The sequence below is a fragment of the Lactuca saligna genome, chromosome 5 (genome assembly GCF_052625555.1).
Source record: "Lactuca saligna cultivar CGN05327 chromosome 5, ASM5262555v1, whole genome shotgun sequence".
Lineage (NCBI taxonomy): Eukaryota > Viridiplantae > Streptophyta > Magnoliopsida > Asterales > Asteraceae > Lactuca > Lactuca saligna.
Window position 1 is genome coordinate 298,735,293 of NC_136421.1, and position 71,937 is coordinate 298,807,229.

The window sequence follows — 71,937 nt, forward strand, 5'->3', positions numbered from 1 at the left end:
TTATTGAGTTTCAATGACATATTTCAAAGGATATGACACTCAAACGGTGCCCATTGGAAATAAAAAATATATGCATATTATAGATAATATCCATGTGATAGAGAAACTACCAACACTTGATTTTTGCCTACATTACACATATATACATATGATTGAATCAAATATGGTATTCAAAGAAAACATTGTGATCCTGGGACAGTTAGTTTGTGGCATGACAGATTGGGCCACCCACGATTATCAATGATGCAAAGGATAATTGAGAATACACATGGGCATTCACTGAAGGACCATAAACTCCCTTAATCAGATAACACAAGACCATATACATCTTGTTCCCTTGAAAAAATAATTATAAAATTCTCACCAATGAAAGTTGAAAAGGAATCACCTAGATTTCTTGAAAAAATTCAAGGTGATATATATGGGCCGATTCATCCACCATCTGTACCATTTGGATTCTTTATGGTCTTGAATAATGCATCAAGAAAACGGTATCATGTTTGCCTTTTATCAACTCGTAATATAGAATTTGCAAAATTTCTTGCTCAAATTATTAAACTAAGAGCACATTTCCCCGAGTATACTATCAAAAGAGTGAGACTTGACAATGTTGGTGAATTTACTTCCCAAGCATTTAATGAATATTGTATGTCTGTAGGAATTGTAGCACCTAGTTGCTCATGTACATACATAAATGGTTTGGTTGAATCATTGATTAAACATCTACAACTAATAGCTAGACCATTGATAATGAGAACCAAAATTCCTATTTCTGTATGGGGTCATGCAATATTACATGATGCATCATTAATACGCATGAGGCCTAGTCCATATCATACATATTCTCCCCTACAACTTGCTTTTGGTTGAGAACCATATATTTCCAACCTTAGATTTTTTGGATGTGTAGTATATGTTCCTATTGCACCACCACAAAGCACAAAAATAGGTCCTTAAAGAAGGTTGGGAACATATGTTGAATATGAGTCAGTCTCTATTATAAGATATCTTGAACCTCTAACATGTGATGTTTTTACAGCACGACTAGCTGATTAGCAATTTGGCGAGACAGATTTCCCACCATTAGGAGGAGAAAAGAAAAACCAATAAAATGATGTTTCATGGCATGAACCATCCTTATCATATCTTGACCCTCACATAAAGCAATGTTAATTAGAAGTTCAAAAGATAATCCATTTCCAAGAAATGGAAAATTAATTGCCTGGTGCATTTACAGACATGAAAATGGTGACTAAATCATATATATTAGTTGTCACTGCCCTGAATCGAATTGAAATTCCAGATAAGCAACCTGATGATAAAATCACTCAAGAGTCTATAACACGCCTGAAGCATGGAAAACCGTTTGGTTCTAAGGATAAAAATCTTGAAAAAGAAGAGGAGTAGAAAGTACACTTGATCATGATGAAAGTGTTCATAGAAAAAAATATCATAACTTCCCCAAGAGAGGAAATTAATGATAAAGAGATTGCAAAAAATATCTACTTATGGGGGTGACTTCTAGGCTAGATATAGTAAGGTGTTTAAAGTGAGATTTCCAAACAGTATACTATGTATACCAAACGAACCCTACCTCTGATATGATTATACCTAGTTATTCCTTACTTGGTAGATCTTGATGTAGACATTGATATTATTAATAGATTTAGACTATTACAATCACCAAGAATTATGAAACTAGACTAAGGCTTACTGATTTATACATCTAGGTCTCAATGGAAGAGCGAAGCGAAGAGTTGCCAAAATTGTTAGTCACTCATTTCATCAAGTGAGTGCATACTTTTTTTCATGAACATGATTCTAATACAAGTACTAAATATATGTTAATAAGTTTCAATACAGTGAACCACCTCCTTGTGTGATTTAATAGTATTTCTAAAAAGTCTAGAATTTCTCTCCTTCCAAACATGGGCAACACAAATGGCTAACGTAATTTTCTTGACCACAGATTCAACAACCTTCCCTTTAATGTATCCACAAAACTTCAAAATAAGATCATTCCAATCATCATAACTGAAATAAAGCCCCATCTTATTACAGAAATGACTCCAAATATGATGAGAATACTCACATTTGAAAAAAGATGGTCATGGGAATCATTTGTAACTAAACAGAGAGGACATCAAATTACCCTTGGCTTCCCAGCTTTTAACCTGATCCTGAGTTTTCAGTTTATTCAAGATAGCCATCCATAAAATAAAAGAATTTCTAGGGATGCTATTACCAAACCACATAATATCATACCAAGGCACTTTAACACCAAAGCTGTTAATATCAATCCATACCTGTTTACTTGAAAATTGTTTACTTATCCCAATCTTATCTCTCCAAACAGTTATATCCATCCGATTAGCATCATTACAAAACATAGGACCATCCATCAATCTTGGACATTCATTCACCCATTCAATATGCCACAAGTAGTGATCATTAACCATAACATCACTGACCATAGACATGTCATTGAACCCTTTACTAACCCATTCCCTTCTAGATATAATAGCACTTAGGATTCCAATTGGATGCCACTAGTCATGCCAAAGTGACGTATTCATCCTATTCCCAACGCATGACTAGGGTTGTTCACTATTTGGATAAAACCGAATTGTCCAATTGGACAATTTGGATTGGACTATTTGGTTCGGATATTCGGATTTTTGGATTGGTTTTCAACAAAACCAAATTATTATTTTGGATTTCGAATTGGTTTTGGTTTATAAAATAAGAACCAAATAGTCCAAAAAAACCAAATAAACATTTATTATTTATTTATTTATAATATATATATCTATAGTTATCTAGTCATTTTGTAATTTATTTTTTCATATAGGTTCAAAATATTTCACCCGATAAAAAAACATCAATATGTATTATCTCTTAAAAGTTTTCTATCTATAAAATATTTAACTATAATTAATCTGCTTAGTAGTTGTTTGTACGTAAATTTCAAATCACAACTAAATAAATTTTTTCATATCTTGTGTAAAATTGGGTAATATTATAATTATATGTCGTTTTAAAATGTTTCGGTTTTTGAAAACCGAATTATAAAAACTGATCCAACCGAATTGTAATTGGATCGGATCGGATTGGATTTGAATTTAGTTTGGACTATTCGGATCCATGTTTTGAAAACCGAAATCAATTTGGATTCACTTGATTGGATCGGATCAAACCGATCCATCCAAACGAACACCCATACGCATGACACAACATGTGCCCTAATAACTTTCCTAACTTCAAGGAACCTTTTCCATGTCCAATTCATATTTTTTTTTCTGCATAATATCCTAAAACTTATGTCCCTGATATAGTTATTTCTCACCCATTGAACCCAAAGAGAATTTTTATTTTTAATAACATTCCAAACATGTTTAGCTAAAAGGGCATCATTCCATTTCCTCAAATCCTTAACTCCAAGACCACCAAATTCTTTAGGCCTACAAATATTATTCCAACTGACTTTAGCTTTCCCTTTAACCACTTCGCCATTAGCCCATAAATAGCTTCTACATAGCTTCTCAATCTCCTTAATGATGGTTACATAAATTTTAAAAATTGAAGCCCAATACACATGGATAGATATCAGAACAACATTAATAAGTTGCAACCTAGCATTCAGACCCGAAATGTTTATTTTTTCAACAAATTGTTTACAATCTCTACAAAAACATCTTTGTGATACACATAGGAACTCCAAGATACTTAAATGGGAATTTACCAACATCAAACGGAGGGATACCCAAGATAATTCTTCGCATATTTGGCTTCACACAGCTAAAGAAAATCTGGCTTTTGGCCAAACTAGCATTCAGACCCGAAATGTTTTTAAAGACATCAAGAGACTCCTTTATAACTCTAGACGAGATACTATTCCCATAACCAAAAACCAACAAATCATTAGTAAAACATAAATAGGTAATTCTTTGGGATCTACACTTGCTGTGAAATTTAAAGTTATGACAACTTTCACTTCTTCTTAAGAATGAGGTTAAAAACCTCCATAACAATAGTAAAAAGGTAAGGAGATAGAGGATTTTCCTGCCTTAGGCCCCCTTTACCTTCAAAAAAATCCATGATCATCACCATTAAAATTCAACCTGAACCACGGAGATGACACACAAGCCATAATCCATTGAATCATTATCAGATGAAACCCAAACCCAATGAGAGACCTTTTAAGAAACTTCCAATCCACCATATTGTAAGCCTTCTGTATGTCAATTTTTAAGGCACATTTAGGAGCTCCCATCTTTTTTTATACCCCACCATTAAATCCAGGGCAAGAAGAATATTCTCTAAGATGGATCTCCCAGGAATAAAAGCAGATTTATTCAAATCAACAATATCTCCCAAATAATTTCTTATTCCGTTCACTATAAGCTTGCTAATACACTTGTAAATAGTACCACAACAAGTTATAGGTCTGAAATTCGTAACTTTCCTAGGAACATCCACCTTAGGAACCAACACAATTCTCGTAACATTAAGTCTCTTCAATAGTTTTCCTTTCCAAAAAAATTCCCTCACAGCCTTACAAACCTCCGGACCAACAATGCTCCAAACACTCTTAAAAAATTTAGACTATAAGCCATCTAGACCAGGAGCATGATTGCCATCAATATCAAACATCGCAAATTTAATCTCATCATCTATCACCACCCTGATCATGTCCATAGCCACTCTATTATCCAGCTTATTACAAAAAAAACCATCATCAAAAATAGTAGGATCAGTCACATCTTCAAATCCCAAAAATTTCCTGAAATGATCAACGAATTTATCCTTCATAGCTTTCCCACTTATCCATCTTCCCTCTTCATCAAGCACCATAGAGATACGACTTTTATTAATCCTACTATTGACAAATTTATGGAAAAATTGGTATTTTTATCTCCTTCCATTAACCAATTTATTTTCGATCTTTGAATGAGGAGTTTCTCTTCATCTTCACAAGCAACATTATATTCAAAAAGAATATTGGAATGCTCCTCCCTAAGCTTGACATTAAACGGATCCAAATCAATTTCTCCTTGTTTAATGTCCAGATCCCTCCTCAACTCTTGAATTATTTTCCCAGAACCCCTATATTGGATGCATAACTCACGATATGGCTTTTTTAGGAGTTTCATCTTTTGAAAAACCTTAAACATAAAGTACCCCTCAATATTAGAGTCCCAAATCTCTATAACCATAGGCAAGAACTCTTCCTTATCCGTAATAAAATTATAAAACCTAAAGGAAGGTTTCCATCTAGGCTTGCACATAGGAATATTTAAAATAGCAGGACAATGATCCGAAATCCGATAAGGCTTGAACACAGCTTGAGCCAAAGGATAATTTTTAATAAATTTCAAGTTAGCCATCACCCTATCTAACTTCTTCAAAATTCCCTTATTACCAACTGGAGATTTAGTCTAAGTGAACTGAAATCCAATACAATTGATGTCCTCGACTTAAATTTTATTTATACATTCAAAAAAATCAAAAACACCTTCCGGAATTCTAAAGGAGCATTTAGAATATCCTGAAGGTTTCAAAGCTACATTAAAGTTACCTAAAATTACCCATGCATCCTTTCTAACAACCAAACTATGTTGCACCAAATTATCCCACAACAACCTTCTCTCTATATAGCTCGAAGCAGCAAAAACAAAGGCCAAGTACATGCTATAATTAGAATCACAGAATCTAACATAACAATGAATAACTTGTTTGGTTTGAGATATCACCATCACATCAAATAATCTAGGATTCCAACCAACAATTATTCTAGTGCCAGACACACCTTCTCAAGGTTTAAGACCCACTCCTACTGTCCAAAAGTCTTAAGACACACCTTCTTAAGGTTTAAGACCTTAACATGAGACACCACAACAGCACAAATCCCAAGATTATTGCTTCTAATAACTTCAATAACCTCCATTTTCTTAACAGTTTTATTCATCCCCCTAATATTCCAAACACCAATAGACATCATTGGATAAGACTAGAGTTTTTGGCATTTACCTCCTCAAATGCCTAGGATTTCATTCTTTCCGTCCTACTATCCCCCTCAATACTATTATTACTCATCATTCTACTAGAATTAGTAATAATACCACAATTTTTTTCACTACTTCACCAGTCCCATTATTATTAAGAGTCCCTTAAACCTTCTTGGTCTCTTCTAAAGCAAGCCTGGATATATCATTATTTTCAGCAATATTATGATCATCAACCTTATTCCCCTTGGCATCTTCCTCCATACAATCAACAACTTCATTAATAATCATAGTTAGAATTTCAAATATGTTTTTATTACTGCTCTCATCAACAACATCAACATTCTTACTTAAAACCTTCTTAACACCTTCCATATTTTTTGAGATCTGTTTAATTTTCCCCCTGATTATTACTCTCCTTATTCCCTTGGTTATTAGCCATAACAGGTAAAGCATTATACTTCTCAAAATTTTGATTTTTTTTAAAATTCCAATGACTCATCCCTCTCTTATTCCAATTTCCATTTTGACCCCTTCAATTTCCTCCTTTGTTCCCACCATTACCCTTAAAGTTGTTTCCCTTATTAAAATACCCATATTTCCTATTATTCCTTTGCTTATACATGTTTCCAGAAGCTTCCATTGATCTACTAGTTCCTACTCCATCAACACCCCCTTTTACCTTTTTATTAACAACCTTAGTAAAACCTTCATCATCCACCACACCCTTGCCCTTATTCTCCTTGTTTATCCCTTTATCCAATTCCTCCGATATTTTTTCTTCATTCAAAACAGCCATACACACCGAAAGGTAGCATAATATTGCTCAACCACCCCAGGCAGAACAACCTAACTCAAATCAACTTCCGTCCTAACATATCAAACAACAACACTCCTATCAGGAGGCTTTACTTTTACATCCTTCAACCGATTCTTCTTGGAAGAAGCACCCATCAGCACACCAGAAAAGGGAAGAGAAAATGCTTCTACGATGAACGAATGAACATCGGAGAAGCAGCGTCAGCGAAACACAAACTAGATCGCAATACCGTCAGAGAGAATCACGGGAAGAGAGAGAAAGTAGAGAGAAAGCGAAAAAGTAATCATGGCGGTTGAGTTGTTGATGCTGGAGACGATGATGGTTGGTGTTACAGGTAGGTTCAATAAAATAAGTAAGGTTGAATTTGAATTAAAGGTGGTGTTTTATTTTGTACATACACATGTTCTTTGATTTTTATATATAGTTATTTCAAATTAGTTTTCACTTTCCCTGAAGAGTTGTTGTTTGGGTTTGGATGTTAAATATGAGTTTGATTTTGTTTATTATTTATATCGGGTGATGGCTTTCTTCTAATTTTTTTTCCTATTGAGAGAACTAAGAGTATGAAATATATGGGTGGAAGTACGATCTATAACCTAAAAAGAGAAATGAAGGGTGGGGGTAACGTTGAGGGGGTTGTAGGTTATTTATTTTCGTTTTTTAAAAAGTAAAATTACATTTAGAAAATGAAAATAAAATTAGAAAAGAATATAATGGTAAATTCATATCAAATTTGTAATCAAATAAAACTACATTTTTTTTAATGGCAAATACAAATATATACTAAACAGCTACTAAATTATTCCACATATGTCCACAGTGTGACTCGAACCCTCGACCTCAAAGACGGAGGGCAACACCGAATACCGTTGGGCTAAAAGCCCTTTGGTATTATATCTTAGCAGTATCCGGTATTGCCCACTTTCCTTAAGGTTGAGGGTTTAAGTCTCATCGTAGACATAGATAGATTTAAGGTGTAGTTAGGATTATGTTAAATTTATCGTTTAAAAAAAAACCCTTTAGTAAATAAAACTACATGGATCAACCATGTAAGTTTTAAAAATCATAAAGATTATGTTTGTCAGTATAAATTTAAAAGAACTGAAATTGTGAATTTAGTAAATCATAAGACCATTTATATAAATTTGTCTAAAATTATTAAATTAATAAAGGCAAATCCAATTTAGATATTATATATAAGTATCTTATTAACTAATTTTATCCCTCCTAACATCAATCTAATTAACCTTTTAGATTTGATTTGATATCATTGTTTTTTTTCTTTTTTCCCTTTTTGTTTTTTTTTTTTGTTGTTTTTTCTTTTATTTTTTCTTTTATTATTATTATTATTATTATTATTATTATTATTATTATTATTATTATTTTCGATAACCATATAAAATTCGGACAACATATTAAAATTCGGACAACATTATAAAATTTGAACAACATTATAAAATTTGAACGGCTATATAAAATGGAACAAAAGTAAATTTTATTTTCAATCCGCATAACGCACCACAAAATGTAATAACGAACCAATTAATATATTCGTGATAAATAAAGACAAATTTTGCTTTTATTTCGTTTTATATAGTCGTTCGAATTTTATTATGTCGTCCAAATTTATAATATCGTATGAATTTAAAATTTCATCTGAATTTTAAAATGTTATCCGAATTTTATAAAATTGTTGAAATTTATAATAATAATTACAATAATAGTAATAATAGCTAATAAATAAATAAATAAATAAAAAAGTCGCATGATGGTGGAATTGGAAAAACTCAAAAAAGGAAAAGTATTTATAGCATTTGTCACACACCAATCTATTTCTTTTAAACAAATTAAATCTAGGAAATTGTATTCATCATAATTACTTTCTAGTACTTTACAAATAAACACTACTTTTTTTTTCTTTGCCAAACCACATTCATCTTTTTTTTTTTTTCTTTATATATATATATATATATATATATATATATATATATATATATATATATATATATATATATATATATATATATATATTAATATATGTCTTATTTTTATTTGTTTGTTACATATCTCTTTATATTTTGAGATTTTAATTAGCAAAACACAAAGAATCAACTTATTTAATAATATTAAATTTTAATTTGCAAAAAATAAAAGATCAACTTATTTAGTAATATTAAATTAATTATCTAAATTATTAAAAATCATTATTTATTAATAATTTAATATTATGATTTATTATTTTATTTATATTTAATCATTTTTATTTAATTTTCTTGCCGTTTTATTCGAATATGTAGATTTAATGTTTATTTATTTATTTATTGATGTTTTGTTTGTCTTTTTTTTTTGAACTTTTTGATGATATTATTTAGTTTTAACTTTTTGACATTTTTTTCCGTTTATTCGAAACTCGCTCTTAACAAAATCAAATCATCTGAATTTGAAACTTTTTTCTACAGCTCATGATTTTTTTTTGAAAAAAACGTTAAAAATATATGTTCAAACGTTGTAAAAAGTTTAAAGAAGAGTTGAAAAAGTAAGAAAAAATTATAAACAATATGACGGTGGTATCAGCGTAACGCCTGATGGTCCGAGGATTCGGTGGTCCAACGGCGGCAACGTGGTGGTTCGGTGGTCCGATGAAACAACGATGAAATATAACTTCTAATATATATTTTTATATGTATAATTATTTGATGTACCGAATGACTCCTATTTTAACGTTATCGCTGGCGAAATATTTAATCAACTTTTAATAATTTTATTTTTTATTATTTTTTTTCATCGGTTTTTAATTATATATAAATTACAAAATCATAAATTAAATCCATAATTTTTTTTGAGTATTTTTCAGTAGATATAAATTATTATTAGAGAAATATATATTATTATGTGACAAATAACTATTTTAAATATTACATAACGTGAACCACTATATTATTACTCGTGCAACGTCAAATTTATATACATATCTATTACTACTAGTAAACGTTTATTTTTAAATAGTAAAAAAAAGTTAAATACTAAAAGAAATATATAAAAAATATATAAATTGACATATCTTAAATAATTATATATAAAAAAAAAAATTAAAGCAAGGTTGATAAGCAGGCAAAAACAAAAGTCGTGGCATTCTTTGAAAAAAAGGTAAACATTATTTTTATCTTGTTTTATTAAAAATTAATAGATCTATAAAGAAATGATTAAAGTAATTATAAAGTCCTTAAAAAAATAAACCTATATAATTGATGTTTTAGATTGGTATGTGCAATAAAAACCTTGAGTTGTGGGATAGGAGTGCGGGTATCAAACACCTTAAAATCAGTGTTGGCGCACATATCTCCACGCTTAACCTTTCCGTCCTCCAATTTCACTTCTAGCCTGTTAATGTCAGATCCGGCAGCCACCATCAGCTGCCATGTGGTGGCGATACCATACCCCGGCAGAGGCCATATCAACCCCATGATGAACCTCTGCAAGCTCATTGCTCTCCGCCGTCCTTCCGACTTCCTCGTCACCTTCGTCGTTACAGAAGAATGGCTGGGCTTCATCGGCTCCGAGCCAAAACCGACTAACATCTGCTTCGCTACCATCCCTAACGTCATCCCTTCCGAGGTGAACCGAGCCGCCGACTTCCCTGGCTTCATCAATGCCACACAAACGAAAATGGAGGATCCGGTAGAGCAATTACTCCGACAGATGGAGGTTCCGGCGAGTGTCCTGTTATACGATACGTACCTTATTTGGGTAATTAATCTCGGAAATCGAATGAATATTCCGGTGGCGTCATTGTTTACGATGTCGGCGACGGTGTTCTCCTTGACCTACTATTATGATCTCCTCCTCAAAAACGGCCACGTCGGAGATTATTTCTCAGGTATGTTTGAGGAAAACGGAAAACCTTTGTTCTTGTAGATCCATGACTCGATCTGATAATTGGTTTGATATTCTGTAGAAAAAGCTGAGGAAGAAGTTGATTACATACCTGGAGTTCGTCCAATACGCGTGTCTGATCTTGTGACAGGCTTCAATGGCAATGGCAAAGAAGTTTTGCCAGTAACTCTGCAAGCCATTTCAATGGCGACGAAAGCTCAGTTTCTTCTTTTTGTGTCGGTTTACGAGCTCGAATCCCAAGTCATCGATGCCATTAAATCCGAGCTTTCGATACCCATATACGCCATTGGACCAGCAATACCTTACTTCAATTTGGACAACATTGAAAATGACCAAAATACCCCTGATTATATAAAATGGCTAGACCATCAACCCAATGGTTCGGTGTTATACATCTCACAAGGAAGTTTTCTCTCGGTCTCGAATGCCCAGTTGGAAGAAATCATTGGCGGTGTGCGCGACAGTGGTGTACGTTACATGTGGATTGCAAGGGGCGACGGAATTTCTCGATTTAAAAATGGAAATGACGAAAATGCCCTTGTTATACCTTGGTGTGACCAATTAAGAGTGTTGTGCCATGGTTCCATAGGGGCATTTTGGTCACATTGTGGTTGGAATTCGACGAAAGAAGGTGCTTTTTCGGGTGTGCCGATGCTCACGTTTCCAATATTTTGGGATCAAGTTCCGAATAGTAAGATGATTGTGGAAGATTGGAAGATGGGAAAGAGGGTGAGGATCGAAGAGGGTAATTTGGTCACTCGAGAAGAAATTGCTAAACTCGTTAAGTGTTTTATGGATGGGGAAAGTGAAGAGGGGAAAGAGATGAGGCGAAGGGCATTGGAAGTCAAAAAGATTTCTCGACAAGCAATCGAAGAAGAAGGCTCTGCTCAAATTGATATTGATTCTTTCATCAACGACATATCAAAAAGTCACTAGAATTGATCAATCAATTATTTCGGTTATGATTGTTAGGCCTAAATTAGCTAGCGAATGGTAGTATCATCATCTTGTTGTAAGAGTATCCACAACATGACCACCGTTTAGAAAGAAAACATTTTAAAACATCCATAATATGAGTTTTTAAAAAAATTTCAAGCTAAAAATATCTTAAAATAGAGGTGGTGAGAGAATCCTATTATTATTTTTTAATATTTATTAAATTATATATCTACTAAAAATTAATATATATATATTGTTTTTAATTCCCTACCAAATGAGTATAATATCTATACGAAATATATATATATTTTTTAAATTAAAAAAAAATAGTGAAGGAAACTTCTTGTCCACTCATTAGATTTTAAGTGAAAGAAAAAAAAGTAAGGGAAATAATGATATGATCCAAAAAAAAATAAATAAAACTCTCCACCCATATCCTCCGTGTTTAAATAGCAAATTTTTTTCTTTAATTGAAAATTTCAATGATATGGTAGGTCCCATACCTATTCATATCAATGCCATAACTTGTGAAAGATATAAAAGGCTATTTTTCATTTTAATTTTTTTTTTGTCACAAAAAATCATTCAAGTAAACCAATCCATTATAGAGTTGTTATGTATCACAAAAATGAGGTATATATGGTTCCTAGATAAAAGACCTCACATTTGCTTTTTTTTTTTTTTTTTTTTTTTTTTTTTTTTTTTTTTTTTTTTTTAACTTATAATATTGCATCATTTTGTTTTACATTTTTGATTTATACCCTACACAAATTTAATATATTAACTGGCTATTATTATTTAAGTTATTATGTTACGTTATATTAAAAATGTTAAAATTTTTGAAAATTATATATACTTAATAGTTATTATAAAATGATATTGCTAGATAATATATGATCCTAAAAGATGAAATTAACAACAATTTGATGCAAATATATTATTTATAAGAATCTGATTCTTGATAAATAAATATATATCTTCTAATTAACTAGAAATTATTTATTTTATGAAAATTTAATTTTTATTGGTAAATATCAATATCAATATATATATATATATATATATATATATATATATATATATATATATATATATATATATATATATATATATATATATATATATATATATCATAAGGTATGTTTTATGTTGCATCCCTAATTTCACGACAAAATAAGACCGATTTATTTATGTTTATTTTGAAATTAGAGTATCCTTAAAAGAATAATATTGCAGAATTTGTTCCAAAAAACATGATACTAATATTATCAAAATATTTCCGAAAAAAATGTATTTTATTTATATTAAGAACATTGAGATATCATTGTCGATACAGTACCATAAGCATAAACGAAATAATACATGTCTTATACTAGTTTGTCTAAACTACTGGCCTACATGCATCAATAAACCTCTCATCATATCATCCCACCTATGTTCTTGTGTCACTACTTGTAATATAAGAAATTGAGTAAGTCGGACTTGGGGGTCTGGTGAGCACGTCGGGTTTTCAAGCCACAATAATTAAATCTTTATTTATTATTATCAAGTCATGAACCAGATTACCCCTTCTCATTATCCTCATTCTCTACCCCTAACATCTAATTTCCAGGGATATATCATAATGATCATCTTCGAGATACACAATAATGCTTAGGGGAGTCCATCGCAATATATGTCATTAAGGTAACCAGGAGTGATGGAGTACACCTGGTGAATATTAAGTTCAAAAACACTTACAGGTTGCGAGCCTGCTAGCGTTCCACTGGACTATCTAGAATAGTTTGTGGTCGTTATCTATACTTCGTTAAACAATTGGATCATCTTTAAAGCCAAGGCTTCTAATCATCTATATCATCTTTCATCTTTCATCATCTATATCACATTTCATCTCTCATCATATATATCATCTTATATCTACCCATCTTTATCGAAAATATTTATAAGTAATAATATACATATACGGGTTAAAATCGAGTAAAACATGTATAAATCGTTTGTCTAGCATAGATATCAAGAATATAGATAATAGGCACATATAGCATGTAATTATCTTAAATACTTCATACCTATGTGTAAGATGAAAGTAACTATGCACTCACTTGATAAAATGGGTAACTGGTGATCTGGACAAAGCTTCGTCTAACACCTCAGATATTCCTTGACGTAAACTAAGTATAATTACTACAATGTTTTAGTCTAATGATCCTAGAGACTAAGAATAATCTAGATCCTCACTAATCCTAATGTCTACATCAAGATCTATCAAGTAAAGATCAGCCATGCAAGACAGTTAGGAGGCAGGAACATTTCAACATATAGTCTTTTTTGAAATCCGACAACCAAGCCAACATGACCATTCTAGACACATCTCTCGTAAGTAGATCAATCAATATAACGACATGGAATTACTGATAAATATTATTATAGGTTTGTAGAACAACTTACGATTATAAATATAAGTTACACAGAAAAAACTAGAGTGTAGCTTAACCTTCAGAGGTTCTTCCTGACAGAAGTTATGAAATTGAGCTGGCAGAGCTTCTACTCACTGGCTACCACTTTTTCAGGGATCACAGGGCTTCAACGATGGCTAAAACTAAAGGAAATAGGCTAAAATCGAGGGAATTTTGAGAGAGATGAAGAGAGGGAGGGAGAGAGAGAGAGAGAGAGAGAGAGAGAGAGAGAGATGAAGAGAAAGAGAGGATGAAGACGAGGAGGATGAGGATGGGAAGTAAGGAAACTAATGATCAGTCGAAGCCTATTCATAGAACAACTGTGTGTCGTGCCTAGAGTGCGTGTCGCGCACACCTAAGACGTAGCTCCTCCTATTTTCTGCTATGCGTAACAAATATGGTGGTACATGCCCCACCTTCTAGAAGGTGCGTGCTGTGCAACATATCTACACGTGATGCTTCTTGAAAAACTTCAGAAAATCGTATCTTCATCATACGAGTTCTGTTTTCGATGTTCTTTATATCTCCGGAAAGCTCTGGACAAGATCTACAACTTTTGTTTAGACTCCGTCGGCTAATTTTGACTTTATTTTTAAAGTTATATTTTTAACAGGCTTAGATTGTTAAAGTCCGTTAAAAATTCATAACTTCCTCATATGATATCCGTTCTCAACTGTCTTTATATCGACGGAACCATATGGACGAGATCTTCAACCCTCGTTTATATTTCTTTTCCTAACAATCAATCGATTTCTACTTCGGTTTCTGATCCATATACTGTTATGCTAAAACTTCTAAAATCCTATAACTTCCTCTTACAAAGTCAGATTGGGGTGTTCTCTATATATACGCTCTCGCTTTAATGTCTATTACGAATTTGGTTTAGATTTCTAAGGCTAATAATCGTCCTAACTCCAATTTGCTATTTACGATATCGTAGCTGTGCCGGTTTGAACGTGAAACTTCAACGTGTTATAACTCATCCATTATAAGTTCGTTTTGAGCGCTCCTTATACCTCCTAAATCCTTATTACGACTACTTCGTCTCACTCACAGGCTATACACAATGTATTCATATATATATATATATATATATATATATACACACACACACACACACAAATACCTATGATAATCAAATAACCCTCTTTTGTTAACCTTAAAGATTACAATTATTGATCCTAACCACTTCATCATCTTTATTAATGTCTAGTGGAAAACGTAGGTGTTACATTTTATTATGTCATGCATATCTTTTTGGACCAACAAGGGGGGTTTTGTCTTATATGAATTTGTAATTTTTTTTAATTTACAAAATTAAAAGAATTTATAGAAAAACTAGCATCTTCTTTTTATAAAATATTCAAGAAGACCGTAAAGGGAAAGAAGACATGATTGTATTTATTTAATTACAAATTCATGTTCTTACACTTATAGTCTTTTGTTGCTAGATACATGGTGTTTTAAAGCATCAAGACTCAATGGGTAAGAATTCAGATTAAGATGATTAAAAGGATTACGTGTATCTCTTCTTTTACTAGCCAAAAACCATAAATTTGTGGGCTTCCTAACTCCAGATTCTTTCTAGTTTTTATCTCTTGAAGTATTAAGATCAAAGTAAGAAGGATTTGATACTTTACTTGAACTCTCCTTTAGAACAAAAGCTTTGTATTGTTCTTAAAGGCTTAAGAGATTCTTTTATTATAAGGTGAAGACTAGCATCGTATCAAGTTGGTTAAATGTTTGTGGATACTTCTAGAGAGCTTCTTCATTGGAACCAAAGTCTCAAAGGTTGTTTCACTTTCTTCTTCTTTGGTTATGTTTAATATTTCTAAGTTCAAGACCTTTTTGCAAATTGTTTTCTTTTCGTTTAAACAATTTTAAATTCGTTTTATTGGGAGTGCAATGAGTAGCCTTTGGAGGGCCAGGTGCCAGGTCAGGAGCTGACCTGATGCTTAGTGTTGGAAGGGATATATAAGAGGAAGTCGGGGCTTATGTTTATAGAGGTCCAAGGATACTTTTGAGCAGGCACAATCATTTTCTTGTGTTGAGAACAAAGTATTGGGGTTCGTTTGTTCATATGGGTGCTGATAGCAGTGCAGTTGATGGGTCCCTGGTGAGATGTGACCCTTTTGTTCCTTTAGAGTACGATCTGGATCGACTGATATGTTGGGTATGGGTGTTCGACAGTTGTTATGGTAAATGATCTGATTTCATCAGTCGCATGAAGATAATTAGAGTTGGAAGTATGATTTTGAGATCGGTCATTCGATGAGCGAATGACATGATGATATTTTGCATGGGCGGTCATGCAGAGAGTCTAACTACTAGAGTTTCCAGGTTATGAAGAGTCAGAACTGGAACCGCAGTGGCAGAGGGATCCGTCCTTTTGCGGGATAGGGAGTTCATGTATGGGTTGGATGTCTTGGGAAAGAGATTGTTGTATGACATGAGATGACAGTGGTGCCATTGGAGGATATTCAGGTTGATGACAGTCTTAACCATATTGAGAGGCTGATAGCGATCTTAGATCGGAGGTGAAGGTGTTAAGGAAAAAAAAGGTGCCCCTGGTTCAGGTTCAGTGGCAACATCGGAAGGGATCCGAGTGGACTTGGGAGCCGGAGTCTAAGATGCACCAGCAATATCCATAGTTATTTTCGGAGCATGATTTCGAGGGTGAAGTCTGATTCAAGTGGGGGAGAACTGTAACATCCCCGAATCTCATGCATTACATTTATATATTTATTTTTGGGATTTATGAGTGACTCGACAAGTTGTGTGTCCGACTAGTTGAGTTTGGGCGGATTGGCCACGTGGGTTTAATGACCAACTCGACGAGTCAGAGAGCCGACTCGTCGAGTTGGCGATGTGTGAGGAAACCCTAAATCCTCGGGTTTATGACCTATTTAAGGGGCCTTAAGCCTTCATTTCCGCCTCACCATCCACCTTAGTTCCTTGAGAGAAATCCTAATCGTCCACTTGAGCTATAGAACGAGAGAGAAGCTAATCTTGTGATTATTAGTGCACTTTTGAAGGAGAAGTGGAGAGCATCAAATCTTGGATCAAGAGGAGGCTTCGTATCTAGAGGGTCTTCAGGGTTTTGCTTCGGTTGGAGGTGATAAGATTCTAGCTTGATCATTTCCTTATGAGATCTTGGTTTAGGGAGATTCTAGGGTTTTCTCCCATCCTTTTTGTGTCATTTGAGTCCTTTGAGCATGATTTGTGAGTCCCAAGACACGAACTTTATTGAGCTAGAGACAAGATCTTGTGCATCTAACCCTTGTAGGAGCTTGTATTAACATTATGGAGCAAATATGTCATGCATGAATGTAAAGATCGAATCTTTACATGACATTCAAGCCCTAGGAGACTAGATCTAGAGTTTGGAGTGGTGGATCTATAGCACCTAGTTCCTGTATGTATTTCATTCAAGTACCTTTCATTTTGGCCTTGGACTCGGCAAGTTGAGGTCCAACTCATCGAGTCGGAGCGTCTTGGATGCAGAAGTTTAATGACCTACTCGACGAGTCGGCGTCCGGAGTGGGCGAGTAGGCGTTGTCCGGAAAAAAATCCTAGTTTGAGGGTTTGCACCCTATTTAAACCACTTAATCAGCCCCCTTTTCGCCCCTAATGCTTCCAGAACTCCACATAGCAAACTCTAGCCGTTTTTTAGAAGAACTAAGGCATTTTTTGTGGATCTTGCTAGTTATGACCATACGGAGGAAGGTGAAAGACTTGAGGAAACAAGTGGAGACCAGGGGAACCCAAGTTTGTGCATCATCCACAGTTCATTAGAGGTATAAAGTTGTTATATTGATCTTTCATTTGATAGATCCCTTTTTTGGGGAGATTTAGGGCTTTTATAAGCCATTTTTGGTTACCAACCATGATTGCAAGCATGGTTGGGGGTTGAGGCTTAAGAATTAGGTCATTAAGGGAGTCACAAGGCAGTTAGGGGTTGCTTTTGCACCTATGTAAGGTCCCATGTATCATGAGGGCTTATTTTATGTCCTTTTGAGATCAAAGTCTCATGCATGCACGTAAATTTTGTAACTTTACGTGCTAGAACGATTGAAGGAGCTTAGATCTATCTTTTGGTCAAGAGTTGTACGTTGGAAATCGAGAAATGAGACTTGGACATACTCGATGAGTCATTCTTAGGACTCGGCGAGTCCGAGGCGAGACTCCTCTTTTATGTTAGGGTTTGAAGGAACCCAGTTGAGTGCTAGAAGGGTTTTTAGAGGTTCCAAAGGAGTGACCCAACATATTGGACTTAGCCTTAGACCTGGATTTCATGGGACTCAACGAGTGCTAGAACCGACTCAGCGAGTCCAAGGCAAAAAGGATGAGATTACAATAATTAATATATATGTACGTTATCAAAATACCCTCACTTTGGACAAAAAGGATGAGATTACAATAATTAAGCAAATTTGATACACTGTTAATTCTCCATCTTGATCCCCTCCCCCCCCCCCCCCCCCCCCCCCCCCCGAGAAATCATGTCTCATGTCATCAATCAATACATATATTCATACATATGCCCAATTTATAGCAAAAACACAACTTTCAATGTTTACAGCTAAATGACATTATTTGATGTTTCACATTGTTTGATTTTTGATGTTTCTAACTTTTTAATAATACTTTGTGAACGCAAATTCAATTCCAACTTACATTAAGAGCATTCCTAAGTAACTTTGATTTTGCATTCTATGTCATTTTCCAAACACTCTTTCTTTAAACCAACATTCATTCACTAATGTCATATTTTCCATTCAAGACTTGAACTTAATTTCAAAAATTACCTTTAATTTATGTCACAGAAGAGGATTGGAAGGCAATTAGATTGATGGCAACATTTTCCATCCACAAACAGAGTTATTTCAACAATAATAACCATTGTTTAATAGGTTCTCCTTAGTATATATAGCTGTTACAGACCCATTATGACCATTAAATATCTGCCAAGTTCAAGTCTAGTAAAAGAACTATAACAAGATAGAAATGAAAGGGCATAAACAAATGTTAAAAGAAAAAAAAAACTCAGCTACTTATCCATCTTTTTCTTCTGCCGGATTCAAATGAAAAATCACCATTGTGCAAAGCAAGCATATAGTAACAATCATTATCAACGGAACCATGTTGATAAAGGGATATTAAATAGTAAAAAAGGGAAATAGTCAAGTTAACATACCCCCAAAACAGAACAATTGATAATAATTGGCGTCAAGTTGGAAATCGGGCCTCAACACAACAATGGTAATAATTTTCTCTCCAAGTTGTAAACGTTAATGAAATATCTGTTTCACTTACCAACTGATACTTAAGTCAGAAAATAGTTCCTGAGACCCAAATCAATTGTCAAGTTAATTAAAATATAGAAAGAAAAATTGATAATAATTGGTAGTTGATAGTTGTGTTACCGTTATATCTTCATCAGTAAGTCCAATGTGTAATTGGGAGACAGTTTCACAATACATAATCTTCTAATCTAGGTGCCTTCGTCAATTTGATAAATTGATGATTAGGAAGCCAAGTCAGAACCTGTACATAAAGATATCGACTCATAGTAATCTGATTATTAACAAAATATAAAACATTGACCAAAATGAATCCTTAAAAAGATCCAAATACATAAAATATTTCCAAATTCTTTGTGACGTTTCAATGAACACCTGGGTGCCCAACTCAACCAAACCATACGAATCTTAAGTAAAGAGTAAAGACCCATGTCGCCTATTTAGGAGTAGGTTCTAAAGTATTCTCATTTTCAAGTTTGCAAAAGTCGACATATCTATAAACCCTTAAAAATTCATTATCGGTGGCTTGAGGAGGTAACACATAGTGTAGTTGGCGGTGGGTTGTTTCAGGCCTTTGCAAGAGGTAGAAGATGTGGTGGTCCAATCATGGCTCTATAGAAGAAATAGAACAGACTAAAGAAAAATGTAAAAATATTACTCCCCATCTTCAAGGATCGGTGCAAGGCACAACGCCACCTTCGTCGATATCCCTTATGTTCGTGAATGGGGCAGCGTTTCTAATTCTGATCGATACATGGTCCGACGTCTTCTTCTCCCATCGTTCTCGATATCAAATGGAATCAACTGGAGGTGGGTACATTGTTGCAATTTCTGAAAAACAAAGCAAAGATTTATTTTGATGGCATATAGACAATGGGGGAAAGCTATGTAAATATTGAAGCGGTAACCTTTGACATTGATTGGTAGAAGGCGGAGGGGCTAAGTTGTGGAATGATGTGGAAGGATTGGACGAATTAATGAGGGCGGAGGGAGTACATGGTGGTATACCGTGCGATGGCAACATAACACAAGGGGAAAACCAAACACGTAGTTGATAGAGTAGGAGAAAAACGCTACGTAAATGGTAGAAGAACGGTTGTTAACATGTGTAATTCACCAACAATATCAATTATCAAAAAATAAAGCAAACATGAAAAAAATAAAGAAAAAAAAATCAGCCAACTGAACAAAGTCCTGTTCATAAAGAATTTTAGAATTAGTATAATATCTAATAACTAAAATTGGTTTAGAAATCAATTACTCATATTGTAAAGTCAGAAGGTAGAAGGACGGAAACTGAATAGTAAGATTATATAGGGATCATTTGTGTAATTCTCTTGTGTCCCTTCGAGTTGCGGACATATCATGAATCGCAAAGAAACCATGTCAAAACCCTAATTTTTCAGCTTTTCTTGTTCAAAGTTTTCGTGTTCATTTGTGTAATAATTTCCATTTTCTTTATTATTCTTTTCCAATGGCGACGACAGAAGCAGCAAAATTCAAGAAATCCGACCTTATACCGATCCCACAACCACCAGATTACCACCCGGAGATAACCGTCTCGCCGCAGCACGACGGCCTGCACTTTTGGCAGTTTATGATCGCTGGTTCCATCGCCGGCATGGTCGAACACATGGCCATGTTCCCAATTGACACAATTAAAACCCGTATGCAAGTATTAGGATCATGCCCCATTAAATCTGCTGGACTCCGACAAGCTCTTCAGTCGATACTCAAGTCCGATGGTCCCGCCGGTCTGTACCGTGGAATCGGAGCGATGGGACTCGGTGCAGGTCCGGCACACGCTGTTTATTTTTCCGTATACGAGATGTGTAAAGAGACGTTTTCAAGGCAGCACCCAAATAATCCGGCAGCTCACGCGGCGGCGGGGGTTTTCGCGACTGTAGCAAGTGATGCAGTGTTTACTCCAATGGATATGGTGAAGCAGAGGCTGCAGTTAGGGAGTGAGAGTCCGTATAAAGGTGTGTTCGATTGTATAAGAACAGTGTTGAAAGAAGAAGGATTTGGGGCTTTTTATGCTTCGTATAGAACAACGATTTTGATGAATGCGCCATTCACGGCTGTCCATTTTGCGACCTATGAGGCGGCGAAGAGGGGTTTGTTGGGTGTCTCGCCGGATAGTGCCAGTGATGAACGGTTGGTGGTTCACGCTACTGCTGGTGCAGCTGCAGGAGCATTGGCTGCTGCTGTCACTACTCCACTTGATGTTGTCAAGACTCAGTTGCAGTGTCAGGTATTTCTTCACAAATCTTCTCTATTTCCTATGAATTGCTTAATAAGTTATTGAAGAAAGAAGAAGTAATATCTTTTTTATTATGCTTATAAAGTTCAAATCTTTGATAAATCTGTTTATCTTGTTTCTTTTTGTCATATCTGAACTTCAAAAGTAGCTTTATCCCATCCTGTTTAGTGATGTCTAAAGTTATACTTATCTAGACTAAGATAAAGACTATGCATATCTGCTGAAATATATCTATTTATATGTTGATGAATCTGAAATTGGAATGAATGCAGGGTGTGTGTGGATGTGATAGATATGCAAATGGTTCAATTAGGGATGTATTAAGAACAATATTGAGAAAAGATGGATACAGAGGGCTTTTCAGGGGATGGATGCCAAGGATGCTTTTTCATGCTCCAGCTGCAGCCATTTGCTGGTCAACATATGAAGCTGGAAAGTCATTTTTTCAAGACATAAATACCGATGATAGAGGTAGCAGAATGACCTAAAATAGTATAGGTAAAAAAAAAAAAAAAAATCAACATTCCCTTTTTCTCTTGTTGTTACATCAAGATTCAAGACACAAACACACTCCTCTCATCTCCTCTTACATAGAAAAGAAAAGAAAGATCAACTTCTCCAAACTGATTGAGTGCTAATGCTTCCGATTGTTATAATTATTCTGATGAGCTTCAAATTGGTGTGATTGGGGACAAACAGAAGAAGGGTATGCCATTATTGTTTATGGCATGAGCTGTATTATTGTTTATTGGCTTCAAAATTGTTTATCCAAATCTATTGAGTTTTTTTATCGTGCAGATTTATCTGTAAGTTTTGCAGGAAATTTTCACTAGTGTCTTTACCACTGCCATGTTATAGATTTTTGCTGACCCAAGTGAAATGCTTAGATGTTGAATAAAGTTTTAGAGCTTGATTAATACTAGTTGTTTTAAATGTGTACTTTGATTTATCATTAAAAAACTAAACTGTGAAACGATAAATTTAATTTGTCAGAATAAATGATTTCGAATGTTGTGATCACTTGAATACTATTTAATCGTTTATATTTTGGTTACTTTTGTTAATTTTGTATATCTGAGTAACAAATTAACCTGTTTAATGATAAATGAACCAAAAAACATTTTTTGTGTCTGTTTTACAAGCAATTTATCACAGTAGAAAATAGAAATCATATCAATGACAAACAACAAAGTTTGGTGGTGAAAGGGGTTTCCATGCGTTCTATTTTCAAACTTTACCTTCAACAAACAACCAATAATACAACAATTTGTATCAATTCTTTGCAAAAACCTTAACCTAAAGTTTAATAGGAAACATTTGTTGGATGTTTATACATTGACCAAATCTATATTACTCTCGACATATGAACAATACCCATTGAAGCAATGATTGATTATTTCAATTGCTTACCACTTCACCAACTATTACAGTTATATCATCCATCTTTCCACCTGCATGGTAACAATAACCATCAGTCCTTATATTGTTCTTTCACTTGCATCTTCTAGAAAGTTCTAGAAAGTTCTACAAGTAAAAGACAACATCCATGAAACTATAACAGCTACTATTTACTAAAATGCTATTAGCCATGCCTGTTAGCTTTTGTCCCACAAGTTTTTTCCACCATGGCACATCAAACCCCTGCATATCAACAAATACATACAATTTACGCCTTTTTTTTTCCAAAAAGGAAAAATAAATGACAGATTTGTTAAAAATTTACTCTGGCTCTGGCTTCAAGTGAATACGGGGATTCAAAGTAGAAGTCCACTGAATGCTTGTAAGCAAGATCAGCCAATACTTTTGCTACAATTCAAACCAAAAATTTTAATCAGTTGCTTAATTTAGAAAATGTGATAAAAAGGATTTTCAAGAAATAGTTACCAGCTTCCACAACATCTTGATGCTTGGTAATTGTAGATACAATTTCATGATCAAATACGTTATCAAAAAGCCCATCTGAACCCATCACAATAATGTCCCCCTTCATCGAATCCACACTTGTAACCTAGACACATGTATTTTTATTTTTATTTTTACAAGGTAAAAAAGTTTGAAAATTTGTTTTATACAAAAAAAAGGATTTGATAATTTTGTATACCGTGGCATCTAGATATGTCTGGGTGACTGCCTCTGAGCTCAACTGATATGGGCAATCAAAATAATGCTCTTGTGGAAACGTGGAAAATATTATTTGGCCTAAAAGGTTCAAGATTTATACAAAAAATATATATATATGTCACTGATTAAATATATTTTTGTAAGAGATAAGAGCTTCATAGAATCTTGTGTTACCTTTGCGAATAACCCGAAGCCCACAATCACCAACATTGGCAACCTTCAAAATCCCATTCTTGTCTAGCATGGAAACAATTCTACAAACCCAAAAGCATTAATGTAAATATTGGGAACATGTAATAACTCGATGTTTGAAAAAGACGTAAATGCCCTCATCAACAAAAAGCCTAAACGTGTAAGTGATTGGTGATGAATTGGAATACATGCCAAAACATACACAGTAGCTGAACCTGTGGAAGAGGTGGCAGCATGTGCTTTCCTAACAAGAATCCGTGGATCATAGTTAACCTATAACATCATTTCTATAGGGATTAGATATATGAAATCACAAAAAAAACATGGCTATTGTACGTCTAATAATGTCATATAATAAAATGATGAAGATACCTCCTCATCCTCAACTAAAGATGAAGCTTTTCTCATAAGTTCTCTTGAGAATTGTGCTGGATCCACATCCTTTTCAGCCCACCTACCACAAAAAGGATCAAGAATTGAAAATCAAAAGGTTATACGCAGTTTAGCTCGATGTATACTGTTCACAAATTTAAAGTTGTGAGCTCCAAAATTGCTTAACATGACAAAGGAAGAAAGCAATATAATACCCGGAAACACCATCTGCAACAGCAATAACTCCACCATTGTAACTGCTCACAAAGAAAGCATCTTCCCCACCTTTTGCAACCTTCAAACAGATTAACATTTAGAAAGAATGATCCAATGGGAAACAAAATTCATACCTTACTCACTGTAAGGTAAGGTAAGAGGAACAATGGAACATACCTTTTTGGGGTGTGGAATGAGTTGAGTTCCAACACGAATAGACAACTCTGGCCTACAAAAACAACAAATAATCATGACTCAGGAGTCCTTTGTAAATTAACATCTTATCTATCAACATTAGCAAGCAATACCGGAATTCGTTTCATGGAGCAGAAATACAGTGACTGAATTTTAATCAGAAAGTGGCGACTCAGAAGGAATGGAATTGAAAATTTACAATTGAATTGGGGATTGCGGAATTAGAAGTACCTTACTATAGGAGTGGATTGTGGAGAGGAACAACGAATGAAGCTCATCAGTTTCTTGCTGGGAAGTTGTATTGCAATTCCATTATTAGAAGACACGAATTGATGATGACGAGAATAAGAAACTGTGATTGCCATTTCCAGTCGTCAGACTCCGACCACCGCTGCTCAGCGGTTCGTATTTCACACACAATCACTACACAGCAAGGATGGGTGTGTTTGAATGCAGAGGTTTGATAGACATTTTGCCACGTCATCCTTTATTTATGAATGAACGATAATATATATTATGTGGGCTTGATAATCACCAAAGCACCAGTGGTCTAGTGGTAGAATAGTACCCTGCCACGGTACAGACCCGGGTTCGATTCCCGGCTGGTGCATTTAATTATGCCATGATGAAGATTGCGCTACATGTGATGTTGGTTCATCACAGCTGTTCGATATTTCGAATTAAAGTGCTTCTGAGCATATTTATTTTTTTAAAGAGAATCTGATCGCTTTTGATGGAGGTCATTTTGAAGTAGGATAGCTTTTGGTGGACGTAATGTATTGTGGTACGTGTATATTATGTTTTGGTTGGTCTCTTCCATCTTCAGCCCCTCTATGTTGCACTCCCCGGCAGCATTTGTCCAAACATTATGATAGTAACAAAAAATATGTCTCACTCCACATTCATAGCAGTTACAAAATCTCATCTACAATAACATCTAGTGGCCTCATGAAACCGATGGTGTCTCAACGTTCTCCTTGAAGTCATCTTGTTGTTCTCCCTCTTTAAGAAGATTGTAAAAAGGCTCAATTTTTGGCATTCTAATATTCTATAATATAAAACCCTCTTAGGTTGTAGCAAAGTCTTTTACATTCATTGCTACGTTTGGGTTAGTTTATGACGGTCGATAAAATCCTCTAAGCGGCAAGTTGAAGAAATGTTCATGGCATAAGCCAGTGGAAGCAAACAAGAAATCATTTGCTTGAAGGACCCCAACTTTTTTTTTCATAGCTTCCCAAATCCCAAGTACCCGTCTTTATTTTATTTTATTTTTGTGTGTGTTTCTAAAAGAGAAAATACCGTAAATAGTCAAAAAATGGGGGGTGTTTTCAAAAAATAGATATAAAAATGGACTTTTCCGGATATAGACATGCATTCCGCGGAATGGCAAAATCGTAAATAAATCAATGTATCAAAAAAAAAAAAAAAACACTAATAACCCTACTGACTCGCCGAGTTCATATATACAGAATCCTTCCCTTCACGTCTCGACTCGCCGAGTCAGTCCATGACTCGCCGAGTCTACCGATTTCTGAGTCCTGACCTGTCCAACTTACCGAGTCTCCACCCGACTCACTGATTCGAGTCTCAACTTGAAGGGTTTGGGGTTTCGCAACCTGACTCGCCGAGTCCAAGAACAGACTCGCCGAGTACAAGGCAATCTTCATCTGACTCGACGAGCTGTTCATCCCACTCGTCGAGTTGCTCCTCATCTTCATGCTACTCGCCGAGTCCACTCAAAGGACTCGCCGAGTCCATACAAATCTCCTTACATGCAGAGGACTTTTGAGTCATGCATGGACTCCAAACTGTAGATCTACCCTTCCCAAGCCTATTCCTCACGTAAATTTGCAAACTTTACGTGTAGAGAAGGAGATCTAGGCAAAATACACCATAAACTAGGGTTTAAAGCAAAGAGGCTCCATAAACTAGGGTTTAAAGCAAAGATCTACCCCTTGGCCGACTCGCCGAGTCGGTCACTTACTCCTCGACCCGGATCCCGCTCGGACTCGCTGAGTTCATCATTGGACTCGCCGAGTCGCCCTTTAAAATTAGGGTTTTCTTTCCTTTCTTGGCCTTCCAGACTTTAGGTGTTACAAGTCTCCCCCACTTAAACTAAACTTCATCCTCGAAGTTTGCTATGATCCACCGCCTGCGATCTGCATCCAATACTCCACCAATTAGTCTAACACCAGCTACCTAACTTCGCTGGCCTTCCGCTTAGTCATTCAGACTGACATCAATCCTTACGGATAAAAATCTTGGGTCCATCCTGACCCTGAACATTCTGGAAACACAACTTACCCAACCGACAATCCTTCTAATACTCTCCGAGTACTGCAACATAGGGGTTCACCCCTTCTTTCCTTGCGCGATTTCCTTGCCTTCCCAAGGCAACGCTCCATAACCATCTATCTCCTCTACCACTGTGAAGACCCTGTCTTCACCCAATCTATTACTCCCGCTACTCCCAGTACGGGTCATCATCGCCAGTATCCACTGGGCATTCTTTCTACTATCATTTGGTGTCGAGCACCCCTCGATCAACTAACTGAATTCCACCATACGCTGCATACTCGCACTGCTACTGACTGGAAATTCTGCTATTCCTTATCTGGCTTCCGGAAGAACTGAGACCACCCTGGTCCTTACCAACCTATCAATATCTGGATTACCGGCTCCCACCGATCGCTGACCCAACACAACTACTAGTCGCTCCCAGCGACTTTCGAAGAAACTTCAACCACTTATACTGCTCAGTCTATTCTACCATGCTGGCACTACAATTTCCTGGGATCCCCGATCCCCTATCTAGGCACTAAGATCCCTAACAGGTCCCACCTGTGCTGCTAAAACTCACGGGCCTCACCCACGGGTCTCACCCGCCCCTATCCTTCTAGTCTCGCTTGCCTAACTACTCTTGCAAGGGCCTCGCCCACGGGTCTCACCCAACCATACTAATGAGAAACCTTGCTCTCAAGTCTCACCTACACTGCTATTCTCATACGGGCCTCGCCCACGGGTCTCACCCAAATATATCCTAGAACGGCCTCTCCCAAGGTCTCACCTCTCCAGGGCCGTACAGGCAAACTCCTTACCATTCTCATTCATTACCCATTCCTGATACCTATCTGAAAGCTAGGAGATAAGGGACTCGCCCCAACTCCGCCAACGAAGCTACTACGAAATGCTACGGCTTACCCGCAGTCTTACATCACCCTCTATCGCTGTCTGCTAGTGAATGCTACGGTTGCCCCGTAGTCTGACAACACTTCTCACCACTGACTGTTAGTGAATGCTACAGTTGCCCTGTAGTCTTACAACACTTTCCACCACTGATCGCTAGCGACGAAAGCTGAGGCTCTCCCGCCGCTCTTCTATGCCCTACATGTTGTCTCTGCTATGATCTACCAACACGAAAGCATCTCATGCTATCTGACCTCAAGATCTTCGTTCCGACTCACACGAGTCCTACAGGCGATCCTTCAACCTGAATTCCTAACCACATACTAACCATCACCAATACACGCACTAGCTGAGGGGGAGTTTCTCAAACTCCTAACCCTAAACTCCTCAATCATCAACTAATATGGTATTCTTCTAAATGACACTAACATATTTTAAATGAAATATAATTATAATATATTATCTATGTAACTAATATGATATTCTTCTAATATGTGAGATTCGTCTACTATATGACCCTAACTATGTGGGATTCGTCTACTATATGATATTCTTCTAATATATTATATTATAGTATAAACATTATATTTGGAAAACCACTTTGAGTTATATTGTAGTTTATAACATTAAATTTGTGATGGGCTGTATTTGACACACATTTGTGTATTTATATCTATATTATATATTTAAAACAAATGTTATATAAACATCCAACCTAAATATTCATCTTCAAGTTTTCTTTCTTCGCCACGTAAACAAACTTTTGTTATAAAGCCAAAAATAGAATAAAAGACACTTAATTGTATGATCATGATATATTGTATTTCGATTGGGGCTTGTACAAAACATGCATGAGCATATATTATTAATTTATCTCTTGTTTTGGGTAATTCGAATAAGATATCTTCAAATCCGACGTATCAAACGGATTACCCATTTACTAAAGTCTAAAACCCAAAAACCCAAACATGTTTTAATACCATACAAATGCATGAGGTTTTAACAAATTATTATCTCATATGAATTACCATTGATTATGTGTGATTAATTATTAAAAAGGTGAAAAGGTTTGGGGGTTTCAAATGCATGAGGTTTTAGCAAATTATTGTGGGGGTTTCAAATGCATGACAATCAAAGAAAAATGCAAGCTTTATAAGTATGTAAGATACTTCTCCATCTTTTAGGACTACGGTCCGACTACTTCATCTTTTGGGGCACCTAACAATCTACACAATCTTCACATTCATCAACATCAAGTTCTTCGTTTTGATCTTTTTATGCCTAAAAACGATAATATCTCTTTTGGATTATTATAGATTAAAATCCATGTGATCTTGACATAAGATTGAATTATTAGTTAAGGACAATGAACAATAAACAATTCATCAAGATATTTAGGAGCTTTTTATCGTAAAAAATTGACTGTTATTCCCTTATTTAATATCTTTATTACACAGTGGACAAAATCGAAGATTCCTTGAAATTCATGGCATATAAAAACCCGCCTAATCAAATTATCAGTTAAGGACAATGAACAATAAACAATTCATCAAAATATTTAGGAACTTTTTATCGTAAAAAATTGTCTGTCATTCCATTATTTAATATCTTTATTACACAGTGGACAAAATCGAAGATTCCTTGCAATTGATGGCATATAAAACCCCGCCTAATTAAATCTAGGGTGTTGCTAATAAGACACCCCTTAGACACCCTATCATCACTTGTATAAAAAGCCAACCTATAATCAACTACTTGTAATCAGATTTTTCGAAAAACAATGCAATTTCAACCAATAAAAGCATTTCAAAAATTAATTAGGGTTGTATAAATGGTAAAATGATGTGTCTTTTTAGCCAACCCCTTAAATCTAAAGGGTTGCGCTTTAGTATTTTCATATTTAATTTATTATTTGTTTAAAGTTTTATTTATTGTATGTAATTTGCTTTTCTGTTTTGACAAGGGACTAGGAAATATCGAATTGGGATGAGTGGTCAATAATTTGCTAAATATTGCAATTCTTTTCACTGTTGCACTCTATTGCCATGGGATTCAGTCAGCAAAGCAGTGACTTTTGCTAAACTCCATGTTCAACTTTTACACGGTTTTGGAGTAATTAATGTGAAATATAGCCGACGTGTATATATAGTAATGGAAATACGTACATAGCATCAAGCACCAGTGGTCTAGTGGTAGAATAGTACCCTGCCACGGTACAGACCCGGGTTCGATTCCCGGCTGGTGCATTTAATTATGCCATGATGATAAATGCGCCCATTGTGATGTTGGGTCATCACAGCACTTCGAAATTTCGAATTAAAGCGCTTCTGAGCATTTTCTTTTTAAATTTCTTCACATCTTAACTTTCGTATTCATATCAGCTCAACTAACTTGCAAAAATGGTATCTCAAACTAAATTAACACGAAGTTTCCAACCCAAACAATATTAGTCTTTTTTAAGAATTATTCCGGCTTTTTACCAATTATTCCGGCATTTTAAGAACTATTGTTTCAGTCGGTTGTTTTTTATATATTTTTTAAGGGAAATCTGCGAAAAAGTCCCAATATTTTAGTCAAATTTACGATTTAGTCCCATATTAAATTTTGTTTACAAAAAAGGACAGATTACCGGCTAAAACTTCGGATTAACCCTTCGTGGCCGGTTTCACAGATTTAGCCGGTATCTCGTCTTTTTTCGTTAATTAATCCAAATTTTGGGGTTTTTTCATTAATTAATCAAAATTTTAGGGCTTTTTCATTATTTATTACCAATAAACCAAAATATTTGGATTTTTCTGAAGATTACCTTTAAACTAATATATATTATATGATCTAATTTAATATGTACTATTCCATATCTTCTTTCTTATGCTCTTCTAGGCTCACCGTGTGTTTTTATCGGTGTCGTCAAACCCAACAACAAAAATCTCACTCACAAGCCTCGTTAACTTCATCAATTTTCCAAAATTATATATTCACAACTCTATGATCATCTTTCAATCTCTAAATAAAGAATGCAGAAAATCCTTGTTGATTACGTGGATGTCCCTATTACCTAACCATGACTTAAACCGTGGTTCCAACACTTGGATGTTCCTATTAGCTAACCATGAATTGAATCCTATTTCGAACCCATACACTATTCGCATTGTCCATAGTGTTGTTCACAATAAAATACGAATCCCACATGGTTTAACCACAGATACCTTAGCTCAAGTCTTACATAACCCTTGTTTCCTTACAATAGGGCTTGAAAACCATGAAGAATGAACCATTAAGCTTAAAAAACACAACATAGGTAAAAAAAACCAACTCGATATTATGTACTGAAAACCATGAAGAATGTTAACTCTAATTGTAAAAAAAAATGTCAACAAGCTATCCATCATAGACTATTAAAATATTAATTTGGTATACCTACAAGCTACGGTTCCAACACTCGGATGTTCCTACTACCTAACCATGACTCGAACCTTATTTCGAACCTATACACTAATGACATTGTTCATAGTTTTATTAACAACAAAATACAAATCCCACATGGTTTAACTACTGATACCTTGGCTGAAGTCTTACTTGACCCTTGTTTCCTTACAATAGGTGTAACATCCCGACTCCCAGGTATAATATTTAATTAATTTGTATTCTTGTTGTCTTATCAACTTGACAAGTTAGAGGCCCCAACTCGCCGAGTAAAGAGTGTTAATGGTCACGTAATTTCTAGAGTCTACTCGACGAGTTGGAGGACCCCAACTCGACGACTAGGAGCTGAGTTTGAAAACCCTAATTTTCAGGGATTGTGTCCTATTTAAAGGATCTTAAGCCTTCATTTCTTCCTCCCTTGTCATCTTAACACTTTGAGAGAAACCCTAATTGAGCTATATGCTTGTAGGAGAGAAAGAGGGGATAATATTGCATATTGTAGTGCATTTTTTGGAAGAAGATTGAGGAGAAAAAGGCTTGGGACGAGAAGGAGCTCTTGGATCCATCAATAAGATTGTGTTCCGATCTTTATCAAAAACTTCATCATTTATTGGTTTTTGTCTTGCCAAAAACTAATGCATTCTGGAAGCCCCAAATAGACTAAAATGTAATAATGACAATTGTTGTGATGTTACGTTTAAGTCATAATGACAATTGGTGTGATATTACAATAATTGTCATTATTACGTTTTAGTCTATTTGGGGTTCCAAAATGCTTTACTTTTTGACAAAAAAAAAACCAATAAATGATTAACCATGTGGGATTCATCTTATGTTGGGGCTTCTATAGTGTTGTAAGGAAACAAGGGTCAAGTAAGATTTGAGTCAATGTATCAATGGTTGAACATGTGAGATTCGTCTTCTATTGTTAACAACACTATGGACAACACCATTAGTGTATGGGTTCAAGTCATGGTTAGGTAATAGGAACATCCAAGTGTTGGAACCACGGTTTAAGTCATGGTTAGATAATAGGGACATCCACGTAATCAACAAGGATTTTCTCCATTCTTTATTTGGAGATGGAAAGATGATCATAGAGTTGTGAATATATAATTTTGAAAAATTGATGGAGTTAACGAGGCTTGTGAGTGAGATTTTTGTTGTTGGGTTTGACGACACCGATAACAACACACAGTGAGCGTAGAAGAGCATGAGAAAGAAGATATGGAATAGTACATATTAAATTAGATCATATAATATAATATATATTAGTTTAAAGGTAATCTTCAGAAAAGTCCAAATATTTTGGTTTATTGGTAATAAATAATGAAAAAGTCATAAAATTTTGATTAATTAATGAAAAAGCCCCAAAATTTGGATTAATTAACGAAAAAAGACGAGATACCGGCTAAATCTGTGAAACCGGCCACGAAGGGCTAATCCGAAGTTTTAGCCGGTAATCTGTCCTTTTTTGTAAATAAAATTTAATTTGAAACTAAATCGTAAACTGGCCTAAAATATTGGGACTTTTTCGCAGATTTACCTATTTTTTAATCCATAATTATTTCTCTAAAATCTGTAACGATTTATGTAATAAGTTAATCATTAAAAATAAAATAAACATATATTTAAAGTCAACATTTTAAATACCTTATATTATAAGTTTATAATCAGGCCAAGTTTAATTCTAAGTAACGTATTTTAATGACGCTTAGGAATATTTTGCATCTTGAGAAGTTGATTATGAAAAAGTTGAAAACACTTGCAAACTGTTCAATAAAATGTCTCAATGAGCTCAACTTATAGTTTAGCAAATGCATTGCATTTTAAAGACTAAAGAGATCACATGTTGGTGTGTCATACTCATACTCATAATAAATATATAATTTCATTCATATCCTTGGTAAATCTAAATATTATTTCTATATCCTTATAAAATTTAAAATTACATATACATCCTTCTCAAACTATAAAACTCTCATGTATATCCAAAGTGATAATTTAAGTAAGTTTAAATTAATAAAATATTAAAAAACTTATCCAAAAATTAAAATCATTTATGTTGTACTAAAATACCCTTCCTAAACAAAAGATTAGCAACATTAAATCACTTTAATTAGGAGTAAACCTAATTACGCTAATTCTTCCTTATCACAACTATGGAAGTGTCGACTAAACATTGTGCTTCTTTCTTCATGGCTATATCTCTTATCATTTAGATTAAGCCATTAAATTTTAAGGAATCGTTTCAAATTATAGCATTAAAGTTCCTACTAAAGTTTGAGGAATTGTTTCAAATTTGGCATTAAAGTTTCTAGGTAATAGAAAGGAAAAAACTTTGTATACAGAAGAATCTTGAAAATTCAATTCTGCTTAAATAGCAATTACATTCTTGTCTCAAGGGTTCTAAATAATGGTAAAAAAATTTAATAATAATATTGATTTTCCTCTTAAATAACATTCCAGTTGCATTCAACGTTGAACTAATGAAGGTTGCAAAAGAAGAGAAGAATAACGACATGACGGAGAAGAAGAGGAGAAATACGATTGAATCATTAAAACTTGTTATCCTACTTGAAATGGTTTATTCCTAACTATTAATTTGAGAAGGGTATTTTAGTAAAACACATGCAATTTTTATTTTTGGATAAGTTTTATAATGTTAGATTAATTTAATCCTAATTAAATTATCACTTTCGATATATGTGAGAGTTTTATAGTTTGAGAATGATATATATGCAATTTTAAATTTTATAAGGATATAGAAGTAATATTAAGACTCTCCAAGGATATGAATGAAATTATTCCTAAATATATAACTCGGAGAGCATATAATCATGATTCAGGTACAGTTATAACCATACATAAAAACTCAACTACATCACATTAATCTTCTCTATAAAATCTCAAAATCCCCGTTATGCCCTTTACCCCAAAGATTATTATAAAGCAACAAATCAAGCTCATATTCCATCACGCCATAATATTCTCAAGAGAAATTAAATATCCTCCTATCTTTTAATTCTACTAATTCTCCTACTCATTTAAATGATGATATGTGTCATATTAGTATCCTAAAATATCATTAAATCTCATTAAATAAGCATTAAATGTTACACATGTCACCATTTTATTGTGTAGGAGGATACGTAGGAACAAAAGTAGGAGGATATTTAATTTCTCTATTCTCAATGGGCGATGTTTTGTCCATTCTCTTCACAATCCCAACAATAACCTGATTTAAAATTCAATTAGGGTTTAGGGTCTCCACCAACAAGATGACATGTAACCTGATTTAGGGTTTAGGGTTTAGGGTTTTTACCTTTCCAGGTCCAAGTTCATAACTCTTTCCCAATCCCCTCGATAGGAGAGTCTTCACTGTCGTCTCCCATTGAACAGGCGATGTAACCTATCATATAATATTTTTAATTTTTAATTTTTTTATTAAATATTATTGCAAAATAGAAAGGTTACTTGGCGAGCCAAGATTTTCTTAATGGTATTAGGGTCGGAATGTGGTTGTGCATCAACATTAGATATGACTGGAATTCTTGGAGTTCTGATTTGGGTTACTGCCAATGCCGATTCCAGTTTCAACAATGCCGGAATCATGAAACCGGTGTGGAATGCCCCCGCAACAACAAGCCGTACCTAGGGTGGAATGGAATGGAATGAGTTGTTACATTTCATAAAAATGGAACGAACAATTCCATTCAATCACACATACCGTCATTCGAGCCTTGAATGATTTTGCTTTTGCTTCCACCGCTTCAATTCCCTTCACACCTCCAGAAACCGCATAGTTTCCCTGAAAAGGTAATCATCAATTCATTTCCCATTTTTTAAATGTAAACTTTATATGATATACAGGGGTAAAATCGTAAATAGTAATAAGCATTACAGTGCATAAATAATTTGCAATTTGAACTTTCTTAGCTTCCTCAACTTCTTCATTAGTTGCATCACACAGTTGTTGCACCTTATCTTAATCTAGTCCAATGATAATGGCCATAGCACCTCTAGAAGCATCCGCAGCTTCCTGAATGTATTTGTATCTTTTAGAAAATTTATCTCTTTTAACCAAGTTATGTTTTTGCTAGACACCGGTAAATATTGTTAAAAAAGAAGTCAAAAACTAGATATTTACTATATCATACCAAATGTACATAAGCTTATGTTGGATATAAATGATATGCTTTAATATTTTAAGGCATCTAGACACATTAATTTGTGGATATATGTATATATATTTATAAATATATACATATATTCATGAAAGTGATAAGACATTTATAATAAACTACAATTGGTATAGTTTGGGAGTCACAAAATCACACCATCATTTCAAAAGAACCATATAATTATTTAAAAGTATAATTATTTCATTTTACAAGAAAAATGAGTCATAGTTCACATAAATCTGTTGATGCTCTTGTGAGACATTTAGTTCAACGTACCTACCTAGTGTACACCTTAAGTCCTGCATTATAATTAGAGTCTCCTGGAGGGAGAGCGGGATAGTTGTGTATAGATCTATACGGGATTGACAACCTCACATCTCAATTGTTCGCTACAGTAAGACCAGTAAGTCTAGGGTGGCAAATATCTACCAATTCCGACGCCTGAAGAACGTTGTTCAGGTATATCAATCATATTAAGTATGGTTATAATAACTCACATATGGATTAACAAAACTACTCGGTTTACAGGATAACTTACACTTCTTCAGTTTTATGAAAAGATAAAACTATATAATATCTTTCAGTACACCATTACTTACATTTTTGGTCTTAGAGTTTTAAGACTACAATTCAATTTAAGAAAATATCTGATTTTCTGGAAGTATACAAACCCATCTTTACGCAAAGCAGTTGCAAATCCTTTTCATACAAAATGCTTATGAACTCACCAACTTAAATTGTTGACACTTTTTAAAAATCACTTGTATTCTCAGGAAACCAATGAGTAGGTATCCAAACCATTTTTTGAGAGCAGGAGTTGCTACGTCATGAATTTTTACTTTTCAGCTATTTGTTGTTAACTTTTGAACAAACAAAGTATGCAAACGATGTAAATTTGTAATCTAAATATGTGATGTTTTGGGTTGCTATCATTCATTTATATTCAACTGTTATGATACTATACAATGACGTTATCCTCCCTCTAACGTTTCCGCTATACGATTTGGGGGTGTGACAGGGTAGGCCAACACCCTGATATGCTAGGCGGTTACCAGTTGAAAGAGACCGAAAGGGTAGGTCAGCATCCTAATATGCTAGGCAGTACCAGTTGAAAGAGACTGAAGGGGTAGGCCGGCATCCGGATATGTTAGGCAGTATGTTTATTGTATGGTATGTGGTGTGATGGGGGAACTCACTAAGCATCTTGCTTACGGTTTTAAATATTGGTTTCAGGTACTTCTTCGAAATGAAAGGAGTCGACTTAATCGTAGCGCATCACACTATGATTTTCCGCACATGAGATCTTTGGGAGTTGTACTCTGTTATTGTTTTCTTATGACATGTTTTGGATATTGATTTTGATTATGACATGTGATGATACTATTGATGTTTTTAGACTATTGACTTTTATAATTACATAATTAAAAATGAAAAAAAATTTCCATGAATTTTGGAATGTTACAAACACCTGTTAGGAAATCATGTTCTAACTGATGAACAATTTGTTCGGTGAGGAAGGTTAAGTTAGTTTATCATCGAGTTATTGATAAATAAGGAGCATTCGGTTGACCTGGTAGGTAGTATTTGAAAAAGAGTTTTATAGTTTTGCAACAACGAATCTCACCACCACACGCCACGACAATACAATGATAGCACCACCACATCGTCATCCCTCCTATTGTTTGATCATAGAGTAAGCCCACATATGGTGCTTACATTTCTTCTTCTTATTTTTTTCTCGTCTTCGATCTTGCAGTTTGTCTTTTCAATGTGAAGACCACATACCTATATCAGATGGAAAGATAATGCATTTTAGTGGCTTTGATTTGGAGGGGCAGGTGGTGATTTAATAATCCTTTTCATGGCAGTGATTCCATGTTGATCACGATAGTATAAGGTAGGGCAAGTGATGAAGATGGAGAAAAAAAAAGGGGGGGATAGAGGGATAACATGGTTTGCGGTGGCAAGTAGCGTCTATTTCGGTCGTCGGTAGAGATATAGGTGACGGTGAAGGTTATGTCTTACCGGAGGTGTCTAGAAGAAGAAGAAGAACGAGTTGATACATATTGGATAAAAAGAACAAAAGAACGATTGGGTTTTAACCTGGTAAAATGAGGGGTTGCGTAAGTCTTTTTATATATTTTTTAATATAAAGAATACTTAGGTAAACAAAAAAATTAAAATTAAATGGGCAAAATAGTCTATTTAAGTTTTTCAGGATCAAAACAACAAAAAGTTTTCATTTTGGACGGTGGTGCAAATTGAAAACTTTATAGACTTTATCAACAATTTTTCGCAAAACATAGAGACCAAATTTGCAATTTAGTTAAATCTTAATCATATTTGTACAACATATATAGAAAACTGCTACGAACAACCATGTTGTAGTGTTTTCACGGATAATAGTATTGTTTGATCTGTTTTTTTGGAAAACTCGAGTCGTCCTTCAACGTTTAGAAAATTGTTCTCATATGTTTTTTTTTTCATCATCTGTATCATGTTCTCGAATAGTTTGAGCATATATAATCATACTTCTTCATCTTTTGGGACTCCTACGATCCTACTATCTCATCTTTTGGGGCACCTAACAATCTACACAATTTCACATTCATCAAGTTCTTCATTTTAATCTTTTTGTGTCTAAAAACAATAATGTGTCTTTTGGATTATTATAGATTAAAAACCGTGTGATCACGACATAAGATTTAATTATCAAGTTAAGGACAACGAACAATAAACGATTCATCAAGATATTTAGGAACTTTTTATCGTAAAGAATTGGTTGTATTTCATTCTCTTATTTGATATATTTCTTACAATTGACAAAATCTGCACATAAAACCCAACCTAATTAAATCTATAGGGTTGCGGTTTAGTATTTTTGTATTTAATTTATTATTTGTTTAAAGTTTTATTTATTGTATATAATTTGTTTTTCTATTTTGATAATGGACAAGGAAATATCAAATTGGGATGAGTGTTCAATAATTTGCTAAAATTTGGAATTCTTTTCGCAGTTGCACTCTATTGCCATGGGATTCAGTCAGTCGAAGCAGTGATTTTTGCTAAACTCCATGTTCAACTTTTGCACGATTTTGGAGTAATTAATGTGGAAAATAGCCGACGTGTATATATATTAATAGAAATAAGTGTAGAACATCAAGCACCAGTGGTCTAGTGGTAGAATAGTACCCTGCCACGGTACAGACCCGGGTTCGATTCCCGGCTGGTGCATTTAATTATGCCGTGATGAAGATTGCGCTACATGTGATGTTGGTTCATCACAGCTGTTCGATATTTCGAATTAAAGCGCTTCTGAGCATATTTCTTTTTAAAAAATTCTTTACTTCTTAACTTTGGCATTCATATCAGCTCAACTAACTTGCAAAAATGGTATCTCAAACTAAATTAACACGAAGTTTCCAACCCAAACAATATTAGTCCATTTTAAGAACTATTGTTTCACTTGTTTACTAAGTTGGTTTTTATTCTTTTTAATCCATAATTATTTCTCTAAAATCTGTTTATGTCCTACTAGAATACTAAAACTGCACGTAAGTAATATTTTCAAATTTCAACATCAACGATTTATGTAATAAGTTAATAATTAAAAATAAAATAAACATATATTTAAAGTCAACATTTTAAATACCTTATCTTATAAGTTTATTTATAATCAGACCAAGTTTAATTATAAGTAATGTATTTTAATGACGCTTAGGAATATTTTAACAAATATTTAGTTAACAAAATAATTACAAGTATCATTACTAGAATACCAATTCTTCACTTTGTTTTTAAAACGCAAATTATCAAACAAGTGGCTTGCGTCTTGAGAAGTCGATTATGAAAAAGCCATAACGCTTACAAACTGTTCGATCAATGAGCTGAACTTACGGTTTAGCAAATGCATTTTAAAGACTAAAGAGATCACATGTTGCTGTGTCATACTCATAATAAATATATAACTCGGAGAGCATATAATCATGATTCAGGTACAGTTATAACCATACACAAAAACTCAACTACATCACATTAATCTTCTCTATAAAATCTCAAAATCCCCGTTATGCCCTTTACCCCAAAGATTATTATAAAGCAACAAATCAAGCTCATATTCCATCACGCCATAATATTCTCAATGGGCGATGTTTTGTCCATTCTCTTCACAATCCCAGCAATAACCTGATTTAAAATTCAATTAGGGTTTAGGGTCTCCACCAACAAGATGACATGTAACCTAATTTAGGGTTTTTACCTTTCCAGGTCCAAGTTCATAACTCTTTCCCAATCCCCTCGATAGGAGAGTCTTCACTGTCGTCTCCCATTGAACAGGCGATGTAACCTATCATATAATAATTTCAATTTTTAATTTTTTTTTTTTTTATTTAAATTGATTGCAAAATAGAAAGGTTACCTGGCGAGCCAATATTTTCTTGATGGTATCGGGGTCGGAATGTGGTTGTGCATCAACATTAGATATGACTGGAATTCTTGGAGTTCTGATTTGGGTTGCTGCCAATGCCGATTCCAGTTTCGACAATGCCGGAATCATGAAACCGGTGTGGAATGCCCCCGCAACAGCAAGCCGTACCTAGGGTGGAATGGAATGGAAAGAGTTGTTACATTTCATAACAATGGAATGAGCAATTCCATTCAATCACACATACCGTCATTCGAGCCTTGAATGATTTTGCTTTTGCTTCCACTGCTTCAATTCCCTTCACGCCTCCAGAAACCGCATAGTTTCCCTGAAAAGGTAATCATCAATTCATTTCCCATTTTCCAAATGTAAACATACAGGGGCAAAATAGTAAATAGTAATAAGCATTACAGTGCATAAATAATTTGCAATTTGAACTTTCTCAGCTTCCTCAACTTCTTCATTAGCTGCATCACACAGTTGTTGCACCTTATCTGAATCTAGTCCAATGATACTGGCCATAGCACCTCTAGAAGCATCCGCAGCTTCCTGAATGTATTTGTATCTTTTAGAAAATTTATCTCTTTTAACAAAAAAAAAATAATAATAAAACTATCAAAGAACACAATAACAGTAGTATTGTTGACTTGCTTACCTGCATTGCTTGACCTCTTAGTTTGACCAGCTTTAGACCATCTTCAAAGCTAATAATATAGTCAAATGCACAAAGAATGATTTTTTTTAAAAGGGTAATAATGGAATTTGGAATCCTATCAAAATTGCATGGCTCACCTAAATGCTCCAGCAAATGCAAGAGCAGTGTATTCCCCCAAACTTAGCCCACATGTAACATCCACTGAGTCAATTATTTGTTGACCTCCATCACGTGCACGTAGTATCTCAATTGCAGCTAAACTAGTAACATAAATAGCTGGCTGCAATTTTTTTTTTAAGAAAAAGATATTCCAATAAGCAAAATGTATATCTTAAGGTCAACAAGATAAAACAAGTTGTATTGCATCTAGTGTGCATTGGACTGAGACTGATGTCAAAAAGACGTGAATGTCCTTCTAAACCTCATCAATAAAATAGCCCTAGAAAACTTGCCTGACTCAATACGGTGGAATCCAACTTTTCTTTTGGGCCATTGATGCAAACATCCAAGATGTCAAACCTTCATGCAAAGATTCATATTGGTTATTGAGCCAATGACATACGAGTTATTTTCGCTCAAATTTTGAACAATGGATGAGAAATGAGAAATGAGAAATGAATTTAAGTGATGTGATGCAATCTCATGTTTTGAGAAAAGGAATTATCGAGCTAACCCTAGAATTTCATTTGCCTTGTTGTACAACTCTGCAGCAGCTGGCACTTTTTGAGCCTCTTGTCCCATTCCAACAGCTTGTGCGCCCTGAAACAAAATGAGATATGAAATGAAAACATTTTCATCTTTGCAAGTTCAATTTGATTGCTACCAAAATGGTTTATCCTGATTCCAAAATCAAAGTTGCAAACTTAATTGCTAGTGAAATCTCTAGCTACTTCAAAATCATAACAGTTGTGTATAAATCACGGAAGCTCAACATGAATCAAAACAATGATAGCATTTTCATCTTTGCAAGTTCAGTTTGATCGCTAACCGCATTAACAATGAATCAGAATAGGAATTCCAAAGATCGTTTTCATAATTGTTATCAATCACAGTCCAATTCAAACATTGAAACTAAATCAACTACTTTAAATTCTCGAATCTGACCTGACCAGGGAAGAGGAAGGCGGTGGTAGGCTTATAATCGGCGAACAGTGCATCATCAACTGCAGTGCTAGATCCAACAGATACGCTCATAGAAACCCTAGATTTATCCAAATTAAGACGACGAAATCCATGCTTAGAAGCCCCAAAACAAAGAGAAGATGAGCTCCTCAACGGATACGAATCAAGAGCATCAATTGACACTTTATGCTTCAGCGAAACCGAAGGCAGGACAAGGGAAGATGAAGCCATTGGTGAGAGAAGACTGAAACTACAAAAGGGTCTGAGAAATCGAGGGGAGTTGAACCAAATGAGAGATTGGTGGGAAACAAGCATGCATTCAGTGGTAATGATTTTGAATTTATATATGAGGGTTCTGAAATTGCAGCGGAGATTACAAGGGTAACTTGAAGTCCTATGGAGCATGCCAACTGCCAACGTTTGGATTGATGTTTTGTAGTTCAAAATTTGACACTTTACCCCCTTGGGATTTCTCAAGCTATCAAATTGAGTTCAAGTTTAGGGTTCTTTTTTCTATAAGGACATGGCTACTTTATCCATCTGTCTAAAATGATATCGGACAAGAAATAAATATACAATTATTTGATATCAATAATGATACAAATGTAAACATAGCATCAATGATGTAAACACAACATGGTTAATAACTTAAATTAAACACAAATGTAAACATAGCATCAATGATAATTTAGATTTGGATGTACTGTTTAATAGATTTAAACATAAATGCTAATTTCTTCCCCTTTTATTTCAAACCCAAAATAAAATGTGAAATTAGAAAAACAAAGTTATGGGCAATTTTGTAAAATGAATGGTCTTAATACATAAACCGATCAATCTAACGTTTGTATTAATTGTAGACAAAACTGCAAAAATAGTCCCTGTGGTTTGCATTTTTTCAGGAAACAAGTCCAAACAGTGACTTTTTTTGATTCGTGGTCCTTTTGGAGTGGTTTGTATGTGAAAATGGTCCCTCCGAAAATTAAAATGACTATAATACCCTTGGGGTATTTATTTTTCATTTTTCTTTCATTATTCTTAAAATTTAATATTTATTTATTTATTTTAACAATTAAAAAAAATAAAAAAGGTCCCACCTCTCTCTCTCTCTCCGGTGATCTAGAGCCAGCCACCACACCCCGTCGGCCACTAAAATGCCACCGTAAATCCCACACACTACACCACCCCTGCTGCCACCACCTTCTCTCCACCGGAAACAACCATCCCAACCTCACTCGACTGCTGGAGCAACCTCCGACCACCAAACCACCTCCTTTCCCTCCCCCCTCTCTTTCATGTTCGTTACCAGCATAATAGAAACAGGGCAGCAAGGTCGCCTCCTGATTGCTATAGGAAATAACCATCCTAACCGAAATTAAGCCACCAAACTGAGAAAAAGGTTGTTGATTGGAATACGTAGAACAAACATCAACCAAATACGGTCCCTGTGGTATCGCTGCTGATAGGAAGTCGGAAATTGCAGAGGGAAACATGGGTTCATCGCTTCCCGTGGTTTAAAGAACCCCAACTCTAGTATACCCTAAAACAATCACACAACAATAAACTCAAAATTTTGATCCAACACAAAATCTGATCATCGGGGATAAAATAAAATGTTACCTGAAGCCGATTAAGAACGCAAGTGTATTTCCCCCAAAGCTCCAGCCGACGGGATTCGACAGATCGGGAAGAAAGGAACGAAGGCAGCTAACGGGAAGCTCCGATGATGGCTGAGAAATCACGAGGAAAGGATGGGCAGTCGATCTATTGTGAGCCCTCCATGGTTCATTTGCTTCCCAGTAGCAACACACGACAACACACGAAGGGGAGGAGGAGCAAAGCAGTCGCCAATCAAGGTGGTGTTTTTGGATCTTTTGGAGAGAATGACGATCTTTAGGGGTGTTTGGGTGGCGTTGCTCGGCCGGAAGAGGAAGGAAAAGGCAGCTCCGGTGGCCGACAACCTTCCTTGGTCGGTGGTGAAGAAAAATGGGAAGGAATGAAGGAATGTCTTCTACCTGATGAATAAAGGAATAAGAGAGAGAGAGAGAGAGAGAGAGAGAGAGAGAGAGAGAGAGAGAGAGAGAGAGAGAGGGGTGGGCCCTTTTTATTTTTTTAATTGCTAAAATAAATAAATAAATATTAAATTTTAAGAATAATGAAAGAAAAATAAAAAATAAATACCCCAAGGGTATTATAGTCATTTCAATTTTCGGAGGGACCATTTTCACATACAAACCACTCCAAAAGGACCACGAAACCAAAAAAGTCACTGTTTGGACTAAAACCCCAAAATTTTGCATACCACAGGGACCATTTTTGCAATTTTGTCTTAATTGTAAGTCCAAAAGAAACAACTATATATATCTTAATTAGTCAAGTCATCACTTCAACTTTACATACAACCCCTTGAATTACAATTGAGTTCTGTTTTACCTCACTTCTTTAGTTGTTTTCTAAAAAATATGCAAAAAAAAAAACGTATCCATAGGAGAAATGTCTTCTAACAAATTTATTGCTGAAACATGGTCTTATTAATGGGCTTGGGCTCAAAGTCTATTTTAGGATACAATACTTATAAGAAGTGGCATACCTACATAACGATAGACCTTGTATTATAATCATTTATCATAAGTACTTATAAGAAGTCAAACACAAGCACCTTAGTTATTAAAAATCCCTCAAAGCCAGTCCTAAAGTGTGGCCTTAGAAGATGTACATGTCCAAGTTTGTACAAAAATAAAAAGCACCCTATGAACATTATTAATCAAGTAAGTAACCTCTAAAAGCAACAAATTGTTTGGCTCTTTCAAATATTTATAAGTAATACGATTACATCTTGTTTGTTGCCATGTAAATATACATCAACCAAACAAGTTTTATTCCATAAATACCCTTTTGTTTATATACATATCCCCCCAGTATAGACATGAAACTTTTCTAGAGTAGCAAGTTTTTTCATCCTATTTTACAATAAAACTACTTATGTGCCATGAATTTAAACCCAATAAATATTCATCCACCCGTTCATCTCCATGCAGCTCTTCACAGGACAAATCATATCATGGCTTCATCTTCATCCCAATAAGTCGTTATTTCTGTATTAAGTCAATAAAAACACATATTTTATAGCTTAATAAATTAAGTCCACTATTGGAGTTTTGGACTATGTTAAAATAGAAACTTGTAATAGAACCTTGTGGTTTATCTACATATAATCAACTGCCTGAAGTTCACCGAATGTCTCTGATTCGCTCCTTATTACCCTTGTTTTGTCGCCTCTTATTTCTAAAACCTGGTCAATGAAAGTCAAACATTTTACAACATTACAAAACATATTTATAATTATAAAAAAAAAAAAAAAAAAAAAAAAAGTATAAAGAAAAGGTGTACGTTTTACCTCAGGTCTTGAATCAAGAACTCCACTAGACATCCCCACATCAATGCGCCAAATGCTACAATTATACTTACTGCAAACAATACAAAATACCCTTTAAATTATTACATTCACAAGTCACTTTATCATATGATAAAATATACACTACAATTATCATGAAGACATTTTGTTGGTGATTTTAGTGTCATCTGACCATTTAAACATGAACATGATGATTGCTTACCAATTGACACCTGTAGTTTGTGGAGTATGGCCCACCACCATAGCTTTTGCTCCAACCACTTGAAGTGTAGTGTCAAGTATAGACTGAATCTGTAACAAAAAAACATGTTTCCATTAAGTCCCAAATATAAACATCTTAATATCATGAAAATAAACTTTAGTCACCTGTTCGATGTGATAATCTTCTAAATCAGTGGTATCTCTAGAGTATAAACGATTCCACACAACACTATCGTATCCTCGTGTAGCTATAAATGGTATTTGTGACTCATCATTTTCACCAACATTATTCATCCATTTAGATACCTCATTGTTTATCTTCTCTATGCCATAAGTAACTGAAACACCACCAAGTGAATATTGACTATTGAGATTTTGTGGTGTAAATTATAATTATAAAATAGTTATCATCTAATGAAAATATATATATATATATATATATATATATATATATATATATTACCATGGTGGGGAAGAAGGCCACCATGGCAGAACACCCAATCATCAACTTTAAGAACAACAGGGTGTCTGGCTAACTCAGATGCTAATGGACCTCCGGGTCTTAAAAGAACAGATCTTGCAATTACTCCCTTTTGTCGCTGTCCTAATATTACCAATATGCCATCATCATCATCATCATTACAAGAAAAATAATAATAATTACTTTACTACAAAAAGTTAAGATTAATAGTTTAATACAATGATAACCAAAAATTACCTTTACTAGGTTCCATGGTCCCCATGAAGTTTGTGCCAATTTACGTTCTTCTTTCCAACTTTCTGACACTTGACCCCAGCTTGAGAAAGCATCTTCCCAATTATGTTCACAATCATCCAAGTATTCTAGAAAGTCTGAACACTCATCAAATGCCCCCGAATCAACATATCTAAAATCCCCTTCAATGTTCATAGTTTCATGATTTCCATTCACCTAAGATCATCAAATAATGGTACAGTTTAGATTTTTAGCATCAAGACCTTAAGTAGCAGTAGTTGGTTGAGTGTTAGTTAGCAGTTATCAAAAATTGTAACTGAATTTTTGAAAGCGTGAGCTCTGGGAGAGTTCTAGTCTCTTGAACATTTGATTTGAATCTAATCCAATTGATCTTTTGATTTTTTTTTCTTAAATTTGATTGTATGAGTGTATAGTATAGCACCCACATGGGCATATGTAAGAAAAATGAAGTGGGCTGCATGCCTATAAACGGAGTCTAAGGCGTTGGTGTCAAAGTTCCTTAAGAAAATACACTTTAAGTGTTTGGTTCTTTTCTTTTCTCCTCTTGTTTTTTGTTTTTTTTTTTTTTTTTTTTTTTTTTTTTTTTTTTTTTTTTTTTTTGTGTGTGTATAAAAGAGAGTTAAATCTTTGGATATTGTGGGTGTAATTGGGGAGACTGTAAACTAATGATACTATTAAGATTCAACTATATTCACATAACATAGTTTCTAAATCAACCTGAAAAACAGCACCACCATGTTCTTTAGCCTGTATTTGCAGTGACCTTAATAAAGATAATATAGCGATTTCATCTTCACCTCTGTCGAGTATATCTCCAAGCTGAACCAAGACCTGGTCAAAGGGTATAAATGTAAACAATCAATCACATCACTTATACAACTTCATAGATGATCAAAGTGTTGATAAAGGCTTACTGTTTCTTGGCCAATCCAAGTGTCTCTACCATCTGAGCTCAAGACTCCAGCTAACTCAAGTGCGCTTCTTGCTTTGGAAAGATCTCCATGCAAATCCCCAACTGAAAGAATTGATTTCATATCAACATATCAACATCTCAATATATCAAATTCAAATGCTCCATTGTTCTAAAGATAGAGATGTTTCTTCTATTCAATATGCTGATAACAAGTATATAAGATTGCTAACCAGTAATTTATTAACATGATTATAGTACTCAACCAAATCAATTGATTTGATATGGACTTTCAAAAATTCAAATTAGAATTCAATGTATAAATTTTGAATCTCAATGCTGCAAATAACAACATGTAAATCCACTAGAGCTCTTTAAGTTTTAAGAAGATAGCATTAAATTATTAATTCGTCAACAAGTAAATTGAATCGCAACCGAAAAGAACAGTATATTCTCCATTCGAGATGAATCGCAATTTAGTTTTCAAATGAGGAAACTTGAAATCTGATAAAGGTTAATCGATAAGTGCATTTTGATTAGAGAGTATTCAAATAGGAACACTTTAAAATCAAATTCTACATCCAATTTGAATTTAGGAATTACTAAGTTTAAACATCTAAGATTCTCTACAGGGATGGAGAAACAATAAGAGCTAACCGGCGACGATGCGGCGACCGGGAGCGGATACGAACGTCGGAGGATCACCGGATATGACTATGGGTTTTAAGGAGCCGCCGCCGCCGGTTCCGTAGTTAAGAGAAGTTGATGATGGAGCATCAATGAGTTTGCGACAGTGCTGAGAAGGTGGTTGCATAGGTAAGGAATTGAGGGACAAGGAAGCCATCGCCATTTCTGCGGTGGTCGAAGCTTGAATAACAATGGCGGATGGCGTCCACTACAACCACGATTTTTTTATCTTCGCTTTTTCTCTCCGATTTTTTTCTTCGTTACTTTCTAAACCTTTCACTAATGTGCAATTGTGGTCCTTCGACTATTTAAGCAAGAGAAAATGATAAAATGAAAGGCAAATTAAGGTATGTTTGTTTTTTTTTAAACAACAATCTATAAAGTCAGCGGATTATCTTTGCAATCATTTGCAGTAAAAGACGTGGATCAAACGACTGCAGATAGTAATAAAAAGCGTGTTTGTTTTTTTTAACATTTGCATGCTGCTGCAGATATTAAAAATTTAAAATAAATTGATTTTATAATCCGAAAATAGTTTTTTAATATCAAAAATTTAATAATATATGATATTTCAGCAAAAAATTATAATATTTTAACAAAAAAAATAAAGATCTTTTAGCATAAAATAATGATATTTCATCAACAAATTATTATTATCCAATATAAAGAAAAAAAATTCAACAAGAATAAACAAAAAAAATGAAATAAAAAAATATGAAATAAAATTTCACCAATATATAATCAATATTTTAACAAGAAAAAAAAAAGAAAAAGAAGAGGTTGGAAGATGTAGGAAGAGGCAAAACAAGTGTTGCGCCAAGAACGCGCAGATGTTTTTTAATCCGAAAACTTTTGAAAAACAAACAGTTGTGAGATGAAAAGTGTTGCGTGTGTACTGCGTTACGCAGCAATAAGAGGTCTGAAGAAGGGGTTTCTAAAAAAACAAACATCACATAAGTAATCTAAACTATATAAGTGATTTATTTAAATAAAATAATTATTTTTTAGTTTTTGAAAAATAACAGTTTTATTCTAAATATGTTATTCCAGACTATTGTTCACTCGGACTATTTTTTAAATTATGTTTCAAAATATGCTCCATTCTGGGTTTAATTTTCAAATTTCCGAATTAGTTTTTGGTTTTTTTATAGTCTTTTTTGAAAGAAATATCTCATCTTGTGTTTAAAATTTCCAATTTGAAGTGTTTAATATCATAATTTTTTAGTGAATGTATGATTATGTGAATTAATATTGTATATAGTTCGTATTTATTATGTTTGTTTAACTTTTTGTTATATTTAAGTAAAAATTAAAAAAAAAAACAATCGAAATTCTGGAATTGTTCATCGAATTTCAAACTTGTTCTTAAAATTCCAAAGTTTTTTTTTTCAAAATCCGGAATGACATTTTGGAATATATATATATATATATATATATATATATATATATATGTGTGTGTGTGTGTGTGTGTGTGTTAGAAAAAGTAGGATTGTCAAATATTTACAAAGGAAAACCAACCAACATGTTACCAACCGAACCAAAAAATTTAGTTATCAATATATTTGGTAGCCAACATGCTTGGTTGGTAGTAACATACTAATTCAGTAAACTTTTTACGATAATGATATTAAATTTTAAATACCACGGTATTACTATGTCAACCAACTCACACACACACACACATATATATATATATATATATATATATATATATATATATATATATAATATCTGCTTTGAAAAGTTTCTTATTTCGGGATTGTGGACAATAAATGTATCAAGTAAAGGCATTAGGCTTTAAGGGAATAGGGTTTAGACCCGAATGGATGTTGATAATATTGGTTATGTGATCTAAGCATCTTGTTTGTGTTGGAGTCGAAGGGTAAAAATGGGAAAAAGTAATGTTTTAGACTTATTTCATGGATTATCATTTTTAATTCGACATGTTTTAAGCCAAAATTAACTATATAGAAGTGTGGGTCCTGTAAATACCTTTCCGTAGATATAAAGATCGTTGAAAATAGAGTTGAAACGAATAAGTTATGGTTGTTTGAAGTTGAGGTAGGTTTGGGTGAAAACAGTCTCCACAACATGGCGATTTGTCAGGCCCAAGCTCATGATTTTTAGGGTTTTCAACATATTTAAGCATAAGGTTACGACTTTTTGGCCATTTTATTAGCCCCGATTACCTTTAGAACCCTTTGAGAGAAACCCTAGCCTCCACCTTCAAGGTTTGAGTTTATCTTCTCTCATTTCTCTCCTTTTGGGTGCTTTTTATGATATTTTGATGAGGTTTAAAGATCAAGAAGGTTCTTTTAGTTGCAAAGAATGATGCTTCAAGTTTGAATCCATTAAAGACATTATATTTATGGACAATTGTATGGATAAAGTTTCAATATTGCTATCTAGCTCTTTAGATCTTCTCATTTGGGGGTTTTGGCACTTTTGGTCCATTTTATGGGTGATCTTGGAGTTAAGTGGACTCCAACATCTTTTGATCGGATTGGAATGCATCCTGGACCTCATGTACTAGTAAAGTTGTGAGCTTTTGCCTCCCCTTATAGCCATGCAAGTTATCTTGGTCATGTGGGTCATTTTGGTGTATTAAAGTTTAGATATTGGAAGCTTGAGACATTGTTATGGATAAAGTTGGAAACTTTATCCATCTAAACATCATGTTGATTCAGATCTAAAGGTTGGAGACTTAGACTTAATGGATTAAGTTAAGAAAGATGCATTTTTGGGTCCTTTGAGACTTAAAGTCAACATCTTGATGGCTTAGACCTTCCTAATGGATAAAGTTAGAAACTTTATCCATTAAGACCTTTGAAAGGATTAGATCTGAGCTTTGGAGCTCCTAAAGTTTGAAGAAAATGGATTAAGCCCGTTTGAGCCGTTCATACCAGTCCTTACGGCTTGGCCTTAGGCTGCCACGACATGGCGACTGGGGAATCATCGACTATTTTGGCATTTTGTGCCCACAATGCAGCTAAGGAAGGCCGCATAGAGGGCTGTTGTTGGCAATTTTGACCTTAGCTTTGACCGTTGACTTTTTGACAAGTTTGACCTTTGGTTAAACTTGGATTGAATTGAGTATTTGACTAAAGATTAGTTTCAGTTTAGCTTTAGGAAGCTTGGGTTGGTTGTTTTGTTGTTGAGGTAACTGTTGAGCTTCTGATGAGTAGTTCATGGAAGTTTTCCTCACTATACTCGTGGGTCGAAGGCACCAAGCTAGCCCACTAGGTTATGATATGTATCTTGGTATATGGGTAGCTACTATGTTATAGTGATCCGTTAGTTTGATAAATCTGTAAGATTACATTTACTTGTTGATAATTGTTTTTCTATTGCATATGTTGACATATTGGTGGATGGGTTGAGGTGGTACGGCTTTGTGTCGTAGACCAACAAACCATGTATGGTTAGGTTGAGGCAATATGCCAACAAACCCTAGATGTTTGGGTTGAGGCTACGGGCCAACAAACCCTTTATGCATGTATTGTAATTGTTATTGTATATTGTGGGGTACTTTTGAGGAACCCACTAAGCATCATGCTTACGGTTTATGTTTAACTTGTTTTTAGGTACATCTGGTTTCAAAAGGAAGAGCCCGACTTGATTGCACTACATCCCCATAGAGATTTATTATGTACTGTTTGTTTATGACTTACTTTGATGTTTTGAGAATTCTTTTACTCTTATTGGCTTTTGGGATAATGAATGAATGGTTTGACTTAATTAAAAATGAAAATTTTACTCGGTATTTTTAGACGTTATATATATATATATATATATATATATATATATATATATATATATATATATATATATATATATATATATATATATATATATATATATATATATATTGATGGGTTTTATAGGTTACAAAAACTATGTGCTTGCGGAATTTCACTTAACATTTAAAGGCACATGCAACCTAAATGATCTATGTCATAACACATTGGATGTAACATACAATGAACAACAAAACTAACATGAACCCTAATTGATTTTGGATTAGGTGTCTAAGACAATAACTAAATTTGTATATACTTGAATTATTAGCAAGGTCCTTTTGGGTTGCCCTCAAACCTAGTAATTGACTAGAATGTTTTTTTGGAGAAAGGGGTTGATTTATTGATCTTTTATAAGATTAATAAATATAAATAAATGATTCATTAATATATTATGAGATTAATATATTAATTAGAAATATTATTATTTAATTAAGAATTAATCAGAAATTAATTACAATTAATTTTATGACTAATTTGATTAATTAAAAGTGCAATAGCTAAAGTTGTAATTGTCCAATAGTTGAACTAGAGATTAATTCTAGAAAAATCCTAGGTTTGGCCAAAATTTGGAGGCCTCCTTAGGGTTTCTAGATTATTCCATATAGATAATATGAATAATTAGGAAACCAGATAATACCATATTTGAAATAATATTATTTTATTTCAAATTAGGGTTTTTATGGTTTTTCTATCAACTATAAATAGGGTCCTTAGGCAACCAATTTTTGGCTACTCATTCTACTAAGAGAATAGCTAAATTTGCATCCCTTCTGATCTATCCTCAAAGATTTCTTAGTTGCTAGGGTTTAGGTATGAACCATTAGAGGCACGAGATTTCTGGTGCTAGCTTCCAAGTCAATTCAAGAAGATTTCATTTGATTATCTACTAAAATAATCAAGAAGGTATGTAAACCCTAAACCTTTTATGATTTTCAATTTTACTAGGTTTATATTAGGGTTCTTGATGTTCAATAGATTATAGCATTAAATAGTGAAAAAACAGATCCAATTAGGTTGCATGTGAATTTAAGAGTTAAGTTATTTTCCGCCACATGAATTTTTGTAACCTATATAACCTATCAGCGGTATCAGAGCCTATTATTTTCAGTCGAATATGCTAGTTAATAGATCAACTTAGGGTTTATAGAAATTAAATCCTAAGACTTGTATTTTCGAATTGGACTAGGGTTCTTGAAACCTAGCCTCCTCCCTTGATTTCAAGATCCATTAGGGTTTGTTCAGGTTTCCTTATTTGATAATTATTGTTTTAATTGGTTAAAATAGAATAATTAAAATTAGATAATCCCAATACCTTAATTTTCGAAAATTAGTAGGGTATGGATTAGGATTAAATTTAATATTAAATAATTATTTAATCCTCATGTGATTTTAATTAATTGTTAATTAAAAGATAAAGATTAAATCATAACTGGTTTAATTGTAAATTAAATTAATTTTCATTAGTTTTGAAAATTTATTATTAACCCTAGTATTATAGAAAACTTTTTAAAACACACCTTATATATATATATATATATATATATATATATATATATATATGTATATATATATATATATATATATATATATATGTATATATATATATATATATATATAATATTAAAAGTTTAATATATTATATGTATAATACAAGTCGGTCAAATCGCTAGTACGCCTCATTAATGAAGTCATACTATAAGGGGTATAATGAAGCAGTCTGTAAAATGATTGTCATTGGGTGCCACTCTCACCCACCACTCCCTTGTATAGTGGAGGGACGTTAGTCGAACAGATTTGATAGGATATCATCTCATTAATAAGTATAATGATATAAAGTAACAAAGCTATTTTAAAAATCTCACTCTAGTTACTTTAAGAAAAATATGAAAACTATGTTAATCCATAAAATTGCACATTATGTTTTATACGTACTTAGTGGAGCGTGTGTGGTTAACCAACACACTAATAGTGACTATAAAGAGTAGTAATGGACATCTCGAAAATTATCATTATTGGTGGAGCATGCGCAGTTAACCATCACATCAATTAGAGATGATAAATGACATCGAGGATGCCAAGCATATTTTCATAGTTATTAACATCTTCTTTGTGATCTTAGGTATCCCAATCTCAAATAAAAGAGCATAATCTGAGATTTAACATGTCATTGATAGATTCAATGAATCTAAAAAGATCTACGAATTTCATTTTGATTAAAATTGGTAAATTACCTTTACCTACCTTTATAAAATTAACAATTAGTTTATGACATCCCTATTCTAGATTGTGAATTGCATAGTTGGGTCATAGCCTTAAATATTAATTATGGGTTAAAATATTAAGGATTATTGTCATCTAACTAAAAAAACTACCTTTTCTTTGTAGATGTCTAGTCTTGGTGATGTTTCTTGTCACACCCCTGAACTGGGACGGCGGAAATGTCCATGGACGGAGGACATCATTGTATAATATCATAAAAATTGAATATAAATGAAACTAGCATCGCAACCATTACATTGAATAGTAAATAAGTTTACATTGTACTCAATTGTTGTTTACATGACACCAAATGCATGTGACAAAAAAATGAATGAAATGATATGAAGACATCCCATCCTCCAAAAACTCTCGTGATTACCTGTTTACTGGTTTCCTGAGAATACAAGTGATTCTGAAAAGTGTCAACAATTAAGTTGGTGAGTTCATAAGCGTTTTTGTATGTGAAGGAGTTTACAACTTTTTCGTGTAAAAAGATAGTGTATACTTCCATAAAATCCAATATTTTCTTATAAATGAATTGTTAGTCTTAATCTGAAGACTAAAAATGTAAGTAATGTTGTATTGAAAGTAGTGTTATGTAATTTTATCATTTTATATAAAACTACTTGAATGTATATTAGCCCGTAAATCAAATGTGTTGTCGATACTCTATGTGAGTTATTATAACCATACTAATATGACTAGTGGCCTGAACGACATTCTTCAGGTGTCAAAATTGTTACGACATTTGTCACCCAAGACATGTCGATCTAACTGCAACTAACAGTTTAGGTGCGGGATTGTCAATCCCATATAGATCTATACATAAGTGTCATGCTATCCCTGCAAGAGACTCTGGTTATAATTCAGGACTTTAGTGAGTACTCTGGTGGGTAAAATGAAGTAGTGTCTCACAAGTCTGTATCAACTGGTTTACGTCTATAGTGTTGAAAATTCGTTATCTTGTAAGTAAAATAATTATACCTTTAATATATCTGAAATGATAGTGTAGTGTTTGTAACTCTCAAACTATATCAATTATAGTTTATCATGTTTGTTTGTCAAGAACATTTATATAAACACATAGTGAATATTTTGTCTCGTTTCAAAATGTAGAGTCAACATCATAATTTTTGGGTTGTAACCCACAAAATAGTGAAATACTAAAATGTACTCCTTTTTGCTATAAAAGTTATATTTTAGTAAAAAGCTTCAAAAACCAAGGAGTTTTGCAAATCATAAAATTTCTTATGATCTTATGACATAGATTATGTTTGTTTCGTTAGTTTTGAATTTTAAAACTAATATATCACAAATATTTGGGGAAAGCTAGTGATAATCACATCTTATACAAGCAATATCTTATATTTTAAAATAAAGGTGAAACATGCAAATATTTGTATGATAAACAAATTTTGACTTGTATCCCCCCCCCCCCCCCTAAAAACATGAAAAAGCTTGAAAATGTAGGTGTATGAGCTCACCTTGAGTGGATCTGTGGGCCGTTTGAATTGATGAAGTGAAGATTTCAAGCCTAAACCCTTGAATGAAGTTGATGAACTTCCTTGAGAGTAATGTTAGCCTAAGGGTTTTAACACATTTTAATGTGTGTAAATAGGATTAAACTAACATAAAAATGTATAGAATGCTAGGAATTCTTGAAAATACTTACCAAAAATCTAAGGATAATGCTTGGAGAATGTTGAGCTTGGAAGCTCGGAATTGGCTGTTTGAGAGGAAATGGAATTAATAGAAGTTAAAATGGAGAAATGGTGGATGATTTAAGGGTGAACTTGTTCCAAGATAAGGTGGTATAGTGACTTGATATTTGCTTGGTTAACTGATAGGTATTACTTGGGATACTTGGGGGGGGGTGTAATATTTTGCATGGGGAAAGATGGAACTTCTAATCACTAAGTCAACTATTCTTGTCTACTTTATTCAGCCGAAAACCCCTTGAAACTCCCTAGTATGCCCGAAATCACATGTGATTTTCGGCCTAGGGGGAGATTTCGGCCTAGGCTTTTGGTTTGTGTTGATTTCGGTTCTAGTGAGCCCTTAGCATGTGTTTTCAGCCTTGGTGCTTCTCATGGGAGGGTGATTTCGGTCTAGTGGCTTTGTGGGGTACTAGGCCGAATTCCCTAAAGCAAAGTGTAGTTTATGATTGGTTTTATCTTGTTGACTTGTCTAATGTAAATTACGACATGGTACCTCAAAGTGTGTATGTATGTGTGTGTGTGTATATATATATATATATATATAATTATACAAATGATTCCCTTTAAGTGTTTAGTACAACCATCATTTTCAATGTATGCACATATACTTACATACCTACTTGTACAAAAATGTCCTTTTGGTTTTCAAAGTTTTATTGCAACAAGGTTACATTGTGGTTTTACTTATACATAGCTACATGTTAAACCTTGCTTAATCCAAAATTGTCTAGTTGTCACGTTTCTGCTTCTAAACATCCACTCACAACTCGAACTTCTCGTTATTTTCGATCGTATCCAAGGTGACATTGGATGGCACCAACTACAATGATTGGATGCGTAACATCAAGATGGCTCTTCGATTCGAGGGCATCCAAGTTTCCTTATAGACCAAGAAAAGCTCTAAACACCAACTAGAAACCCTATATGGAACATCCCATTTTTCAAGACCAAAAATTTCATTTTGATATAACGATTTAGAAAAAACATTTATAAAGAAAACATCATCGAGTCATATCATTTCATAAAAACACAACAACATGTCTGAAAACCATATCATAAAAATAGTAACAATGTCAGAGTACAACCCCAAGAATCTCATAATGCGGAAATCTTGTATGTGTGATGCGTTGTTACCGTGTCGGCTCCTTCCCCTTCGATGTAGAGGTACCTGAATATAAAACTGAAAATTGTAAGCACGAAGCTTAGTGAGTTCCCCCCCCCCCCCCTCATCATACCACACACATAAAAATATAATGCTTATCCATCAATATCTTTCAACCGGTATCTAACATGCATAACCGGAAGCTGGGCTTCCATTCGGTATCTTTTAATCAGTAGTCGGGAGCTGACCTCCCCTTCGGTATCTTTCAACCGGTAACCGGGAGCTGACCTCCATTTCAGTATCTTTCAACTGGTAACCAGGGACTTACACCTCTACCACTACCACATAATAACATATCTTGAACATATATCTACGCATGCATGGGTACTGTCTACCCCTTTAGTATCTTTCAACCGGTAATCGGGGACTATTTCACCCCTACTACTACTAACACATATAGCGTCCTAGCACATAAAGCGTAAAAGATAGTGGCATACCATATAATTATCACAAAGACAATCATCTAACTACAACTCCTACTTAGTAGACCGACATTGTGGCCTTCGACCCACTTCTACTGGAAGGTAACTCACCTCAATCTCGTGTAGTAACTGAACTATCCTCGATGCTGGGTAGAACTCCTCTCAAACTCCTACACATAACGACCTTCCTTAATTATCATTTCATACTCTTAACCCTTTCAAGGGTCAACTCAGGTCAAAGTCAAGGTCAACACCTTGGTCAAAGTCAACTTTTGGTCAAAGTCAACATCTGGTTTACTCAAATTCGATCCTACTCGTCGAGTCTTTCAAGAACTCATCGATTTCTCTTTCATACATAATCGGGACCTTTTGCTCATGACTCGCCAATTTCAGCCTTGAACTCGTCGAGTTCTTCTTCATATCAACCGGGATATTGCCTTGAACTCGCCGAGTTCATCCTTGAACTCGTCGAGTTATTTGATCTTCAAGTCCATATTCACGACCATCTTGTTGAGTCCTCTTCTAGACTCAACCAGATTGCTCAGAAACAAAAAAGGTTGGGGAACCATAACCCGACTCACCAAGTCCCATGAACGACTCGTCGAGTCCCCCAAAGTCCATGTCCATACAGTTGATTTTAGTCAGGCTTAATGCATACAAAACATAGATCTGACCTCTTAGGGTCCATATTACACGTAAAGTCATGAACTTTACGTCCATGCATGGGTCTTCAAGCTCAAAAGACCTAAAAATGAAGTTCACAGGGTGCCTGGGACTTCCATGGCCATAAAGTTGGCACCTTTATGCCATGGGAACCCTTAAAGGTTCAAGATCTGAATATACAACCTCAAAGAACCACACAACCCCGAAATGGTTTCAATATTACCTAGAAAAAGGTAGAAACTAGCCTTAAGTAAAGATCTAAGAGGTAAATGGTCAAGGTTGAAACTTTTTACCTCAAACAAGCTGGAAATGTGACAAAACCTCTGGATCTAGTTGCTTTCTCTTGATCTCCCAAGCCTATTCTTTCTTCTCAAGCTTCAAGGACACACACAAATGGCACAAGAGCTCAAGAACACTCAATAATAAGTTAATGTTTTGTGAAGAGAGTCTGAGGGCGGTGTAGGCTAGAGTGGAGGCCCTATAAGTTGTTTAAATAGGGTGCAAACCCTCTACTTAGGGTTTCATCCAGGCAGGCCTACTCGTCGATTCGGGGCCTCTGACTCGGCAAGTAGATTCTTCCACCCGCATCCAAACTTTGCCTCGACTCGACGAGTTGGGGCCTCTAACTCGTCGAGACCCAGAGTAACAATGTAAGAATTCATATTTAAAATACGTACCAGGAACCGGGCGCTACACTATAACCAACTAGAATTTGCCTCTCCTCCTAAGGAGGTTCTAGAATTGGCCAATGTTCAACTTTTAAACATTATCACCTTTAGTCCTTCCACTTTAAATTAATTCCAATTAATTTATGATTAATTTTTAATTAAACAATACTATTTCTAATTGATATATTATTCTCATAATATATTAATAAACTATTTATTTTTATTTCTAATTAGTTTATTAACTATATAATAAAGTAATAAATCAATCTCTCTCTCTAAAAAGCATTCCCATCAATTACTAGGTTTGAGGGCAAACTAAAAGGAATTTGCTAGTAATTCAAGATTATGCTAATTTAGTTATTGTCTTAGACACCTAATACAACAGTCTCCCTCTTGGATCTAAAACTAAATTACAAGTATAACTAACAGCAAATGGTGCTTTCCAAAGCAACTGTTGAACTCTGATCCGATCAGATATATGCCATTTAGATAAGTGATCAAATATTCCTTCGTTCTACAAGATATCATATGGACATGAGACATAGATTAGAATCAATCTCATAGTCCAAGATTATGTTTCTCGATTTTCCCGATTTATGACGATTGAATTCAGACTATTAATTGAACACATCAATTCAATATGGGCTTGGCCAAGCACTTTAGATGTCGACATCAAATCATCGAGGGGCCCAAAGATATTGCTTTCCCCATTAGGGCAAAAGGAACGTATAAATTTCGACGCATATGCTTGTACCTTTTACTCACCAAATCATGCATGACACTATGTTTTATAGCATCACGTTACTGATGCATTTACGTAACACTAATGCACAACCGATTTGTAAACTGCAACTCATATATCTCCATTTCAAGAATATAAGATATTATCGTCTCACAATTACTCGTGATAAAATTGATGAAGTAATTCTCTCAGCGTGGGTTTATCCAACACTTAAAATCTTTATTTCTAAGTACTCATGAACATTGTAGTAATCTTATTGCAATGTCTAATCCTTATAGACAATCTACAATTCAATTCATGACAATGTTAATTCACTACGTACTTCCAAAAGTATGAACGACTGTGGAATTTTGAATAATCAAATCATTCAGGAAGTAAAACATGAAAGTGAAACACAATAATAAACTAATTAACTATGGTCTCAAACCTATTGAATATGAATAATCATTATTACTTAATCACCATAATAATTATGACTTTATTCATTGTATAATGTTTTGAGTAATTAACTAACCACTTGAATTAAGTAACATCAGCTATGACATGAACACACATATTATGCCTCTCTATAGTTCTCCCTTTATGAATAGATCGATTGGACACTATTCCAATGATGCTCGTTTCACAATTCCAAATTTTTGTCCACATGAACTAACGCTTATTGTCTCTAAATTGACCAGCCCGAGCCTGCAGATGTTACATCATGAGCCAAACATTCTCACATCATGAGGCCCAAAATGAAATGCAGTTGCACCAACCTACTCACAACATGACATCTAAGAACTCACGTCGTGAGAAGGGTTAAATCTTGATTTTTTAAAACATAGCAATCCTTCACCTGAAATGAATGTCACAGCTACTAAAACGGTTTAGTATGGAAAATTCCAAGAAAGGAAAGCTACCTATTCAAAGCAATGCCAAGTTGAGTAAGATTCAAAGCTCTAGTACAGATGAAGTGATAGCGGAAATTAGTTGAGTCCCAAATGCTTCGGCTGTAAGATCGATCATGTATGTTATGACATGTACTCACCGTGATGTGTCTTTTACTTGAAGCATGGTTAGTCGCTTTTAGGGGAATCCTGGTAGAGCTTATTGGATAGAAATGAAGAGAATTGTCAAGTATATGCGAAGGACAAAGGACATGGTTCTAGTCTTTGGTAGTAGTGATACATTGAGAGTGAGTGAGTATAGTGACGCCAACTTCCAAATAGATAGGGACATCTTCTATTCTCAATCTACTTGGGTGTTCTTGTTAAATGGTGGAGAAGTTACTTGGAATAGTTCCAAGAAGGACACGGTGGCTGATTCTACTTGTGAATCAGAGTACATAGTAACAATTAAAGCATTAAAAGAAGCGGCTAGGATGAAGAACTTCATCGGCGATCTCGGAGTAGTTACGACCATTCATGAGCTAATGGAACTTTTATGCGATAATGAAGGAATGGTTGCTTTGACCAAAGAATTGATAGCTCATTGTAAATCTATAAATAATGATAAAAAGTACCATTAAATCAAACATAAAGTTGAAGGAGGTCATATCCTGGTAAAGAGAGTGTCATCAGAAGATGTAACGCCTGTAGATCCGGGCTAGTCAATTTAGAGACGATAAGCATCAAAAATGAATTTTTTATGGAAGGTTATTTAGAAGGGGTAATCTTAACTAAGTTGTATTATATGTTACAAGGATTCTGTACATATAAAGAACGCCGAAATCCGAGTTATAACGAAGAAGTTATGACCTGTCGAAGTTTCGCGACAGAACCGGCGCGACACAACGCGATGTAAATAGTGAATTTACGTTAGAGAAATATTTGGCCTTAGTGATCTAAATGAAATTCATAGAATACGTTAAACCAAAAGCTTGCATAAAAAGAACGTCTAAATCTGACTTCGTATGAGGAAGTTATTATTTTTCGAAGTTTCAGCATTAGCAGTATGCAGCCCGAAACTCGAGATTGAGGTCGAGTGATATTTAGCCAAAACTTTCTAAATGATAATTGAAGATCTCATCAATAGTAATCCAACGATAAAAAGACAGATGAAAACGGAGTTCATATGAAGGAGTTATGAATTTCGAACAGAGTTTTCCTGTCCCAACCAAGTAAAAATAGTATATTAATAATATATTAAAATTAAATTCAAAATTAGCCAACAGAGTCTAAATGAGAGTTGTAGAGCATAATCTCACCTATGCGTGGATATAAAGAACGTAAAAAATGGAGCTCGTATGAGAAAGTTATGAATTTATGAAGTTCGGGGCGTGAACCCCAAGACCGTGTTAGAGATCACGAGGTGAACATATGTAGTTCACGAAGTGAGCATTAGTGGCTCACGAGGTGAACAAATGATGGATGTCTTCCAGGGCAAGTGGCCATGACAAACGCAATAATGTATCGAGCTCACGAGGTGAGCATATGTAGCTCACAAGGTGAGGCTAGCTCATGAGGTGAATATTAGAAACTCACGAGGGGAACCTAGAAAATTCACCCTATAAATAGAAATCGAGGGTTAGCCAATTTTGGTTGCTCCTTCTCATCTCTCCCACTCCCGATACTCTTTTTAAGCCCTATTTTAACACCCCGAAGCCACGGTATCATCCTGAGACCCGAAGCAAGTCCCGAAGTTCCGAAGATTCCGAGAAAAAAAGAGTTTTTGAGCCAAAGCTCTGTCCGCGAGAGGCCCGATGTGTGAAGAGATCACAGTTTCACCGAAGAATACTACTTCTACAAGTCGTAGTGTTGCCCGATCATCTTCTGATCAAGTGAGTGTATAGTCACTTTCATCTTACACATATATATGAAGTATTTTAAAAAATACGTGCTATGTATGTATGTATGTATGTATGTATGTGTGTATATATATATTGTTGTTTATACGTGTGAGTATATAGTCCCTTTCATAAACACGATATTAATACAAGTATTGTTTGAATGTATTAAGTATGTGTTTTGGTTGAGTGTGTAGTCACTCTCTTCTAACACATAAATATGAAGTATTTTCTTTGAAATACGTGCTATGTGTTTATATATTGTTGTTTATTTAAGATGAGTGTGGATTGGATGTTTTATACAGGTTTGTATATGATTTAACTATATATGTAATTTATATCTACAAATATGTTGGGTAGAACATGGGTATATGAAATAGTTGGTGTGTGATGAAATAATGTGATAAGAGATAGGTGAGGATATAATGGTGATGATAATTAGGTGATGATATATAGGTAATGAATTATGAGTCCAGGCGATGTTGTGGCTGCGTATTCATGCGATGATAGTCTAACCCTTATTATGAATTACGAGTCCAGGCGATGTTGTGGTTGTGTATTCATGCGATGATAGTCTAACCCTTATTATGAATTACGAGTCCAGGCGATGTTGTGGCTGCGTATTCATGCGATGATAGTCTAACCCTTATTATGATTTACAAGTCCAGGCGATGTTGTGGTTGCGTAATCATGCGATGATAGTTTATGCTTTTGGTCTGTACCGGAACATGACATCCCGAGATTTTGTTATATAATGGAAATACATTTCTTTAAATAAATGCTTTGATAAATTCTTATCATATTTTGTTTTGGGAACAAATTCCGCAACTGTTTTCTGTAAACGATTACTCTGATTTTAAAACAAGCATAAACAAATTGGTCTTTTCTGGCCGTGAAAATGGGGATGTCACATAAGACAATTGATGAGATTAAAGTTTCTTTTAATCTGTAAAGATCGATTAGATCTTGAACAAGTATGTAAACAATGACGATATAAACACAGTAAAATGATAGAACAAGAATGAATCAAACGTGTCGAATGATTAAAACAAAATCCTCAGAAGAGCTCGATTAAGAACATCAACTGTAGAGGATTGGAAGGTTACAAGTATGATCAAAGAAACCTTTAGTCGTCTGGAAAATATCGTATTCTCAGATCTCCAAAAAAAAACCTTGACCTAATATGCATGCAAGCATAAGCTTATATACAAAGCATAAAAGACTCACGGTTGGACAAGCCCATACCGTAATACAAAACAATATAAAAAGACGAGCCCAAAAGACGCAATCTTCTAAGCCCAACAATATCCCCCTTTGCGTCAATTTGGAGCGAGATTTTATTTATTACTTGGGCCAGCAGCCGAAACTGGTACCTTCTTCACGGTACTAAACAGACACTTGGTGATGGAAAGAATTGTCTGTCTAAACCGGATGTACCAGTTGATCATATCTTCAAAATACTTAACATCATCGGCCGAATTCTCTTTACACCGTTTAACAATAAATAGCACATGCTCCAAGCAGGTTGTGGTGTAAAGATGCTTATCAGCTAAAGCGAAGAGACATTTCTGTCCTTCCGCTCTAGTGAACATGACTGTGTTACGTCTCGGATCAATCTTGCCCAGCTGCATTTGATTGAGATCACTAGCCGATCCCACAGGAGCAATTTTGGGTTTCTTCTTGAAGACTGTGGCGACCTCCTGATCCATAAGGGCAACCTCCATGATATAGCAGATTAACATCCTTTTGACATGGTCTAGAATGGGACCATATTCAGCTTCATTGGTCAAAAGGATATTATACAGGACGATCCAATCATGAGGATTTAGATTCGGTAGATCTGCCAGAGAGATGAGATGAACAGATTTTGCAGATCCCCGAATCAGTTTGAACCGAACGTTTATAAAACGTCCCTCAGTGTAGGGTTTTAGCACCCGAACATTGACAATCTTCTGAGCGCTCCATGTAAGGAATTGAGGACGAGCAGCCGTCAGATAAAAGTCAATGAGCTCCCTGTCAAGCTCAGCGTTCGGGTGAGGGACCTCAAAGATATTATAGAAGACGTGAAAGATAAACGCATTTCGAGTCAGCGGCATATCGAACTGCGAATTGACAGTATTACTGCAGTCGAACGATATGACCGGCTCGAGCCATAGGATGCTGGGTGTTTCGATGGCCTCTTTGATTAAGCGTTCCCTGGTCCAGGCAGGGAAGAGAGTCTTTCGGCTCTCAAGGAGATCGTGGGCTTCTTTTTGCTTGCGTTCGGCTTCGGCAGCCTCACGCGCCTCACGACTGGCATCATCACCAACCTTGCGACTGTTCTTTCGTTTCAAAATGTCGGCAATGGTCTCCTTGTCGCCTTCTTCATCTTCGTCCTCAGCTATATCTTTACCTTTGTTCTTCATACCTGAACTTAAACTTTGATGAGTTGAAGATGGTTCAGTTGTATGAGTAGCTTTGGAGGAAGGAGGTGGTTTTGTACTTGTCTTCTCATCTCCCCCTTGTTTCGGAATGGACACAAAACTTGGGAGGCCTTCGACTTTGTTAAGTAGATCGATGGCTGGAGAGAGCTTTTCAGCAAGGGATCGCCTCACCGAAAAGTTTAAAATAGGATCGTGTGCTTCCAGGATGTTTGAGATGACAGCGTGGACATCCGAAACACACGTCTTAACCACCTCCCTTTCAGAGCGAAGATCTTCCAGCTCTTGTTGAGTTTGAGAGAGCTGAGTGGTCTTGACCTCAAGAGCAGTTGTTTTTAATGCCAGATCGTCCATTAAAGAACGCTCGGATGTCAGATCTTCTTGAAGCTTGACTAGACGGGCTTCAATGGAGGCTGTAAAAGCCGAGTTGTCGTCGCTTATGGTTTTACGTAGATTGGCGAACGATGGCAACTCCGATGTGACAAAGGAGACCAATTGTTGGACAATCAGTTCCAAAGATGCCTGTGTGGCAACTACACTTTGTTGCATGGACTGCAGAAGAGCAGAGGCATCAGAAAATAGTTTATCGACTTTTTCGGTCGCTACCTCACATGCTCGGGTAGATGCCTGAATTGCAGCCGTTGCTGAGGCTGCTGAATCATGTTGAGCCCTGGTGAAGGCATCAACAATCTTCTGAAGTGCAGCTTCAGACAGGATTGATTGTTGGTTGGACGAGGAGGCGAGAAGGAGATCAATCTTCTCGTTGAGCTGTTTGAGATGTTTCTTAGTGACAGGTGCATCATCCTCCTCGTCACTCTGAACTTGAAACGGACTATAGTAGACCGAATCAAAGATCATGTCTTCTCCCCCGAGATAAGGGTTTTCACCCTCAGAGGCATTGCCATGAGAGGAAGAGGGTGGAGAGGTTGGGGGTGTGGAGGGTTTATTTGGAGAAGGTTGAGTGGGTGAAGGTGTAGTTTCGGTTGGTGGTTATGTATGGGTAGTTTCGGTTGGTGGTTGTGTATGAGTAGTTTCGGTGGGTGGTTGTATATGGGTAGTTTCGGTTGTGTGGGTTTTGGGTTGAGGAGGTTCGGCTACATGGGGTGATTCAGTGGTAGTGGTAAAGATTTGTGGAGGAGAAGGAATTGGGGAATTAGGTATTTGAATCTCTGGGGTAGGGGATCGAGGTGGTGTATTGCCTCGTGGAGGAGAAGCATTCCCTTGAGAGTTGTCAGAATCCGAACTCTCACCCTCAGAGTCACTCGAAGAGGAGGGTATAATAAGCTTTCGCTTTGGTTGAGTCTTCCTCTTCTTCGGTGGGGGGGAAGGTGCAGCTTTTGTCTGTTTCCTCTTCTTAGGAGAAGGCCCCTTTGAAGGTTTTGCTGCTTGCTTTCCTTTGTCCGCCTTTTTACCTTTGCTCTGTGGTTTATCCGCATCGTGGATAGATCTGAGCATGTCCGGGGTCAGAACCCTTGGACCAGAAGGTGTTAACTCCTTGAGCTTTCGAATCAGCCGACTGTCCGAAGGTACACTACCATACATGGACTCTGGAATAGAGCCAATAAAGGAGAATTTGGAGGCATCTGAGATGATGATCTTCTTGGTGTGGAAAGTACCAACTGAAGTCATCGATGCACCTTCGGCAGTAGGAACGTCAAATCTTTCCATTGCCCATTTAGTGATTAGAATCCAGAATCGGGCCAATGAAACTTCAGAATGTCTGGATGAAGATGAGAGGTTCTGAAGAAGTTGTTGCCATAAAACAAACCCGTAATCCAGGTTGATCCCATTGTAAACTCCATACAGAATGGTAAGGAACAGACGACTGGCACCGTCTGAACCTGAGCTTCTCTCCGACAGTCCCTTGAACAGGACTGTAAATAAACCATTCCATTGAGGCGGTAAGCAAGACTTCTTGAATCTGGAAACGGATGTAAGAACCTCCGTGTAGCCCATGTTGTAAAACATGCTATACATATGACCGGTTTGAATGGACTCCGGATGGACTCTGGATGAGTCAGAAGTAAATCCGAGTAGAGAGCAGAATCGAGGACGAGAAACGGAGGTTTTGTGGTCTCCAATCTCGAAAAATACTCGGTCGACGGCCTTGTCATAATATGCAGTCGCGTAGACCTGCGATAGGGCCGTCATAGGCACCGATGCGATTCTGGATAGTGCTGGTTCGAGTTGTGAGTATTTTAGGCATTCTATGACCGGCGACATGTAAGGATCGTATGCCTTTGGGTTAAGATCAATTACCAAGCATTGCTGTGGGCGAATGGGAAGGATTTGGGATGTAGCATGAACTGAAGAAGAGTCAGCCATGGATGCAGGTGTGAAGAAGATGATGAACAGGAAACTGTATGGGAGAGTTTGTAGTTTGGAAAATTTGAGAGTGGGAAAGAGGTAAAAGGAGGTATAACGGGCTATTTATAGTGGGAGGGAAGAGAGAGAAAGATCGTTTCAAATCTCTTATGGATGACAGTTGGGACGGACGATGATCACGTAGGAGAGAGAGTGTCAGATTCCTAGGATCACGCCGCCCAATAATCGCCGTTTCATAGGGACAAGCCGTTACTGTTTAACCACGCGCATTAAATGCCACAGGACAAAGAAAAACTTAGGATTTCAAAAGGAATGTCTGTTATTAATACGATCAACCATTTATTGAGAAATGTTGAAAGGCTTCTTTTAATTCGGCTAAAAGTGACTGGTTAAAAAAAATAAAATCTCAGAAAGAAAGATAAGGACCAGATCCCAGGGGAAGAAAAGTTATGGGTTAATAACATTTTCATAGGAATCACATAAAACTGGAGATTTTAATATGGTACTTTCATCAATTCTTTAGTAAAAGCTTGAACAATATAATTGTTCACCGTCAATTCCTTAGGTGTTGAATTGTGGGTTTCACTTAGTTCGTAGTGTCACAAAAATAAGATCATAAACACAGATGTTGTGCAACCATAAACCTCAGTGGTAAGTACTGAGAGTCTCAAGGGTTACCATGATGGAATGAGTGTAGTGGAGAAGTAATAAGAGATGGTGTAAGAGAACAAAAGTACCTCTGCTGCGAAAAGAAGGACCAAGCAGGAAACTCTTAACTCATGTGAGAAAAGAGTGAGGTAGCTCATGATTAGAATAAATGAAGTGGCCTTATTGGGAAGACAAGGTTTGTGTATACCAGGTCATGAAGGCCTTTATTTGAAATCTTGTGAGGCTTGAGACACATACAGCAGCATGCTTCTAGGGACATGTAGGAAGTTCATAAAGTGTATCCACAAAAACGAATAATAACACAAAAAATTTTGAAAATTTTGAGGTAAACCGAACCTGAACTTACGGTTGGTTTCGGTTGAGAAAAGTTTTGGAAAACCGAACCCGAACGTTCGGTTGGTTTCGGTTGTACAAAATTTTGGAAAACCGAACCCGAACCTTCGGTTGGTTTCGGTTTTGGAAAATTTTGAAAAACCGAACCCGAACCTTCGGTTGGTTTCGATTGTACAAAGTTTTGAAAAACCGAACCCGAACCTTTGGTTGGTTTCGGTTCTAGAAAATTTTGAAAAACCGAACCTGAACCTTTGGTTGGTTTCAGTTAAGAGTTTTTTTTTTTTTTTTTTTTTTTTTTTTTTTTTTTGAATCATACTAGTAAAAACAGAATTGTACATCCAATACACAACATTGAGAAACTATCTTTGAAGAAATGAGTGGGTTAGATAGTTGAGATGAACCCTAGCGTTCGGTTGTTATGTTTAAGTTTGGTACTGATTCAGATTCCATCATACCAAGCCCTTGCAATATTTTATTGAATGATGCTTCAGGAAGAGCTTTTGTAAAGACGTCAGCCAGTTGATTAGTGGTTCTTACGAAGTGAACTTCGACGTTTCCATCTTCCACGTGATCTTTGATGAAGTGATACCTTAGTGCTATGTGCTTGGTTTTGGAGTGTTGCACTGGGTTATGACAGATCCTAATTGCACTTTCGGAGTCACAATATAGTGGTATCTTCTTCATATTGAGTCCATAGTCTCGAAGTTGGCTTTGGATCCAAATCACTTGTGATGTGCAGGATGCAGCTGCAATATATTCCGCTTCGGCAGTAGACAGTGACACGCATGTCTGTTTCTTGGATTGCCAGCTAACTAACTTCCCGTCAAGAAATTGACATCCACCAGTCGTGCTTTTTCGGTCGAGTCCACATCCTCCAAGGTCAGCATCAGAATAGGCTTGAACAAAGAAGCCTGAGTTGGATGGATACTATGGACCTAAGGAGGTGGTTCGCTTGAGATATCGTAGGATGTTCTTCACTGCAAGCATGTGAGGTTCACGAGGGTTTGCCTGAAATCTAGCACAATAACACACAGAAAACATGATATCAGGTCTGCTAGCAGTTAGATACATTAACGATCCAATCATTTGACGATAGAGCGTGATATCAACAGCTGGTTTGTCTAGAGATGGGGTAAGCTTAGTGCCGAATGCCATAGGGACTTTAACTTTTGAGTCTCCCATCATACCGAACTTTGCTAGGAGAGTCTTCGTGTAAGCTTCCTGATTAATAAAGATGCCTTTGGGTCCCTGTCTTATGTTTAAACCAAGGAAAAAATTAATTGGACCCATTGAGCTCATTTCAAACTTAGTCTCCATCAGCTTTCTGAATTCCGCCGTTAAGCTTGGATTCGTGGAGCCAAAGATGATGTCATCGACATAAATTTGAACTATCATAAGGTGGTTACCTTCCTTTTTGCGAAAGAAGGTTGGGTCAACCGAACCTTGTTTGAATTTAGACATCTTTAAAAATTTTGTAAGCGTTTCATACCATGCTCTCGGAGCTTGTTTAAGTCCGTACACTGCTTTATCCAAAATATAGCAATGATTTGGATGCTTTTCGTTCACGAACCCAGGAGGTTGCTCCACGTACACCGTTTCTTCAAGTTCTCCATTGAGAAATGCACACTTGACGTCCATTTGGAAAACTTCAAAGTTCTTGTGGGCAGCATAAGCCAGAAATATTCTAACAGATTCTAGCCGGGCTACTGGAGCGAAAGTCTCTTCATAGTCTATCCCTTCCTCCTGACAATATCCCTTTACCACCAGACGAGCCTTGTTCCGTATAACATTACCTTCCTTGTCCATTTTGTTCCTAAAAACCCATTTGAGACCAACAACCGAAGCATCTGGAGGAGTTGGAATTAGGCGCCAGACTTTGTTCCTTTCAAATTCGTTCAACTCATCTTGCATTGCTTGAACCCAATCAGAGTGATCGAGAGCAGTGTTAACTGTCTTTGGTTCAATTTTTGATACGAATGAATTGAACATGCAAAACTATACCTTTGAAAATAAGGAAGTTTGTTTTGCCTTCAGTTGTGATCGGGTCAGAACCTTTTCAGATACATCCCCAACTACTTGAGAGACAGGATGATCCCTGGTCCATTTGATAAGAGGAGGGTAATTTGGATCAACGGTTGGGTCTAATTCAGCATTGATTATTTTGTCTAGCTCAGATTGGGTATCATAACCGAGTGTCACATCATCATGTTCCACCTCAGTTGGTGTACTTTGGAAGATATGAGGTTCGTGTGATTCTAGTGGGTCTGAGCTTCCTGGTGTTGAGACCTCTTCGGTTGAAGTTGTGGGATTTGGCTCCCCCTGGACTTGAGCGTTTGGCTCCCCCTCGACTTGAGCATTTGGCTCCCCCTCAATTTGAGCTTTGTTGGAAGGAGAGTCGTTAGAAATTGATATTTCTTCATACATTCTCCTTGCAGCGTCTTCGACAATCTGCTCCATGTGATCAACCTTGTTATCTGCTGCACCTATTTCAGAAAGTGAAGCATTCTCTGGTTCGTCAAAGAGCTCCAGACTGTAACTTTGCCATTTAGAGGAAAGATTTCCCCAGTGATATTTTCTTTAGCCTGTAGCTTCTTGACATAGTTGTCGTCAAAGGTCACATAATATGTCTCTTCAATTTTTCTTGAACGCTTGTTTAGGACCCTGTATGCCTTGGATGTGAGAGAGTAACCCAGAAATATTCCTTCGTCGGCTTTGACATCAAACTTGTTGCGGTGTTCTTTAGAGTTGAAGATGAAACACCTTGAGCCGAACACATGGAAAAATTTCACGTTTGGCTTCCTGTTGTTTAATATCTCATATGGAGTGAGACCGAACCTTTTGTTGAGATATGACCTGTTCTGAGTAAAACAAGCAGCAGAAATAGCATCAGCCCAAAAATAAAGAGGTAAAGAAGCGAAACTTAGCATAGTTCGGGCAGCTTCACATAAGGATCGGTTTCGTCTTTCGACTATTCCGTTCTGTTGTGGTGTATAAGGAGCTGAGAAATTATGACTGATTCCCTTTTCTGCAAGAAACTCTTCAAACTCCCTGTTCTTGAATTCGAGACCATTGTCACTTCTGATGTTGCGAACAACCTTCTTGAGCTGAACTTCAATTTGCTTGATAAACATTTTCAGCTTTTGAGTCGCTTCAGATTTGAGCTTTAGAAAGAACACCCATGTAAATCGTGAAAAGTCATCAATGATAACAAGAATATACTTGCTACCACCGATGCTTTCGATAGATGAAGGACCACACAAATCAATATGAATTAATTCGAGTGGTTCAACAACTTTTGTGTTGATTATAGATGGATGACTTTGACGACTCTGCTTTCCCATTTCACATGCAGCACACAGATGATCCCTGTTGAACTTGAGTAAAGGAAGGCCCCTTACATGACCTCCTGTAACAAGACGGTTAATATCTTTAAAGTTAAGATGAGATAATCTTCGGTGCCACAACCAGCTTTCGTTGGATTGCGCTTTTGACAATAAGCATACAGCTGGGTTTCCTTTGATGGGTTTCATGTTTAAGGGAAACATTTCACCCTTTCGCTCTGACTTGAGAATCACTTTATTTGACTTTCTCTCTATGATTTCTGAACCTTCATCATCGAATGAGACTTTGAGACCTGTACCTCCAACCAGTTGAGATACACTAATGAGGTTGTGTTGGAGTCCTTCCACATATGCCACCTTCCTTATAGAGAAGTCCCCATTGGTTATCATCCCGTATCCCTTTATGGTGTCGAAGGAATTGTTTCCGAACTTGACGTTGCCACCATTTGCAAGCGATCTGTACTCCCTAAGCTCCTCTTTCCTCCCTGTCATGTGACGCGAGCAGCCACTGTCAATGTACCATTCTTCATCGAACTGCTCGTCACTTATAACCTGCAAAATTTAGACAGATTTAGGAACCCAAAGTTTCTTGGGTCCACGTGAGCTTTGCATTGAAACAGGAGAAATGAGAGAGATATCAACAAGATAAGTTCTTTTTACGAGAGTTGTTTTATCTTTCCTTTTAATGGTGTAAACTTTTATTTTGTTAAGACTAGTAGAGTTAGATTCGGTCTCTGATGTGGATTTACTGACCTTCTGCTTCCACTTTTGCTCAGTTGATGAATGAGATTTTTGAGAATAAGAAGAATTGGATTTTGAACGAGATCGAGATGAAACAGATGGTGAGGAAGAATTAGAAGAATGAGAAGAATTAGACTTAGAAGGAGACTCTAGGTGACCCTTTTGTTTTTGATCATTGGAGGGACCGAC

General features: G+C 35.4%; 5 protein-coding genes and 6 non-coding genes across 11 annotated transcripts; 8 read left to right on the plus strand and 3 right to left on the minus strand.

Moving 5' to 3' along the window:
• The first annotated feature begins 10,108 nt into the window (after window positions 1-10,108).
• LOC145048331 (UDP-glycosyltransferase 87A2-like) lies at window positions 10,109-11,801 on the plus strand. The gene is made up of 2 exons (XM_078996790.1): window positions 10,109-10,702; window positions 10,781-11,801. Exons 1-2 carry the CDS (start codon window positions 10,213-10,215, stop codon window positions 11,653-11,655), a joined length of 1,365 nt encoding a protein of 454 aa, XP_078852916.1. The 5' UTR covers window positions 10,109-10,212; the 3' UTR covers window positions 11,656-11,801.
• An 8,961-nt stretch (window positions 11,802-20,762) lies between these two features.
• On the plus strand, window positions 20,763-22,597 carry LOC145048332 (Mitochondrial substrate carrier family protein). The gene is made up of 2 exons (XM_078996791.1): window positions 20,763-21,671; window positions 21,953-22,597. Exons 1-2 carry the CDS (start codon window positions 20,892-20,894, stop codon window positions 22,166-22,168), a joined length of 996 nt encoding a protein of 331 aa, XP_078852917.1. The 5' UTR covers window positions 20,763-20,891; the 3' UTR covers window positions 22,169-22,597.
• Window positions 22,598-22,872: 275 nt separating this feature from the next.
• PBCP (Protein phosphatase 2C family protein) lies at window positions 22,873-25,220 on the minus strand. The gene is made up of 10 exons (XM_078996792.1): window positions 25,008-25,220; window positions 24,759-24,810; window positions 24,581-24,660; window positions 24,366-24,447; window positions 24,196-24,266; window positions 23,976-24,055; window positions 23,782-23,879; window positions 23,565-23,688; window positions 23,404-23,486; window positions 22,873-23,321 (listed from the first exon to the last, which is right to left on the minus strand). The coding sequence occupies exons 1-10, from the start codon at window positions 25,139-25,141 to the stop codon at window positions 23,205-23,207; spliced, it is 921 nt and encodes a 306-aa protein (XP_078852918.1). The 5' UTR covers window positions 25,142-25,220; the 3' UTR covers window positions 22,873-23,204.
• A 95-nt stretch (window positions 25,221-25,315) lies between these two features.
• Window positions 25,316-25,386, plus strand: TRNAG-GCC (transfer RNA glycine (anticodon GCC)). Its single transcript has one exon. It is a non-coding gene; the product is annotated as a tRNA-Gly (tRNA).
• Window positions 25,387-25,393: 7 nt separating this feature from the next.
• On the plus strand, window positions 25,394-25,475 carry LOC144999328 (small nucleolar RNA snoR114). The gene has a single exon (XR_013660838.1). It is a non-coding gene; the product is annotated as a small nucleolar RNA snoR114 (small nucleolar RNA).
• A 4,662-nt stretch (window positions 25,476-30,137) lies between these two features.
• TRNAG-GCC (transfer RNA glycine (anticodon GCC)) lies at window positions 30,138-30,208 on the plus strand. Its single transcript has one exon. It is a non-coding gene; the product is annotated as a tRNA-Gly (tRNA).
• Window positions 30,209-30,215: 7 nt separating this feature from the next.
• On the plus strand, window positions 30,216-30,297 carry LOC144999329 (small nucleolar RNA snoR114). Its single transcript, XR_013660839.1, has one exon. It is a non-coding gene; the product is annotated as a small nucleolar RNA snoR114 (small nucleolar RNA).
• An 8,435-nt stretch (window positions 30,298-38,732) lies between these two features.
• Window positions 38,733-38,803, plus strand: TRNAG-GCC (transfer RNA glycine (anticodon GCC)). Its single transcript has one exon. It is a non-coding gene; the product is annotated as a tRNA-Gly (tRNA).
• A 7-nt stretch (window positions 38,804-38,810) lies between these two features.
• On the plus strand, window positions 38,811-38,892 carry LOC144999326 (small nucleolar RNA snoR114). The gene has a single exon (XR_013660837.1). It is a non-coding gene; the product is annotated as a small nucleolar RNA snoR114 (small nucleolar RNA).
• A 589-nt stretch (window positions 38,893-39,481) lies between these two features.
• Window positions 39,482-42,185, minus strand: EMB3147 (Acyl-carrier-protein S-malonyltransferase). The gene is made up of 10 exons (XM_078996793.1): window positions 41,752-42,185; window positions 41,321-41,406; window positions 41,100-41,166; window positions 40,785-40,927; window positions 40,648-40,696; window positions 40,404-40,541; window positions 40,240-40,320; window positions 39,987-40,163; window positions 39,828-39,914; window positions 39,482-39,754 (listed from the first exon to the last, which is right to left on the minus strand). The coding sequence occupies exons 1-10, from the start codon at window positions 42,172-42,174 to the stop codon at window positions 39,692-39,694; spliced, it is 1,314 nt and encodes a 437-aa protein (XP_078852919.1). The 5' UTR covers window positions 42,175-42,185; the 3' UTR covers window positions 39,482-39,691.
• A 2,441-nt stretch (window positions 42,186-44,626) lies between these two features.
• On the minus strand, window positions 44,627-48,006 carry SLP1 (Calcineurin-like metallo-phosphoesterase superfamily protein). The gene is made up of 10 exons (XM_078996794.1): window positions 47,689-48,006; window positions 47,036-47,136; window positions 46,839-46,952; window positions 46,104-46,316; window positions 45,849-45,984; window positions 45,551-45,723; window positions 45,387-45,475; window positions 45,167-45,236; window positions 44,963-45,061; window positions 44,627-44,864 (listed from the first exon to the last, which is right to left on the minus strand). Exons 1-9 carry the CDS (start codon window positions 47,879-47,881, stop codon window positions 44,975-44,977), a joined length of 1,176 nt encoding a protein of 391 aa, XP_078852920.1. The 5' UTR covers window positions 47,882-48,006; the 3' UTR covers window positions 44,627-44,864; window positions 44,963-44,974.
• Between the last annotated feature and the right edge of the window lie 23,931 nt (window positions 48,007-71,937).

Coding starts and splice junctions, on each gene's coding strand:
- SLP1 (XM_078996794.1), bottom strand. CDS start 47,881: ATGGCGATGGCTTCCTTGTCCCTCAATTCCTTACCTATGCAACCACCT. Junction 46,317..46,838: donor ATGGTGGTGCTGTTTTTCAG/GTTGATTTAGAA, acceptor TGATGATCTTAG/GTGAATGGAAATCATGAAAC. Junction 45,985..46,103: donor GACCATGGAACCTAGTAAAG/GTAATTTTTGGT, acceptor ATATTAGGACAG/CGACAAAAGGGAGTAATTGC.
- PBCP (XM_078996792.1), bottom strand. CDS start 25,141: ATGGCAATCACAGTTTCTTATTCTCGTCATCATCAATTCGTGTCTTCT. Junction 24,448..24,580: donor GTTGCAGATGGTGTTTCCGG/GTATTATATTGC, acceptor TTTTTGTGGTAG/GTGGGCTGAAAAGGATGTGG. Junction 24,056..24,195: donor TCCACAGGTTCAGCTACTGT/GTATGTTTTGGC, acceptor TTGGGTTTGTAG/AATTGTTTCCATGCTAGACA.
- LOC145048331 (XM_078996790.1), top strand. CDS start 10,213: ATGTCAGATCCGGCAGCCACCATCAGCTGCCATGTGGTGGCGATACCA. Junction 10,703..10,780: donor CGTCGGAGATTATTTCTCAG/GTATGTTTGAGG, acceptor GATATTCTGTAG/AAAAAGCTGAGGAAGAAGTT.
- EMB3147 (XM_078996793.1), bottom strand. CDS start 42,174: ATGCTCCATAGGACTTCAAGTTACCCTTGTAATCTCCGCTGCAATTTC. Junction 41,407..41,751: donor CCTTCCTCTTCCCTGGTCAG/GTCAGATTCGAG, acceptor ATTTTGTTTCAG/GGCGCACAAGCTGTTGGAAT. Junction 41,167..41,320: donor AAGGCAAATGAAATTCTAGG/GTTAGCTCGATA, acceptor CTTTGCATGAAG/GTTTGACATCTTGGATGTTT.
- LOC145048332 (XM_078996791.1), top strand. CDS start 20,892: ATGGCGACGACAGAAGCAGCAAAATTCAAGAAATCCGACCTTATACCG. Junction 21,672..21,952: donor AGACTCAGTTGCAGTGTCAG/GTATTTCTTCAC, acceptor GAATGAATGCAG/GGTGTGTGTGGATGTGATAG.